The sequence below is a fragment of the Triticum aestivum genome, chromosome 2A (genome assembly GCF_018294505.1).
Source record: "Triticum aestivum cultivar Chinese Spring chromosome 2A, IWGSC CS RefSeq v2.1, whole genome shotgun sequence".
Lineage (NCBI taxonomy): Eukaryota > Viridiplantae > Streptophyta > Magnoliopsida > Poales > Poaceae > Triticum > Triticum aestivum.
In genome coordinates, this window is record NC_057797.1 from 88,575,260 (window position 1) to 88,647,348 (window position 72,089).

At 44.0% G+C, this 72,089-nt stretch overlaps 2 protein-coding genes across 2 annotated transcripts; one reads left to right on the top strand and one right to left on the bottom strand.

Annotated features, from left to right (window-relative positions):
- Window positions 1-2,700: 2,700 nt before the first annotated feature.
- LOC123187714 (tRNA ligase 1) lies at window positions 2,701-16,616 on the bottom strand. The gene is made up of 27 exons (XM_044599639.1): window positions 16,463-16,616; window positions 16,059-16,394; window positions 14,721-14,771; window positions 14,501-14,583; window positions 14,325-14,424; window positions 13,817-13,895; window positions 13,465-13,588; window positions 12,583-12,689; window positions 12,339-12,467; window positions 11,501-11,565; window positions 11,235-11,399; window positions 10,928-11,088; window positions 10,499-10,530; window positions 10,202-10,383; window positions 9,553-9,632; window positions 9,045-9,110; window positions 8,670-8,959; window positions 7,903-8,010; window positions 6,933-7,030; window positions 6,783-6,843; window positions 4,814-4,890; window positions 4,659-4,730; window positions 4,500-4,576; window positions 4,077-4,157; window positions 3,822-3,924; window positions 3,479-3,637; window positions 2,701-3,321 (listed from the first exon to the last, which is right to left on the bottom strand). Exons 1-27 carry the CDS (start codon window positions 16,556-16,558, stop codon window positions 2,929-2,931), a joined length of 3,375 nt encoding a protein of 1,124 aa, XP_044455574.1. The 5' UTR covers window positions 16,559-16,616; the 3' UTR covers window positions 2,701-2,928.
- Window positions 16,617-61,133: 44,517 nt separating this feature from the next.
- LOC123184869 (uncharacterized) lies at window positions 61,134-62,936 on the top strand. Its single transcript, XM_044596916.1, has one exon. It carries the CDS (start codon window positions 61,348-61,350, stop codon window positions 61,732-61,734), a length of 387 nt encoding a protein of 128 aa, XP_044452851.1. The 5' UTR covers window positions 61,134-61,347; the 3' UTR covers window positions 61,735-62,936.
- Window positions 62,937-72,089: the final 9,153 nt, after the last annotated feature.

Below are 72,089 nucleotides of genomic sequence, written 5' to 3' on the forward strand. Positions count from 1 at the left end.
GGTTTAGAAAATGCTGTCAAAAAGGTTTTTCCTCATGTGGAGCAGAGAGAGTGTTTTAGGCACTTGATGGCAAACTTCACAAAAAAATTCAAAGGTGATGTGTTTGGTAGGATGTGGCCTGCTGCTAGGGCATATAGGCCTGAAGTTTTCTCCCATCATATGCAGAAAGTCTTGGCAGCTAGTAGCCGTGTGCATGAATATTTGTCAACCTATCACAGTTTGAAGTGGATGAGATGCAGTTTCAATGCAGACATCAAGTGTGATTATATAAACAACAATCTGGCCGAGTCTTTTAATAACTGGATAAAAGATTATAAAGACTTGCCTGTTGATGAGCTTGCTGACACATATAGAGAATTGTTGATGAAACTAGTATACAAAAGAAGGAGAATTGGGGAGAAATTGAGGGGAAAGATCATTCCTGCTGTTATTCAACAGATTTTCAATAGGACTAGAGGGCTTGGTCATCTAAAAGTTGGAAAATCAGGTAATGGTAGTTGTGAAGTCAGGGACACAAGCAAAAACAGTCTTAGGCATGTTGTGAAGGTTGACAAACATGAATGCACTTGTTTGGAGTGGCAGCACACCGGAAAGCCTTGTGAGCATGCTCTAGTATTTTTGATGGGGAGGAGAAACCCCAAATGGGTAGACTATGTTCATAATTATTTCTCCTTGGACAAGTTTAGGGCAGCTTATGCAGGTGAGATTGAGCCCATGACAGATAGGAGTCAATGGCCTCATGTGGATGTTGGTTTCGACATGGATGCACCAATTGACAAACGAAGACCGCCTGGAAGGCCTAGAAAGCAGAGGTACAAGAGTGCCCTCGAAGGTGGAAAAGGTGGTCCAAAAAAGAAAGAACCTAAACAATTGGGCAGCCAAAACAGATGCAAAAGATGCAATGAACTAGGTCACAGACAAGCTGGTTGCCCTTTAAATGGTCCCAAAAAAAGGTAATTATATAACCAATTATATTTTGCATTACTTTTGTCATGTTATGAATTGTTTCCAGTTATATGCATTTTGTATCATGTTGCAGGAAGAGAAAACAGAGAGCAAGAACATATCTTGCTGAAGATGATGAGCCAGGACCTCAAATTGGTGGTGCTCCTATTGGCACACCCAACAGGCAAATTGGTGGTGCTCCTCTTGGCACACCCAATAGGCAAATGCTTACTATTCCTGCCAGTCTCCATGATAGTCCTAGGCCAGTGACAAGAAGGTAATATACAGTAAAATGATTATTTCATTGCAGTCCAAAGTTGATCTCTCATGTTTACTATTCCACTCTTTATAGGATGCTGGCTATGGCCTTAGATGATGAATCATCAGAGCCAACAGAGATGCCTTTAACCTCGCGTGCGAGAAAGTTGACCCCTAAGAGAAAAAGAACGTAGATCGTGACGTGCTTATGTGGTGAACTAGATGCTATGCCATGTCATTTTTGGGGGCTGAACATGCTATGTCGTGTCCTTTTGTGTCGAACTATGTTTGTTGATTCTTATGTATGGATGTCAAGAGTCAGACTATCTATTATTGTAACCAAATGTTTGCACTTGCCATGATTTGTGAAGAAATGCTGTCCAAGTGGTAGCCTGATGATGTACAAATTTTTTGACCAAAAAATCAAACTACCCAGAAAAGGTTGAAACAATTCCAGAAAATAAAGAGTTTTAAATTGAGCATTCTGGGAAAATTTGAGCTCACTTGGCCGAACAGAAATAGATAAACTTAAAAACAGATCATTTCCAGCCTATTTTTGGGTCAAATTTGGCCTAAAATTGAAATTATGCAGGAAACATTGAAACAGTTACTGAAAACCGTGAATTTCTGGGAGAATTTGAGATCATTTGGCGGAGCAGAAATTAGAATATTAAGAAGTACTCAGAATGACAAATCTGAAGCTCACAACTTCAGAAAGTACACAGAACCACAAGTCTGAAGTTTCTTAGATTTGGGAGAGCACGAACCTGTGCAGCAGCTCGGGGAAGGCAGAGCCCATTGCGGCAACAGCAAGCTCGGCGAGGGTCAGCAGGAGGAAGCAGCAGCTCGGGGAAGGTTCCACACAGCGAGACCTCGCTGCATCTCACGGACGCACAGCAGCATGCAGCGGCAGCTCGTGGAAGGTTGCGCACAGTGAGGGCGTCGCAAGCTCAAGGAGGCACAACACCACACAGCAGCAGCTCAGGGGAGGACGCCCTTGCCGGTATAGCCGCTGCGAGGTCGCACGACGTACGGCGAGGTTGCAGGGAGGCCATCCAGACGAACAGAGTACAGGCAAAAGGAAGAAGAGATAAGATACATGTCCGATTGGGATTAATCATCCTGATTTGGACCAGGGGCATTTTGGTCACATAATTTATACTATAATCTGCCAAATGATCCAAACCGTGTACAGAGGGCAAATTCTCAAGATTACAGCAAATGTGTGGTAAATCCTCAGTTACAGGGTAAACGGGGGCAAATCCTCAAAGTATAATTAAAGACGTGGCAAATCCTCAAATTCCTCCTTTTTATTGCAGTTTTGTACGAGCGAGATCAAAAGGGTGGCAGTTTTAATTTGTCTGTCATGTCACTCCAAAGAAATTACCAGCCCTAACCTCTCCTGCCGAATGTTCGCCAGCTAAGAGGGTCCTTCAGTAATCATTACCAATCTATCAATTTTGATTTATGTTAATTCGCAGGGGCACATGTTTCATCTATCCATGTATAAAGACTAGTATCAGTCTCGATGGGTCCTTTAATAATAGCTTGGAAATTTTGGGACCTCAACATATTTACGAAGCTGTTGCCATAACTCCTAAGAACCTTTAGAAATCCCTTGAAAATTTCGTGGCATGAAACTCAAAACATATTTACAAAGTTGTTACCCGAAGACTCCTGATTCCATGCTCAAGTCTACATCAAATTCTAAAACCAAGACAGGAATCAGTAGAAGTCAAGCACTCCTGAGATGGTGATCGGAGGGTCGATCAGTACACGTTTTGCTTGTCCTGATGAAAACAGCTGCGGCAGCATGTTTGCTTCCTTTGGTGCAACACCAGGGGCTGTCCAAAGAGTAACATGTGGCCAGTCATTTTTGGAATCGATCTTCTCGCCATTTACAGTTCCAAGTTGTGCCTCAAGAGCAGCCATCTTATCAGTGTAGAGGAAGGCGTTAAACGACACTGGGACTTCCTGATTCTGGTAGACTCCATAGCTAGCAACTGCAGCTACACCATGGGCTCTTTTGTGGGCAAGGGTGACATGAGCCTTGCTTAGGTTATCCTCCACTTTTATGCCGTTGAGAAAATTGTTTACATCACCATCATTCTGGCCCAACTGTTACAGTTACGCAATGTGTAAATGGTTAAATTAGAGCATCATCCATGACTGCTGCATGATGACAAAACCTTGCGGCAGCAGTCACATGACTACGAAAACTAGAACTGGGAAAGTTCATACACCTTAAGGACTAAGTTGAGCATGCATATCTTACCTTTCGGAGAAGGCTCAATATATCTGCCTGGGGTACTGTAACTGCAGCAAAAACGATATTCCCAAACCTTCGCTTTGCAGTATCAGGAGTTTTGACATCACCTTTTGCAACAGCCTTCAACTGTTCCAGTACTTCTTTCACCGCAACATCAAATGGAACCTAATAAATGAGAACATTATAACAAAAGAAACACATCCTCTCTTTCTGTACAGTGAAATTTGTAAACGTCACAGTAAACAGCTTCTTATGATTCCAGAGAATACCAGTGCAAGTCCCTAATTAAAGGTCATCATTTATAAACTACAAATTGCAAAACCATTCTATTGCCTAACAACATGGTTACCTGAATGGATGTAAGATAATTAGCATTCCTTGACAAGACCACACGTAGTCTTTTCTCCCACTGAGCCCATTCTTGAGCATATGAACCTTTTGATGGCTCCACTCTGATATGACATTATTGTGAAAATCAGCCAGCATATAAATAATCATGAATTTAATAATGTGTCGCTAGTTATGAAAAAAATGACAGCTGAAACTGCACGAAGTTTGTACTCCGAGAAGGGTGTACAATGAAAACTGCTTAACAGTTCCATACCTCCCATGCCTGCTTTGATGCAGTCTGAATAAGCTCATTCCCTCATCTAAGATAGTTTTGACATCACCAGGCAATGGAGCTCTGCATGAAATTTAAGTAGCAAACTAGCAGTTCAGTGGATACAAGTACGCAAAGCAACATATCAATCAGAATGTACAAAGAGGACATAGCCATTCTCTGGCACATGACATGAAAAACCACACATTTATCTGGATAACAAATGTGTTGAACAAGTTGTCTTCCTGAATGTTTAATCAAGTGAAAATAAAATAAAATGTATAGCTCTACTAACATGGTATTGTAGAGACATGGAATGAAAAATGCATTGCCCAGCCATATAAAAGAATGGGACAAACAGTATCAAGAATATAAGAAACAGGACATTTGATAAACTAGTGGCGGAAATAGTAACATTAATCTTACCTCTCTGGCTTCAGGAGAGGCATCTTAACCAAAGAGCCAAAACGCTCATATAATTCACTTTCAAATTCTCTTCGGCACTGAAATTAGTTTGTTGATGAACATTGATAATTTGGTATATTCCAGCAGGAGTTGAAACAGTTTATCATTAAATGTACATACCTTGCCATCATAGAGGTTGTAAAACATTAGCAAAATATAGCCAGCATTTGGTGATGATTTGTCCAGATTTCCCTTTTATAAATTGTGGAAACAATTTAGAATGTATAACGGTGAGCATCAACAAACTTGTGTAAGAGTAAATATCGTGTACATACCGGATGATTGACCCGTTGGAGTACACGAAACATGAAAACAGCAAGAGCTTCAAGAGAGAATGGATTTGAATCGGTGCCTGTTGATTCAAGGAACAAGAAGAAAACTTATGAAACTTATTCAAGAACAAGGCATGATCAGTCATAAACAGAGATGTATGCAATAAAATTTGTAATGTCGATCCAGAGTTTTAACAATCCCCTTGCAGGATATATGGAAGAGTGAATTTTCAATCCGGACTCATGATTCTGGAATAGGTGTCCATCTGGATTTTCGCACAGTTGATTTGTTGAATACAAGTAGCAAACGCGTACGCAGTGGCATAGGGATGCAACACATGCCCTCCCTCCCTCCCTCTCTTCTAGGCAGCGCTATAACTCCGACAACGAAAAAGAAATCAAGATTCTTCTTTGCGAGGAAAAGGTCTAGATCCATCATGGTCTGCTGGAGGTCATCCCAACACAGATGTGGTGCTGGGCTGCAACACCAGGAGTGAAGGCAGTAACCAAAGAATGGAGCTCGTGACTCACACGTCTTCATGAACTCCGACATCCAGCAATGAGGGTATTGCAACGACGAGATTTAGTATCCTTTCTTGCATTTTCATAACTCGTGAAATGCGAGTAGGCACGAATTCCCCCAATTTGCGACCTACCATAGGATTTGTTATGTAAATAGGTATATGTTCCTTTCCATTATGAATCGCGATTGTATGGCCAACCATTGTGGGTAGAATGCTAGATACCAGGGACCACGTAACTATTGTTTCTTTTAGGTCCGCTAATGGAGGTGGCCAGGAGGGCACGATAGTCGTGGAGATTGTTTAAGGTGGCGAGGCACCAGATCTGGCAGCGTAGACACCAACCCTGCCAAAGATCTCAGCCGGCATTAGCGTGGCTAGATCTGACCTTTGGTTCCATCCGTTCAGAATTGATTGTTCACGGTAGGGTAGATTCAACCAATTGTTTCTGTATATTACTATTCTCTTACCTGGTGTTATAATCTGGACCATATCTTACCTAATTCAGTTTTTCTAGGATTCAGGGGCAATACGGTCATATTTGAGTCAGACCGTAAATCTGGTGGTGAACCAGTGCGTGTGTTCTTATTAAAATTTGGTTGGACTCCAATTCCTGATAGTTATCTATTTGTTCATGTGTTAGGGCCTCTAAATCCAGAGTCTTGCCACTGATTGAATGGATTCAAATGGAATTGACACTAATTGCAAATTGGTTCTCACTTAATTGGGTTACTGCATCTAAATGGTGATGCTTTGTTCGTGTTAATGCGGCAATGGTTCATGTCGTGAGAATTTTTTTGATAAAAAAGTGGTGATTTAGGCGTAAAGTTTTGATACTCAAAATATTGATGTCTTGTGCACACCTGCTGTTAACTACAAATCATGACACTGTTAATTTAGATTAGTCAAGCCAATATTGCAGCGAGCCTTTTCTCCTTAAAAAAACAATCAATTGTGATGTCAATTGCAAATCTTAATCACGAACTATTCAAATTTTGAAGTAAGACCCATGCATGTGTTTAAGTGGGCATGCCCCGGCACAGAAACATGTTTGGCCGCATTGACTGCCGTGGCCCATGAGCCAGGCCACCCTTCCGCGGATGAAATAGGACATCAAGTAATCAATCTTCCCTACCTATACTGCTGGTGAATACATCGACATAGCCGATCCCAATGCACCTGTGCGGACATGATTGCGAGCTATCAGGTGCTCGTCCACCAAAACGACTTATTGGGAACCTAAGCCCCTATTGTGGCAAGTCAATAAGAGGCCTCACTGAGACTATTAATGAAGTCATGGGGTCCACATGATCTCTGGATTGATTTGAGTGCGATGCGTCACATTTCTCTCACAATTCAAACAGATGCAAAAGTTCCCAGAGAAATGCAATTTGATGTTTCTCTTTTGAGTTCCTTGCAAAATGAAAAATAAATAATGAAGCACAAGTTACCTTCAGAATCAGGAATAACAGGAACAGCAGCAGCCTTTGTCATCCCACACATATCCTCAATCTGGAACAAATGATTTATCAGTTCAGTTCTTCCTATATTGTCATAACCAATTTTCAAGGGGAAACAAAGCAAGGAAACAGTAATCTTGCCTGCCGCCAGACTTCCTCGTTTGGTGCATTTTTATCAGCGAGGGTTATTCTAAATGGTTTCTTTTTTCGCTCATCAGCAACCTTTTGCCAGTATCTTCCTGTAAGGGTGAACAGTTAACAAAATGGTCAAATAAATAATGTATTACTTTGGCCGAAATATAGCACCTAAAACAGCAGGAAATTTTTGAAGCAATAAGTAGCGACACAAAATTTGTGGCAATCTGAAAAACACTGACACTGATATACTGATAAATCTCTACTGCTATAATGCGGCAGTTATGAAATTGGATTTGCCACACTTCTTTCGTTTTCGCGTCAACACAACATTGGCAGTCCATTTATCAGCTATCTACCAGGCATGCAGACGCGTAATCGAACAGCTAAGAACTGCCGGATTCGCTCCCTGTTCTGGCGTCCCAGGGGGGATACACGTGCCAAACTCTGCGTACAATAATGAACAGAAAAAAAAATCAAACTACATCGGCATCCCATGCGAGGGGGGTTAACAATATTCCTGTCACCTCATAATATGCATGTGCGGCACCGGCACAGCAACATGACTTTGCGTATTTTGCCCCTCTGTATGTAAATTATACTAGCTCTGAACATGTTCTTGGTCCGAAAGTGCTCCGGAGATGTAAACTGGGGATAATGTTCTATCTCTAATCAATGCTGGCTAAAGTGGTCTACTGTCCATGGAAAATGTATTTCTTGGCAAAAAGCAAACCTTATCAGCTGCTATTTAGAGAATAATGAATAATATCTTTGTCAGAGCAAGGCACACACCAATAATTTATTATCGTGGTGAACAATAGGGTAGTCCTAGAGAAGGCACAGCTGTGATGATCTACTATATGTGACCACTAGAAAGCTGCAACAATTGAACGCATCCACACTCCAGTTTGTAGAAGATCTAAGAACAAGTTGGGCCCGATGAACATCAGTAGAAAATGTTGCAGACGTTCCATACCTTTAGTACGATCTCCCATCAAACTATGAAGAGGACGATTATCACCAAGGCCACCGGGCGTGTTTAATATTTGCTCACATAAAGCAGATTTCGCACAACCAGGTATACCTGAAAGAAGAATAAACATGACAAAAGAAGATAATGAGCCATAGTAATTACTAAGCGAGAAATGTTTGGCAGCAGCGAGAAATGTTTGGCAGCAGATATATTTTATAAAAAACTGTTTCAGGTATGAACCAGGTGTTGCATGACTTCATATGATACGTTGATAATAGAGATAAGAGGTAATATATATATATATATATATATATATATATATATATATATACACAAACACGGCATTACTGAAGAAAACAAGGTTTGTCTGGCATTGAGGCATACTGACACCAACCTTAGGGCCTATACGTATGCCCATTGGATTTATAAGCTTAATCCAGGCAGCCAAAGCCCAAAGAACAAGTATTTTTTATGCTTACGGATATGAACATCTGCTAGTACCCAACTTCTATGGCTAACTAATCTGCTTTATCTGGTTAAGCTATTAAGTTCGATAGCTGACATAAGCTAAAGCCACGCCAAATAGGGTTCCTGCATCTTATGAATGCTCAAGCGTGTTAAAAAATTCAGAACCAAGAATCTGTGTCGTCCTTTTTTTTATCTTTCTTGAGCAGTGGTAAACATTCTCAGTATCCCGATTATTACAATCACTGAGTACAATTCAAAATCAATAAACTTAAGTCTCAGAATCTGGTAGAAATCAAATTTACCAGGAAAGAAGACAATAAGGCCCTCAGTTTTCGAAACAACGTCCAGGGATGTCGACGTAGGACTAGAAGGAGCTGTCCCACGTTCTGGCTGAAGGTCACCCTCTTCATCTCTCTGTGCATCAAGTATGGCCAAGAAATTTTCTGTTTGAACCAAGTCACCAGCAGCCCCTATCAAAGCCTGGTTTGCAGGACTACGCTTAGCATATTGTTCAAGGAAAGGTTCTGCTTCGCTAAGATATGTTGAGGATGGCAGCTGCTTATTTTGATACTTTCTTCTGATGTATACAGCCCTGCAATGGGTAACCAGTTTAGTTAACACAAACGTTTGTAAGAAACTAAGGATAAATGCTATGAAGAGAGAATTTAGCAATATACCATTCGTCCAACATTTTGGTGAGCTCTTTCTGCTTACTTGCTGATGTTCCCCAAATCTTCATTTGCCTATTTAACACATTCAGGAACATTAATATCAGGGAAAGCACTGCTTCTATTCAGTACAAAAGCAGCAAGACCATGTAATTAGTCACAATTGGCAACTCAGCTACAGCAATTGCATGTGGTAGAATCTTCAAGCATGAAATCATCACTTGCCGAAGGAAAATTCTTGAATTTCACAAAATTATAGACATCTGTGTGTCCCTGCCTTATAGGTATTGCCATTCGCTGTTATATATATACCAACTAGGTTGAAGGCTGGAGGATGTGTTACAACTGTTTTCTGAAATTACATAAATTATGTAGAGCACAAAACTAAACCAGCAATTATAAAGTTCACAAAATAGTTAATTGTCTCTATTGGCATTGATTTCCTATCAATTGTTCAAAGAGAAGCAGAGGAAAGTTGAAGCTTGAAAGTTGGATAAGATTGGCCTACATGGCATACCTCAGGTAATAAGTTCTATACGCAGATGGGCCATCTTTGAAGAGGGTGGACAGGCCATTCCGAATTAAAAATGTCCTTATCTGTCAGGTAGAAATACAAGAAAATTCTTAGAAAAACATATTCAGCAAAGTTAAACCTATACAGTTGTAGACCTCTCCCATGTGCAAGAATGAAGAATCTACTTAAGGAAAGGGAGTCCAATAGTCCATAGAGAAATGTCAAGAGGGAGATCCGCAGGAAGTAACAGGAACGCACAACCATAAGCATGCACATTAGTACCATTGCAAAACTTAATTACCAAATTGAACATGATAGTAACCAATCCCAAGTAAACAGGATAGTATTCATCTATACCAATATAAAAAGACCCAAAGGGGCAGATCCAATTAATCTCGACCATCAAATCATGTCAATCCAACAACCTAGACTGCTTCGATGTCGAGCGCTCAACACGTTTAGCGTGCAGTTAATTTCATGCCAAAAATAGTGCTAATCACATAATAACACGCAAATAATATCCACTTAATATCCACATGCACTTAATATACTTCTAAATTAACGTGCATTGCACGTACACATTGACTAGTATCTCAAGAAGTTGACCAAATGAGCCAAGTCCCAAAAGAAGCTGAAAACAATAGCAAAGTACCTTATAAGTCAGAAATTTTAGTTTAACCATCAAATTTGAATCCTCGTCAGCTAGACCATCCTTACTTGACAAACTTGAATCCAAAGCACCATTGATATTTCTCAGTAAAGTGTTACTGTCTTTGGAAAGTTCAGCAGCCTTCTTATTATTCGCCTTGAACAGGTTTACATCAACAAAGAAACCTAACCATGAAACGTAGATCAGTCAAAGGCACATCAGTGCATGCATTAATTGCAAGAGTTAAAAATTGATTGTCATGAGAGGTGAGAGTTTTATATAAAAAAAGGTTCAACTTACCTCTGTACAGTGGCCACAACTCTTGATTTTTCCTATAAAGGGGAATGCAGGATTCATTAGACCTAATAAATCTCAAAAAGAGAAGAATAAAGAAAATACTTCCATAAGTTAATGAGATACTCTCTCCATTTCATATTACAAGGCGTAACTAAGTCAGGCGTGGGAATTCAATAAGCCCATTATTAGTGTAGGAAAATGACCATGGTAGCCAACTAGCCATGAAGTCATTGTCTATGGAAGGAGAAAACAATTAGTATGAGTATTTAACCATAAAAATGAAGGGAGATGAGAGATGAATGGTGGCAAAAGCAAGAAAAAATAGTTACTTCCAAATGCAGGCCTTATATTTTTTAAGAAGGGTGCAAAATTAAACTTTATAGTTTGATGAAATGGAGGGAGTCATACACAAGGATGATTTCACAAGCTTACCTCATCTCTTGCTGATAGCGTCTAAAAACAGAATCACTGTACACATGGATAACCATCTTGTAACACAAGTTATCATTTGAAAGAGAATCAACCTTTTGATAATTCCAGTAAGATTTGAAAGATGCAGAGAAATTTTTCCGCTTCATCAGACCAATCATCTCCTGTAACAGTCCAGAACAGGAAGAATTACCATATAACAAGCTATTGGCTTACTGGTGTTGCAGTTATCATGCATTTAAAATGGAAGTATCTCTATTACGGTCAAGAACAATGTATTGTTGGACAAGAACCAATAAAATCTGCTAACCTGTAATTTCTTAGTTGCATAGTCCGTGGGATGTGCTTGCAAAAAATGAGTGACAACTGATTTATCAGCATTTCGAGACTGGGGCTCAAGACCACTGTATCCAAACCAATCACGGTGGTCTGGACACATTGAAGATCCAACATTTTCAAGAAGTGCTTTAATTTGCTGTGATGTAAAAGTAGAAGTTACAGCAAGGTAGAACTAATACAAAGTTAAGACAAAGCACGAAGGAGAGGAGAATACCACTTCACAACATTAAATATTACCTGCTTCTCATCTGACCTATTAGCAGCACATATGTCTCGTAAACTTGGTCCTAAATCAGAGTCACCTGCATATAATAGTAACTCTGTGAATCAGTAGACATATAAAGTGTTTACAACTTCACAGATAAGAAGTCCCAAACAATCTCGGAACATGATCAAATGCATCAGAGAATCTTTGTTAGGATAGATGCATATTGTACTGACATTAAGGTTCTCAGATCTGTGACACCACTTTCCAAGAGTGAATGTTTCTTCTTTTTTTGTTAGTTTGAACTCGAACCACCTATGATAAATTGATAGGTTGAACTTAAAACCACACGGACATTCATACTCCATATTTTCATGTTTGCTGGATCGTTTCCTTTGTATTCACTTGAGAAGAATTGATCAATTGTGATTAACCTCTGTGATCTACAGATCCAACCATGATATATCAATTGCTAATGATTACAAAATAGTTATGCATGTAATGTGTAGGCATTTTTTTTGGTAAACGGCAAATCTCTGTATCTGTGTATCGGACTATCGGGTCAATATGTATTTGACTATAAGCATTGGTGTTGCAGAGTTAGCTCAGAGTCGGAAGCACACTAAGTGACTGGCAGGATTAGCGCTGCCATATGGTATAAAAACTACAAATATAATAAAACCAAAAAAAGGGTAGCCTGGTTTTCTTTATATGAGAAGAAGTCTTATTAGGTGACTTCAATTTTTTTTTTAAAAGAAACTTAATATTTAGATGAAAGCTTGGTCAAGGTCATCTATATATAAACCGAACCTTCCTAAATAACTCACCTATTCACTCAAACAACAAGATAAATTCATTATAGTGGCTTACCTCCATCTAATGAAGGTATTGGAAAGTTCCTCAAAACCTCTTCCATTTGAACTGAACTTTCACGACTGACAATACGGGCAACCAGACCTTCAAGAATCTCACCCTGCACCATTACATGATCCTTTGACCCTAGAACAAATAGTTACTACTTTGATAGTGGGGAGAGATAAAAATATACCAGACCAGTTTATAGCAGAAGTGTAGAGAAAAGAGTACAGGAAAAAAACTTTCAAGATGGTCATACCTGGCACAGATATATCAGCTATTTCATCAAGGGCTTTGCATACAGGTGTGGCAGTACCCTCTTCACACAAAGCGTCATAGGCAGCAAAGAATGAAGTGGCAGATTTCCTAATGGAGATGTAAACAGAAAGCATAACAATGTTATGAGCGGACCCGGCGCCGAATGAATATGTGCGTTCATCTGAAAGTGATACTTGCATGCAATCAAACAGAGGAATGGAATGAAAATAGCTGTTCGGTGACAGGCACCAAGAAAAATCTGTAGGACAATCTCTAGCAATAATGCAATATAGACAGTTCACTTAAGAGCTCCAAGAGGATGCACATCAACATAACAGTTGATGATACACAGGAGAACAGAACAAGAATTTAGTAACTTCACGAGCATAAGTTGGCTGATTTTCATATTCAAGCAACAATCTACTGTGGCAAACATAATAACATCAACATAACAGTTGATGATACACAGGAGAACAGAACAAGAATTTAGTAACTTCACGAGCATAAGTTGGCTGATTTTCATATTCAAGCAACAATCTACTGTGGCAAACATAATAACACAGCACTTGCTTTTGAAACACTGGACGGTTGCAAAACATGGGATGTCACAATTAAGAAGTGGATGTCTTCTCTCTTCTGTACAGTGCGACTACATGAGGTGCCATCATTAAATAAATAAATTAATTGTACCAAGTCTTCCATCCTCCCTTAGTCCCATTAAATGGGCAATGCACATATCATGTCAAACGCCTTATTTGTACTGTGGGTGTGCATATATGAGCGTCTGCGTTTGTACTGTGTTTCTAAAAGTAATTGTGTCAAACAAGGCAGCCAAACACTATAGGCGGAGAACCTTCCACACATGAAGTTATCAGATGGGCACCTTGTGGAAAATAGCCAGACATGATTTGTTGGTAGCCGCCATTTCCGACAAAATGAAATCACCTCTGGGGTAGAATAGAACTGAGGCTTGCCATGGCCCAATTCTGTCACAGCTGTAACCACAGCTGCACAAAAGCCAAAATATAACTGATATAACATCATACCAAAGGAGATTATCAATAATGAGGAAGTTGATGAACTGGAACAAATGCAGCAGGTGACTTCATACTTCAGAAGGAAAATGTAAGAATAATGCAGCATTTACAGCTTGAATGCAATATCAGAATGAAATGATGGCGAACAAAGTACACATTGAACAGTGAACACTTTAGTCAGGAGAAAAATAGGCATACCATAATCATCCTTTGGCCTTTGCCCATGGTCTCCTAATACAGCTGTCACAAGTTCCATTGAAATACATATTCGGTTTTTCTAGAAGCACAAAACAGGGGCAAAATCAGAAATCTTAAGAGAACTGCTGAGAACAAAAGGCACAGAGGATAAAGTAAGGATGCTTGATTGTGCTTAATTCCAACAAACTAGCTCCAACAGTCAAATAAGCACCAAGGCATGTTTTGATTTAATTGGTAGGCATTAGATTTTATATTTGCTTATGTGAGTTTGTACAAATTAGGAAAGATGTCAAATTAAGGAGCTGTGATGAAAAAAAATCGAAGTGCAAAATATATATATATATATATATAATAATAATAATAATAATAATAATTACCCAAGTTGCACTTATACTGTAAGCTAAAGAATTGATGTGTATCAAGTACTGAAAGGCCCAGACACAGGAACATGGAGAACAAAAGTCAACACATGAAATTCTTGACAAAAGCTGCAATGGGTGTGGAATACCTCGAGAAAATCATTGAATTCCGCTTGCATTTTAGGAGCTTTGCTGCCCCAAGCTTCACGAAATAAGCGACCCAGGACAAAAACGCCCACGGCGGTGAAGCTACAAGCCGAATTTATGCCTTCAGTCAGAACACAAGTAGCTCAAGAAATAATGCAGATAAAAGAACAGAGCGTACATATTTCCAAAGCTGTTCTTGGCATATGCACCACCAAGGTGACCAGCATACATAAACAGAGATCCTGAGTGCTTTTGCGTAACCTGGAAAAACATAATATCTTAGCAGGATAAACACTTCTTATTAGGCAGCAGGGTAATCACATCGAACAAACAGTATAGACTCTAGTTTTAGTTCCCAAAAGGCAATTAATTAGAAGGAAATAACGAATTAGACATACCTCAATGGTGGCTAATCCCTGTGACACAATCTCAATCATCCGAGTTCTTGTCTGCAATCACACAGGTGGGGTCATAGTGAAAATTCTAGTTAATATTCCATTTACTAAATGGGAATAAGAGACACTAAATGAGCCAGATCCCACTGTTACTAAAATATCTCCTGTATAGTTAGTTCATTAATATATTCCATCAAGAACAACTAAATACGTTCATATTTATCAAACCCATCAAGGTCTATACAGCTACATTGCAGATTGCAGACATCATGTTCAAGCATCCAATGGCTGAAAGTACAATGGAGTGCATGGATTACTCAGCAAAAGAAAAGAAAAACTCTTATATCACAAATGCAATGAAACCTAGCAAAGTGAGTAATTCTGATTTAAAAAGTTGGAAACTAGGCTCCTTTTACTCTTTTAGCATTGCGGTAGATTCTGATAATTCCGTTGAACCGCTTTTAGATATTCTTATTATATTTTGTTTGTTGTGTTCCAAATCATACAAGGACAATAACTGGAAAACTAAATTTATCTATTGATCTGATTTACTAAAAGGAGTAATAGACTTTCAAGTTTCAACACGCTCTTTTCAAACACATCAACCGCAAACTAAGCCCAAGTGTAGCAGGACAATTAAGGTGGCCTGTCTTATAACCATTATAAAGTATGGCTACTGGAAACAGGGGAACAAGGTCACAAATCATGATGTTCAAGGTCTATACAGCTAGAATGCAGACTGCAGACATCATTCTCAAGTATCCAATTGGCTGAAAGCACAGTGGAGTGCATGGATTATACTCTGAAAAAACTCTGTTTCTGCACAGTGGAACAGAAACCTAGAAAAAAAACGAGCAATACTCTTTTAGCATTACAGTAGATTATGAAGTTCCATTGAACCGCTTTAGATAGCCGTGTGTTGCATTTATTGTGTTCCAAAACCATATGAGAACAATCAGTGGAAAATAGAATTTATGGATTAATCAGATTCACTAAACAGAGTAATAGACTTCTCACACGTTCTTCTCCAAACTAACTTGTAGACACGCACATCACATCAAACGCAAACTGAGCCCGAGTGTACCAGGAATATTACGGTTGTCCCATCAACTAAAAATCAACTAAAGTTGGGTCAAGGTATGGCTACAGGAAACTGTGGAACTAAGTCACTACTCGTAATGCGAAATGTGTCCACAAGCATCAAACGATCATGAACACCGAGCAGTTCCCCGACGGTTACTCGGGAGACACTTGTGTTGATTGTCACAAGGTGATCGAAGCAACGAGCAATTCAACAAACACCTAGATGATGATGAGGGGGGGACCCAACCAACCACGCACCTCCTGATCAGATTTCTCGTTCTCGAACTTGGGGTAGAAGGTGGCCCTGATCTGCGCCTCGGTGAAGGTGTTGTTGTCCACCGAGAACTCCGCGGCCCCCTTGATCAGCCTGGAGAGCTTGTCGTCGGCGCCGCCCTGCTCGGCGGCGGTGACCGCGGAGGACGAGGACGAGGACGCCGAGGTCGCGTAGCCCCTGGGCACCCACACCTGCGCCGCCCCTGCCGCGCTCGGCGCAAGGGCCATCCTCTCGACGGCCGCGGACGAGGGGGCCGGGGCGGGGGCTGGGGCGGGGGCGGGGGCGGCCTTGGGCTTCCATCTCTGATGCGTCTGCTTGCCCTGCGGGAGACGCGGTTAGGGTTTGGGGAGCTCGAGAGGGGGGGGAGGAGGAGGGAGGAGGGGCGTACGTGGTCGCGGCGAGGAGGCATTGCGAAGGGCGGGGCGGGGAGGAGGAGGGGGAGGAACCGCCTGGGGCTGTGGGAGAGAGAGAGGGAGAGCGACATATAAGTGCTGGCCACGCCGGGGCGGGGGATGGAAGAAGTCGGTGGGGAAGTGGCGCCGCCGAAGGCACGGCAGGTTCAGGAGGGTTTAGCGGCGGTGGCAGGAATGCTAATGCTAAGACTTGGGCCGGGCCATTTGGGACGGCCCGAGGCTCGCCTGCAAATGGCACTATTGTGGGACAGCCCACTACCAAAGTTACAGCAGTTGAAGCAACAGAGCGCTCGCCCAGCGGGCTTTTTTCTCAGTGAGCAAGCGCTGGGTTTTTTAGCATCAGATTTTCTTGTTTCATCCTTTCTATGTTTTTGTTCATTTATTTATTCTTACTTACATTTGGATTCTGAGACACTAAAAGTGTTTGTGGCACATTTTAAAAACACAGTATAAAAAAATTCACGTGGCTAAAATGACGATCGCATTAGATAATATTGGTGACATTTAGAAAAGTGTTCGCACGTTACAAAAATGTGCTCGTGACGTTTAAAAAATATATGCATGAAAATTTTTTGTGTAGTTTAAAAAATGCTTCATACCATTTAAAAAATGTTCAATGTGTATTTCAAAAATGTATTACATTTATTCAAAAAACATTCCGATGTGTATTTCGAACAAATATTTATCACGTTTTTTTAAAAATGTTTATACAATGTAAAAAACGCTGATTAATTTAAAAACATACCATTAAAAAAGTTCAATGTGTATTTAAAAATGTATAATATGTATTTAAAAAAGTTCAAGACATGTATTTAAAGAAATGTTCATCATGTATTTGGCAAATGTTCAACGTGTATCAAAAATAAGTTCCGTGTGAATACAAAAAATATACAATGTGTATTAAAAAGTATACATGTATTGAAAAAAGAAGAAGAAAAAGAAAGAAACTGATAAAAACACATATAATCAAAGAAGAAGAAAAATAAATAAATAATGAAACATGTATTGAAAATATTTTAGCAGCCTTTACCCCCAAATTAAATAGATATCTGACTATTCATATGCAACATGAGTTAGTTTCTTCAATAGTTCGGATATTGAAATGCAACATGGCAGATCTATGGACAACGAGAAGGATGTAACCAACAACGCGGCAAAAACAATGATGAAACCAACAAAGGATAGCAGAACTTGTATGTGAAAAATGTACCAATGTGATGCTTATGATCTACAACTGTTGTATGTGAGGCTAAAAATGTATGTTTATGCCATGAAATGTAATGTAAAAGATTCGTATATTCACATATGAGATGAAATATTGACAATATTTGTATGTGATATTGACAATAGTAGTGCAACCCAAAGTTGTCGATGATGAAACTCTGCTTGGGGCCCTTGTGATTGTCAGCACTCGTCGGCTGACCCACCTGTAATGATGAAGTCTTCGTTGACCTAGAAGCACTGACGAGTCGTTGCATATCGGTGATGATGCGCTTTGGTCGGTCAGTGTTGTTTTGGCCATGTAGTACTGATTATATCAGATCTATAAATACACGCTACAAGAAGAGAACACTTGCAACACCCTTTAAAAAATAAAATTACATTATAGTAGGAACACTTTCATGACAATAAACTTGGGAAAACATGTATCGACTAAGCATTATGAGAAATGTCGGAAAAGCATCTTGCACAGCCCTACCGCACACTTGGATGATATTTTTGGGCCTTCCATGACAAGAATATTCGTGTAGAAGAGAGGGCGGGAACTTTTCGTTGATTGCTCAGGTGAGTTACACCTCGCTCGTTATACGCTCGGTGGTACCAGCCTGGTCATACTCGGATGCCAGCCTCTCATACAAACGCACACATGTGGGGGTGGTTTGCATCTAATATATTTTCAAAATACAGTTCATGCATTTAAAAAAACAATTTTAAAACGAGTGGGAGAGGGCGGTGTATGAACCAAATGCAGGGAGCTCACAGATGATGGCCCTCATATCCAACTCGACGGGGTTGTTTTTAAAAGTTTGAAACATTCCCTGGCGCTGGTGTGGTCCAATGGCAGGTGTGTCATGTGGTGGTTTGGGTCACTACCTTGCTATTGATCATGTTTGAACGCTTTGCAATTAGGTGGACACGACGACACTTTCAATGAGGACAGGAGGGATAATAAGCAATGTGGAATTGTTGAGAGGCCTCGAGTCGTGCTTATTGTGACAGGAGCATACAATTTTGTTCTCCAGCTACATGTTTCCTAGTATAGTTAAACTGTAAGTGCATCTAGTGCCACCCCTAGTTGGTTTTGGAGTATTGACGACAAACCTAGTTGAGGGACTAATGTGTTTGTGAGAATTGCAGGATAACACAAGTAGAAGTCTCTCATTGATTCGGTTTTACTACCAGAGATGACCCCTAAAACTTTATGAAGACATTGAAGTCAAAGGTGGTATATGAAGATATTCACATTGAAGACTATGACAAGAGAAGACACGATATGAAGCCTATGGAGCTCGAAGACTTAGATCTTTCGTAGTTCTTTTTCTTTTTGTGTTGAGTCATAGGAACCACCGTACTGTTAAGTGGGGTCCAAGAGAACCAGTCAGAATGACTGAAGTGATGCCTAAACCAAAAACCTATGTCTTCGAGTGAAGACTATGAGAGCGAATCTTGTCCAGAGTCGGATAAGTCAGCTTTGCTTGTAGCCCAAGTAAAGTTGTCGTGTGAGTTTGAAATCTGACCGTTGGGACACGTGTTAGTTCCTTAGTGACCCAGGGTCATTTCGGACAAATCAAGTCGGGTTGCCAAGTGGCTATAAATAGCCCACCCCCTACAACCATAAACGGTTGGCTGCTCAGATTGAAAGTACGGCTTTTGTCGTTTGAGAGCAACCCACCTCGAAGCCTTTGAGAGAGAATTCCCTGCGAGGATAAAAGCCCTAACCACCAGAGCCAGAGAGAATTGGGCATCACTTAAGTCTTCTTGTCTGTGTGATCTGAAGACTTATTACACTTGAGGACTGTGCATCCTCCAGCCGGTTAGGCGTCGCGTTCTGAGCATCCAAGAGACATTGTGGATTGCCAGTGAACGAAGTCTGTGAAGGTTTGGGAGTCTACCTTGAAGACTTACCAGAGTGATTGGGCGAGGTCTATGTGACCTTAGCTCAAGGAGATTACGGTGAGGACTGGGTGTCCTGAGCTGCGTGTTCAGGACTGGGTGTCCGGGACTGTGTGTCCTAAGGTTTAAATACCTAGCCGCTCCAACCAGACGTACAGTTGTCACAGCAACTGGAACTGGTCCAACAAATCATTGTCTTCAATGAGTCACTGGTTTCATCTTCACTTCACTTTACTTACTGTTCCTCCTTGTGAAGTCATTGTATGTTTGCTCTATCATTTGTCTTCACTGAGTGACTGCATGTTCTGTTTGGCTTCACAATATCTTCCTACCTGATCCTTACTACCTAGCTGATGTTAGTCTTTGTGCTTTCACTTCATTGAATATTTGACTATGGTTTGCCTAGTGTAGTCTACCTTCCGCTGCATGGTAATAGGTTTAATTTTATCGTTTGTCTTCAAAACTCCCATGTTTTGAAGACTTTCATAAAAATCGCCTATTCACCCCCCCTCTAGTCGATATAACGCACTTTCAATTGGTATCAGAGTAAGGTGCTCCCTTGTTCTGTGTGATTCGGTTTAACCACCTGGAGTTTTAGCTATGTCGACTGCAGGGATAATCAAAGTCTCCGCTGCGTGCCCCATCTTCGATGGAACTGAATATCCCTATTGGAAGAATAAGATGCGTATGCATCTTGAAGCCATTGACGTCGACCTATGGTATGTCGTCGAGAACGGCGTTCCCAAGGCTGGAGAAGGTGTCACTGCTGCTGATGTCAAGAAATTCGTTCAACTGGACTCTACTGCCAAGAATATCATCTGTGGTCATCTGACCAAAGGACAGTATGGCCGTGTGAGTGCTTTGAAGACATCCAAGCTGGTCTGGGACTGGCTCTCCAAGGTCAATGAAGGCATCTCAACCTAGAGAGATCAGAGAATCAGTGTCCTTCGCAACCGCTTCAAGCAAAATGACAATGAGAATGTCCAGCACACATTTGACCGACTCACTGACATCACAAATGAGCTTCAAGCCCTCGGCGCCACTGAGATTACCAAACACAAAGTCGTCAAGACGCTGCTGAGATCATTTGATAGTTCGTTTGACATCCTGGCCCTGATGATTCAAGAACGTCCTGATTTCAAGACACTCGATCCGTCTGACAAACTTGAGAGGCTCAACACACATGAGTTTCAGCTTTCGGAGAAAAGAGAGATCTATGGTCCAAACTATGGGCGAACTCGTGCCTTGAAGGCAAAAGCTGTCTCCTCATCTGAAGAAGAATCTGAAAGCAGTTCTGATGACCCTGAAGACATTGGAAGGGAACTTGCTATGCTTGTCAAGAAGTTCCAAAAATTCACCAAGAAGAAAGGCTTCAGAAAGTCTTCCCGATCAAGTTCAAGGAATGATGAAGCTCCTGCTCATGACTACAAGAAGAAAACATGTCACAAGTGCAAGAAACTTGGCCACTTCATCTCTGAGTGTCCACAGTGGGACAATGAGAACAAAAAGAAGAAGAAGAGCAAGGAATATGACTCTGACGACAAGAAGAAGAAGAAGAAATACTCAAAGTATTCTTCCAAGTCTTCCTCAAAGTCTTCATCACACAAGAAGAGCTCATCTGGCAAGGCACGTGCGTTTGTTGGCAAGGAATGGATTCAGAGGAGGAGTCTGCTTCTGAGGAGGCGGAGGTGGAGTCTGAGGAAGAATCCGATTCAGGCGTCGCAAGTCTGGCTACTGCATACGTTGCCAAGTCCATCTTCAACACTGAAGACAATGACTTCATCACCGACACCGATGTAAATGACAAGGACTACTCCGCTTCTACCTACTGCTTCATGGCACGGTGCCAAGGTAAACACACGCACTACTCACTATCAAACATCTAGTGACGATGACTCTGATTGTGGTTCGAAACCTAGCTACAAAACACTTGCTAAAATTGCAACTGAACAACAGAAAGCTATGGAACATATTCAAAAACTGTTAGACAGAAGCGATGATTTGTTAGGTGCTGAAATGACTCGATCTGAATCCTTAATTGAAGACATAAAAAATCTTCACGTTAAGTATCAAGAACTTGAAAGTCGTCATGAAACTCTCTCAACAACTCATGAAAAGCTTTCCTATGATTATCTTCAAAGGAAGCAAGATCTTGAGAAATTGAGAGCAGTTCATGAAGATCTTCAAACGGAAAACAAGTCACTTCGCGCCAAACAGATCAGTCCTGCTCAGGAAGGATTTGAACCACCATGTCTTAAATGCATTGAGCGTGATAATGCTACTTCTGTTGCTGAATGTTCTACTGCTACTGCTATTGCAATATCTTCAACTGTTGATGCGGTAACTAACCCCTCTGCTGAGGATACCACCGCTATTGCTGATGAGAATGCTAGGTTGAAGACATTGCTTGAAACAGGGATGTACAAAAGTCTTAAAGGGCATCAGACGCTATGTGATGTCCTGAAAAAGCAGATTCTGAACCGAAACCCTAGGAAAGAGGGTGTAGGGTTCGTAAGGAAAATGAATGCAGATGGCTCTTACTGGAAACCTGAGCAGTACCCCAAAACCATGTGGGTTGCTGCAAAGGAACCTTCAGCAGATCCATCCAATCTATCTGGCTTCACTTGTGCTAACCCCATTATCATTGATGAATCCTTTGATGCAAACTATATACTGTTTAAGAATCAGAATGGTGAAGTGTTTGCCAGGTACATTGGTACTAACTGCAGGAATGGACCGCCTATGAAGAAGATCTGGGTTCCGAAAAGGTGTCTGGAGAGTCTTCCTGTGAATGTCATCATGACACCTCACGTGAAGAAGACAAACCTCAGACCAAAGGCTTCATACGGTCCAAAGGCTTCATACAGACAGAGGACTCACCTGAGTCACACTAACGCAAATGTTTTGCAGGAAAATCATACTCAGGCATATGAATATGAGAGCGGTTCATCAAACCGCCATGTTCATAAGACCAAGAACTATTCTGCTTATTCTTATGAGTACTATTGTCCGCCTACAAGACTGTTTGCTAAGGCTTCAAAGCCAAAATTCTCAGATGTTGCACTTAGACTTATTGCTTCTAAGCCACCCTTGAAGATGTGGGTGGTTAAGAAGGCTTAACTCTCTTTTGCAGGGAAAGGTCTTCAGCAGAAAACCAAAATCGTCTGACGCTATTGCTGGGGACCTTAAACATCTTGTAGGGTACAAGATCAAATGCCCAAATGGTCTTACTATGTACTTCGTACCTGAATCGCTTGCTACTCTCTATTAGTCCTAACCTGGATCTAAGCTTTCATAACCCACTGGTTCGTCAAATGTTTTTGCTTCACAATGCTCTTGGTGAAGCCTATCCCCCTAACTGCACTATAGGGTACGACACCAGCGTCTTCAGAATGGATTATTGACAGTGGGTGTACAAATCACATGACTGGCAAAAGAAGTCTTCTTATGGACTCAACCTTACGTCCATCCGACAAGAGCCACATCACATTTGCTGACACTGGTAAAAGTAAGGTATTGGGTCTAGGTAGAGTTGCAATCTCAAGGGATCAACACATGGATAAAGTCATGCTTGTTGAATCCCTTGGCTTCAACTTAATGTCTGTCTCAATGCTTTGCGATTTGAACATGATCGTAATGTTTGGAAAATATCGTTGCCTTGTACTAATGGAATCTGACAAGTCTCTAATGTTTGAAGGGTATCGAAAAGATGATTTGTACGTGGTAGATTTCTCAGCAGGGCCACAGCTTGTAGTATGTCTTCTAGCAAAGGCTTCAGAATGCTGGCTCTGGCATCGGAGGCTTGGACATGCTGGCATGAGGAACCTCCACACCCTTGCGAAGAAGAAGCATGTCATAGGCATCGAGGGCGTCAAGTTCAAGAAAGACCACTTATGTGGTGCCTGTGAAGCAGGGAAGATGACGAGGGCCAAACATCCCTCGAAGACAATCATGACTACTACTCAACCCTTCGAACTGCTTCACATGGATCTTTACGGTCCCACTCATTACTCAACTCTAACTACTACTGCTTGCCTCTATGGTTTCGTTATTGTTGCTGATTATTCTAGATATACTTGGGTGCACATAATCCTTTACAAGACTGAAGTGCAGGATGTCTTCAGACGCTTCGCCAATCGAGCTATGAACAATTTTGGCGCCAAGATAAAACACATCAGAAGTGACAATGGCACCGAATTCAAGAACACTGGCCTTGATACATATCTTGATACCTTGGGCATCACACATGAATTCTCAGCCCCGTACACGCCATAGCGGAATGGCATCGTCGAATGCAAAAACAGAACACTAATTGAGATGGCCAGAACGATGCTAGATGAATACAAAACCCCAAGAAAATTCTGGCCCGAAGCCATTGATACTGCATGCCATACAATCAGTCGTGTTTATCTTCACAAGCTACTGAACAAGACATCTTATGAGCTCCTTACTGGCAAGAAGCCAAATGTCAGTTACTTCAGAGTATTTGGCGCAAGGTACTGGATCAAGGACCCACATCACACCTCAAAATTTGCACCAAAAGCACATGAGGGTTTTATGCTTGGATATGGAAAGGATTCACACTCCTACAGAGTCTTCAATCTCTTTCATTACAAAGTGGTTGAAACAGTGGATGTGCGGTTCGATGAGACCAACGGGTCACAAAGAGAGCTGCTGCCAAGTGTGCTAGATGAAGTTCCATCCAGTGAATCAATCAAGCTAATGGGAACTGGAGAAATTATACCTTCTGAAGCTCATCCTGAAGAAGAACTTATCATTTCAGCACCTGATCAACAAGAAGACAATGCTCAGCCTGAAGACATTCTTCCAACAACGACAATGAACAGCAAGAGAAAAGTCTTCGCCCTGTACATCCTCGCGTTGCCAATGAAGTGCAGATTGAAAGAATAATTGATAGCATCAATGCACCTGGTTCACTCACTCGTTCAAGGGCAACTCAGTTAGCAAATTTCTGTGGGCACTTCGCATTCGTCTCAATATCAGAACCCAAAAAAGTTGAAGAAGCCTTCATGGAACCTGAATGGATTCAAGCTATGCAAGAAGAGCTTCAATAGTTTGAGTTGAATAATGTATGGGAACTGGTTAAGCGTCCTGATCCACGGAAGCACAATATAATAGGCACCAAATGGATATACCGCAACAAGCAAGATGAGCATGGTCAAGTTGTCAGAAACAAAGCTTGTCTCGTTGCTCAAGGATATACTCAAGTGGAAGGCATTGACTTCGATGAAACATTTGCTCCTGTGGCTAGACTTGAAGCCATACACATACTGCTGGCCTATGCAAATCATCATAACATACTTCTATATCAAATGGATGTGAAGAGTGCCTTTCTCAATGGCAAGATTGAAGAAGAAGTGTATGTTGCACAACCGCCTGGCTTTGAAAATCCAAAACATCCTGACATGGTATACAAGCTCAACAAGGCACTGTATGGCCTCAAACAAGCCCCTAGGGCCTGGTATGACACACTCAAATACTTTCTGAAGAGTAAAGGCTTCATACCTGGTTCCCTATATCCCACTCTTTTCACGAAGACATATGATGGTGAACTGTTTGTGTGCCAAATATATGTGGATGACATTATCTTCGGCTGCACCAATCAGAAGTACAGTGAAGAGTTTGGATATATGATGCAAGAGCAATATCAGATGTCCATGATGGGGGAGCTGAAGTTCTTCCTTGGTCTTCAAATACGACAACAACGCAATGGCATCTTCATATCTCAAGAGAAGTATCTCAAAGATTGCCTGAAGAAGTTCGGTATGCAAGACTGCAAAGGCTTCACAACACCAATGCCAGCCAAACATCATCTGGGTCCTGACGACAATGGTAAAGAGTTCGATCAAAAGGTATACCGCTCCATGATTGGTTCTTTACTTTATCTATGTGCATCTAGGCCAGATATTATGCTTAGTGTTTGCATGTGTGCTCGATTTCAAGTGGCACCAAAGGAGTCGCATCACTTAGCTGTGAAGCGAATTCTTCGATATTTGGCTCACACCCCAACTCTAGGATTATGGTATCCAAAGGGCTCAGAGTTTGATCTGGTTGGATTCTCGGATGTTGATTATGCTGGTGACAAAGTTGATCGCAAGTCTACATCAGGCACATGTCACTTTCTGGGACGATCACTTGTATGTTGGTCTTCAAAGAAGCAGAACTGTGTATCTCTCTCCATTGCTGAATCTGAATACACTGCTGTTGGATCTTGCTGCGCTCAGCTTCTGTGGATGAAGCAAACACTTAAGGACTATGGCATTCATCTGAAGCAAGTGCCACTTTATTGCGACAACGAAAGCGCCATCAAGATTGCCAACAACCCAGTTCAGCACTCGAAGACAAAGCACATTGAAATTCGTCATCACTTTCTCAGAGATCATGTTGTGAAGGAAGACATTGATATCATACACGTCAACACTGAAGAGCAATTGGCAGATATCTTCACCAAGCCCTTGGATGAGAAGAGGTTTTGCAAGTTACGGTGTGAGCTAAATATCCTAGAATCCTCAAATGTCATGTGATCAGGCACACATCCTAACCCTTATGCATATTTATGACTTAGATGTGCAACACACGAAGTAAAGTATATCTTCAATCAATGAAGACATACATTCTAAGTGTGAATACATTAATGTGGAATTTGACTTCGGAGCGCCACGATAATTGTGCGTCGTGTCTGGGTCTAATACTTCCTATACGGTGAGTAACGCCACCACCAAACGTTCTATTTTGAAGTGTTTCACTCATGGCATTACCTTGCAATGTCTTCACATTTGGTTTGGCTTCGAACTCAACATATTTTCATGATTATCTTCCCTATGTTGATTATATATATATATATATATATATATATATAGGACAAATTTTTCCTACACCCGGGTGTAGTTACTCCCACTTTTGTTTCATACGTTCTAGGTAGTATCTATCATATCGGAGAGTATGTACGCGTAGTATGTAGTATGTAAGAATGTTTAGGTAGTATATATACTATTTTTTATGTAGTATGTAGTATATTTTGAGCATACTCCTTTTTACGTACAAATATGTACGTATTTCACAAATATTATAAAAACATGGGCTCACATGCAATTTTTTCACATAATTCGCTTTGGAGTATCTTAGATATAGTATACGAGCATACTAAAAGTAATAAAGTAGAGTATATACTACCACATGGTAGTATATGAGAAATGGGTGTAACTACACCCGGTAGTAGGATGCATTTTCCCTATATATATATATATATATATATATATATATATATATATATATATATATATATATATATATATGCTAGTGTTCTGTCCTCTACAACATTCACTTATAGCTATGTCTTCGTGTTGAATCTTTTGAACTAAGTGAATGTGATCGGACCCCAACTTCTCTATGATTTCTATCTCAAACTCTATCTCTCCAAGTCATATGCATTCTATTGAAACTGTCGAATGTCTTCTCTGCGTCCTTGTCAGCAGAAGATACAGAGACAACCATTAAGTCCGTTTTCAATGCTCATTCCTCCACATGAAATCCGGAGAAGTAGGAACGACCACCCGACAATCCAGGCGTGCGTGGGACGTGGAACAAACCCCAAAATTCCGCATACTGGCCACGTGTTCTTCAGATGTGAATCGCCAGGGGCACCTGTGTAATAGCACAGTGCCGCCCCTGTGCCTATAAATACACACTCACAGCGGTAATTATCTCTTCTTCCACCCTCGCACGAACCCTAGCGCCACCGCTAGCTCTCGACGATGCCGGCGACGAAGCGCTTCGCTGCCGCAACCTCTCCGACGTCGTCTTCATGCCGACCGCGGACATCGTCCTCTCTGCCGTCGCCGTAGGTGTCCTCCATCGCCAAGTTAGGGCACAGACGAGTGAACTGCCTGGCCTCATCTCCCACTCCGTCTAGCAGTTCTCAGTGTGGTAAATAAAACTCCCTTTTTACAGCACTGTTGATCCTATTGATCTGTCACTTTCTACCACAAGCAGTTTCTGTTCACACAAGCTAGATCTCTCTCATACTGCATCTCATAACATGCCTAGTATATTCACTTGTGCTTCACAAAGTAGTTAGATTCCTCACTTGTACTGATCTGTGGATTCGTACAAATCTGGAACCAACTTCTTATCTATGAGTGAATGTCTTCGCACGATGAGGTCAATGTCTTCTAAACTGATTTATCTTCAAAATCTTCTGAGAATGCATATGTCCTCTTCCCCTTCCCTCGCACCTTAATGCTATCACAGGTACATATCCGTGGGAGAATCCTTTGGTTCTCATAGTCTGCATTCATTTGCAGAATTCTTACAGCATCACATAAATTCTCCTGAAGCCAGTTCCTGTTGGTCCAGCAAGAGAAAGCCTTTGAAGCCGTTGAACGTCTTGAAGCCTTTCAAGTTAAAGTTTATGGCTTCAGAGAAAGCAGCAAGGAAGGGGGGCAGACAACATCGTGGCGGAACATCCAGAGATCTGCCTGATGAACTTGTAGAAATGTATAAGACATATCCTGAAGAGGATTATAGTCAGCGCAAGACCCGAATCCAATGGATTCGACGCTATTGGGCAGAACAATGGTTCAAATACCGCTTCACAACCCAAGAGTATGCTGAGAAAAGTGCCATCAAAAGACCGTGGGGAGACATCTTATACAAGAATCTTCTACCCAGGTCCAGAGATGAAGCTATTGCCCAAAGCTTCTATCCATGCATGGTTCGTGGGCCACAGCCTGATGATGCACATCCATCGTCACTACTCTGGTATCGTGACGACAATCTGTTCAAGCGCAACTTCCAGTTTGCCCAAAACTCAGCGAAGCAGAACAAGAAGAAATTTGGGTTAGACTTCAACCCTGGTCCCTCAGCACCAAGGGCAGATGGCACACGAGAAGCAGAACCCAATGTCATTGGTCCTTATGCCAACCTTGAAGGCCTCATCACCCGCATCTTAGTTCAAGGGACCGCAGTGAATGAGCCTCCAGCTGACTCTGAATCAGAAGAAGCTCCTGCAGTGCTGAAGCCAAAGAAGATGAAGAAGCCTAAATCTTCAAAGCCTGCCTCTTCACCGAAAATCTCAAAGGCGAAGCCACTTGCAACTGCACCTCCTGAAGACAGTGTGCAGTCTGAAGATTTATCACGCGTCTCCAAGCCCCAGAAGGCCAAGATGCCTCTGTCTCACACTAGCAAAGAGCTAACAGTTGCTGCCATCCTACGCAATGACGACATTGATCTGTCAAGTGATGAAGATCTTGCAGATGACGCTCTTGAGCAACTCATCAAGAGCAAAGAAGAAGCAGAAATCTTCAATGATCTACCTCTCTTTGATGTCACCATCATCCACAACTTCATTGATGAGTGGTTTGACACGCCAAACATCAGTTTTGAAGATCTGCAGCTACCTATTGGCCTCAGTGTCGCCTTCCAAGGTGCCATTGCTTCAGAACTTGCTATTGCCCAGCGCATTGTTGAACTGAAGCAGAAGATTGACTATGAAAAGGCTCAGTTCAAGAAGCATATGGCCAAGCTCAGCGTGCAAGAAGTGAAGAACTTCAAGACAATGATGCACGAGCTCAAGGAAGCCTTTGTGAAGAAGCGTGCAGAAGTTCAGGGTTCGCGTGAGCGCATGAAGACTCTGGCTGACAGATGTGTGCAAGCCTATAATGAGGCTGAGAAGCGCAAGGCACTTGGGCGTCCTGGCATCGACCCCAGGATGGCCGCAAAGAAGAAGAAGAAGCCTGCTACGGCTAAAACTGATGCACCAAGGCAAGAAGCAGTTCCGATTGTCTTCCCAACAAGAATGACTGGCTCGAAGCCAAAGAGCCGGTCAACAGCTTCAGAGCTCAAGAAGACAAGAACTGCTGAGGCTGAAGCCAGGAAGAGGAAACACTCTGAAGACTCTCCTACTGCCCCCACCAAGAAAAAGCGAAAAACCAAGAAAGCTCGGGCTGCTCCCACAGAGCCCTTGATAGTTGAACCCATTTCTATGGTTCATCCTGACGCAGAACGTCAACTGACAGTTCATGAGCCTGCTTCCACAGAGGCTCCTGAAGCTGAAGACATTCCAGCAGCTGATCCCATCGCTGCTGAAGACATTGGTCATCATGACAATGTAGAAGATGATGCAGTCCTTCCTCAGTTAGAAAACAGCGAACTCATCAGCATTGGTCGTCCACTGACGCCAATTGCACAGGATGCTTCATGGGCGGATCGCCCACAAGAGGAAGAAGACTATGAGGCCCAGCCCACTCCAACTCCACAGGCGTCGTCTGCGTTCCGCAGGCTTCGCAAAGGTCCAAGGCCTCAAGTCTCTGCTGAAGACATTCCGGCTGCATCAGCCGCAGAAGAAGAAGTACCACAAGATCCCACTCCCCTGCTCCACCAAGAAGCAGTTCTCCAGGAGAACGTGCCTGTGACCGACCCTCCAGCTAGTCAAGTGGAGGATGAAAATCTTGAGGCTGCCACAACCAACAACGAAGCTAATGTGGAGCCCTCCCCAGCAAAAGCTTCAGAAGACAGCGAAGCCACTGATCCCGCCACTTCTGTTCCTGAGTCTGCTGCCGGTCCCCAATTCAACTATCATGTTGAGCACAGGCCTCAGGTCCAGAAGCCAATCCCAAGACTGCCAAGGTTTCCAGGTCCTGCATCAGCACCTGGCTCCTTCAACATCAATGGCTTCAGGGCAGACAACACGTTCTTCAATAGCTCCAGGAACCCCTACTCAAGGGAAAGGATATCATCTGATCGGTTCTGGAGCTATCCTCAGCGAAGCTATTACTCTTGCATTCTTTACAACCAAGGTCGCATCTTCCCACACAAGCGCCTTGATGTTGAAGCTATAGCTGGTCTGCCCTGTCTAGAAGAAGCGTTGGATTGCTTCAAGCAAGTGGGTCTGCCGCAGTTTGTTACTGATGAAGAGCATTGGAATGAAGAGCTGCTGCTACAATTCTATGCCACACTTCACATCAAAGGGTACAGCAGAGATCCGAAGACTTGGGTCCTGGAGTGGATGACTGGCAACGTTCATCACGAAGCCAATGCATTTGACATCATTGAGCTCACTGGCTTGCCCACTCCTGGCGATCTCTTCGAGCAAGGCTATCAGCTGCATGCTGAAGCTATTGAGAGCATCTTTCAGCGGCCAGAACCTAATATGGGTCAAATGCTCAGCATGATGAAGCCATTGCCCCAAGATGCTGCGTATCCCATAGAGTTCTTCGTTGAAGACCTTGAGTACCTGCCCAGAACCATCTATCACATCATCAGGCGAACTCTCTGGCCTATCAAAGGGCACTCTCCAAATGCCAAGCTTCAGGGTGCAATGAAGACTTTGGTCTTCTATATACTTCATGGCAAATGCTTCAATGCACAGGACTTCTTCATATGCCAACTTGCTGCATCAGGCATTGATCTGTTTGGTTTGAAGTTCTACGCCCCTTGGGTCATGCGGCTAATCAAGCTACACTCCGCCATCTCGTATCAGCCCTCAGCCCGCAACCATCGGATCTTCTTGCCTGACGTGGACATGTCTACTGAAGCCATATATTCTGAGCCTGCCAAGCAACCTCTAAGTCTTCAGAATGCAGAACATCAGAGTTTTACTCAGAACGTTGAAGGCGTTGAAGCAGTTTCTCGGGTGTATCCTTTGGCTGGCACTACACGTGCACCACACCCTGCTTCACTGAAGCCACTGACAGTGCCACTGCTCCAAGACCCAAGAAGCGCACTCGTGTTCTCAACGACCGAGAGCTTCTTGTGGCTCTACATCAGAAACAAGATAGGCATCATGACTGGCTGAAGCGTCAGATGAAAAGCCTCTTGGTGGATGTTAATCGCACTCGAAATCTTGCCACCAAGAATGCTTTCGTTGCCCATGAAACCTGTCGCCGCACATGGAAAGGGCTAACGATGATGCTTTCTGAAGCTGATCTTCAAGAGGATGGCTTCACTGAGAGATTCAAGTTTGACTCCACACCTCCTCGAAGGGCTGTGCTGCTAGGAACTCCATCCCTTGAAGACTCTGAGTTCTCTTCCTCTGCTGCCACAGTCACTGCCAGAATTATTGAGGAAGAAGACGATGCTACTTCACCGCCATATCCTTCAGCACCTCCAAGCTCTTCTGCACCGCCAAACAACACCAACAACCCTGCTACTTCACCTACTCCTCATGGGAACGAGTAGAGGCTCTATGTCTTCAAACCTTTTTGGTCATTACTGACAAAAGGGGGAGAAGCATATGAGATTGATAGTCTTCAAGCGGGTTCATATGGGCGGGTGCTTATATTTTGCTTCGTGCTTACAACTCTCGTTTTTTGCTACATTTGGTTCTTATGAGTTGTAACACTTAAACTAGATGGTCGTCTGCTACTTATTTGCCACCTTGTTTTGCGAAGATAAATTCCGCATGTGCGACGATAAATTCCGCACTTAGCTCATTCTGCAGACGTCCATTTTCCATTATGCATGTCATTATCTTCATATACTTTCACATGCATAGTGGATTGTCATCATAAGTTGAAGTGGATCTCCACAAGTACACCTGCCATGTGCATTTGCATTCCAAAAGCAAATTAACTTATATGCACATCTTCAGGGGGAGCCCTTGCAACTTATGAAGACAATTCCTTATCCTTTACAATTTCACAGATTATATTCCCCGTTGAAAACTTCAACTAGTTTGTCATCAATCACCAAAAAGGGGGAGATTGTAAGTGCATCTAGTGCCACCCCTAGTTGGTTTTGGAGTATTGACGACAAACCTAGTTGAGGGACTAATGTGTTTGTGAGAATTGCAGGATAACACAGGTAGAAGTCCCTCATTGATTCGGTTTTACTACCAGAGATGACCCCTAAAAATGTATGAAGACATTGAAGTCAAAGGTGGTATATGAAGATATTCACATTGAAGACTATGACAAGAGAAGACACGATATGAAGCCTATGGAGCTCGAAGACTTAGATCTTTCGTAGTTCTTTTTCTTTTGTGTTGAGTCATAGGAACCACCGTACTGTTAAGTGGGGTCCAAGAGAACCAGTCAGAATGACTGAAGTGATGCCTAAACCAAAAACCTATGTCTTCGAGTGAAGACTATGAGAGCGAATCTTGTCCAGAGTCGGACAAGTCAGCTTTGCTTGTAGCCCAAGTAAAGTTGCCGTGTGAGTTTGAAATCTGACCGTTGGAACACGTGTCAGTTCCTTAGTGACCCAGGGTCATTTCGGACAAATCAGGTCGGGTTGCCAAGTGGCTATAAATAGCCCACCCCCTACAACCATAAACGGTTGGCTGCTCAGATTGAAAGTACGGCTTTTGTCGTTTGAGAGCAACCCACCTCGAAGCCTTTGAGAGAGAATTCCTTGCGAGGATAAAGCCCTAACCACCAGAGCCAGAGAGAATTGGGCATCACTTAAGTCTTCTTGTCTGTGTGATCTGAAGACTTATTACACTTGAGGACTGTGCATCCTCCAGCCGGTTAGGCGTCGCGTTCTGAGCATCCAAGAGACATTGTGGATTGCCAGTGAACGAAGTCTGTGAAGGTTTGGGAGTCTACCTTGAAGACTTACCAGAGTGATTGGGCGAGGTCTATGTGACCTTAGCTCAAGGAGAATACGGTGAGGACTGGGTGTCCTGAGCTGCGTGTTCAGGACTGGGTGTCCGGGACTGTGTGTCCTAAGGTTTAAATACCTAGCCGCTCCAACCAGACGTACAGTTGTCACAGCAACTGGAACTGGTCCAACAAATCATTGTCTTCAACGAGTCACTGGTTTCATCTTCACTTCACTTTACTTACTGTTACTCCTTGTGAAGTCATTGTATGTTTGCTCTATCATTTGTCTTCACTGAGTGACTGCGTGTTCTGTTTGGCTTCACAATATCTTCCTACCTGATCCTTACTACCTAGCTGCTATTAGTCTTTGTGCTTTCACTTCATTGAATACTTGACTATGGTTTGCCTAGTGTAGTCTACCTTCCGCTGCATGGTAATAGGTTTAATTTTATCGTTTGTCTTCAAAACTCCCATGTTCTGAAGACTTTCATAAAAATCGCCTATTCACCCCCCTCTAGTCGATATAACGCACTTTCATAACTATATGGAAAGAATGTTAGCTGAAAGCTGTTTGTTTTGGCTTTGTTTATGCTGGTTGAACTTGTGTCTACTCTCAATAAGCAACAAAAGCTCTAGCTAGTGGATTTTTTCTTTGGCTCATGAATCATCTTGTTAGTGATGATAACAAAAGCCGAACAAAACAACATTTTTAGGAGCTTATTTGCACTTTCATTTTTTTTTTCTTGTTTTTACGAAAGTGAATTCAAAAACTAAGACCCTTACAAATAGGCTAAGTCATACTAATTAAACATTTGTTATTTCCATGCCTTTCTTGTTACAAAAAATGTGATACCTATTTCTATCTTTCTTGTAGCATGATTTCAAATGGATGAAGGGTGCTTACTCATACCTGAACACAATTGAATTGGATAACTTAATTAAATACAAGTTTGACAAAATTAAAAGGTAAATATCTATATCGGCCAACCGACCTTGTTCTTCGTCGGTCCGCCCGCTTGCTCGCTTTTAGTAGACTCCTTATGTAAGCCACATACGTTGGTAGGGCCCACCAACCGCTTATCCTTATTTATTTATCCTATCATATAGAAAGCACTCAGCATTCATCTTCTCCTGCACCTCTCTCCTGCTCGGGTCACACCTCCCACCTAGCATCTCACCAGCGATGGCCGCCACCACCCCATGCGCACAGCATGCCCGTACACGCGTACACCCCTGTCATGATGTGGCATGCAAGGTCATCAGCATGGGGACGGCAGGGACCGCATGTTGCGCCCCTAGCCAATCACCGGGACGACGAGTTGCAATGACAAGCCCCTCACCCCTCGCACATGAAGACGCCATGACCCTGTGCCACCCACTCGAGTAGTCCTCCTCTGTCATGGTCGTTGCGCGCTCCGACGGGTCGTGCTATAACTGGCGGCCAGCCGTGTTACGACCAATGACCGGACATGCTGCGGCCATGATAGATGAAGATGCGCTCGTCGGCGGGCTTGCTACTGTTGGGGAACATAGCAGAAATTCAAAATTTTCTATACAACACCAAGATCAATCTATGGAGTAATCTAGCAACGAGGGAAGGAGAGTGCATCTAGATACCCTTGTAGATCGCTAAGCGGAAGCGTTCAAGTGAACGGGGTTGATGGAGTCGTACTCGTCGTGATCCAAATCACCGATGATCCTAGTGCCGAACGGACGACACCTCCGTGTTCAACACACGTACAGCCCGGTGACGTCCTACTCCTTGATCCAGCAAGGGGAGAAGGAGAGATTGGGGAAGACTCCATCAGCAGCAGCAACGACGGCGTGGTGGTGGTGGAGGAGCGTGGTACTCCAGCAGGGCTTCGCCAAGCACCGCAAGAGACGAGGAGGGAGAGGGGTAGGGCTGCGCCAAGAAGGAGATTGAATCGTGTCACTGGCAGCCCAAAACCTCAAGTATATATAGGGGGAGGGGAGGGCTGCGCCCACCTAGGTTTCCACCCCTAGGGGTGGCGGCCAGCCCTAGATCCCATCTAGGGGGGCAGCCAAGGGGGGAGAGAGGGGGGCACCACCAGGTGGGCCTTAGGCCCATCTGAGCCTAGGGTTTTGCCCCCTTCCACTCTCCCTTGCACCTTGGGCCTTGGTGGGGGGGGGGGGGGCGCACCAGCCCACCTGGGGCTGGTCCCCTCCCACACTTGGCCCATGCAGCCCTCCGGGGCTGGTGGCCCCTTGTGGACCACCGGGACCCTCCCGGTGGTCCCGGTACATTACGATAAAACCCGAAACTTTTCCGGCGACCAAAACAGGACTTCCCATATATAAATCTTTACCTCCGGACCATTCCGGAACTCCTCGTGACGTCCGGGATCTCATCCGGGACTCCGAACAACATTAGGTAACCATGTATATCTATTCCCTATAACCCTAGCGTCATCGAACCTTAAGTGTGTAGACCCTACGGGTTCGGGAACCATGCAGACATGGCCGAGATAACTCTCCGGTCAATAACCAACAGCGGGATCTGGATACCCATGTTGGCTCCCACATGTTCCACGATGATCTCATTGGATGAACCATGATGTCAAGGACTTAATCAATCCCGTATACAATTCCCTTTGTCTAGCGGTACGATACTTGCCCGAGATTCGATCATCGGTATCCCGATACCTTGTTCAATATCGTTACTGGCAAGTCTCTTTACTCGTTCCGTAACACATCATCCCGTGATCAACTCCTTGATCACATTGTGCACATTATGATGATGTCCTACCGAGTGGGCCCAGAGATACCTCTCCGTTTACACGGAGTGACAAATCCCAGTCTCGCTTCGTGCCAACCCAACAGACACTTTCGGAGATACCTGTAATGTACCTTTATAGCCACCCAGTTACGTTGTGACGTTTGGCACACCCAAAGCACTCCTACGGTATCCGGGAGTTGCACAATCTCATGGTCTATGGAAATGATACTTGACATTAGAAAAGCTTTAGCATACGAACTACATGATCTTGTGCTAGGCTTAGAATTGGGTCTTGTCCATCACATCATTCTCCTAATGATGTGATCCCATTATCAACGATATCCAATGTCCATGGTCAGGAAACTGTAACCATCTATTGATCAACGAGCTAGTCAACTAGAGGCTTACTAGGGACATGGTGTTGTCTATGTATCCATACATGTATCTGAGTTTCCTATCAATACAATTCTAGCATGGATAATAACGATTATCATGAACAAGGAAATATAATAATAACCAATTTATTATTGCCTCTAGGGCATATTTCCAACAGTCTCCCACTTGCACTAGAGTCAATAATCCAGTTCACATCAATATGTGATTAACACTCAAGGTCACATCCCCCATGTGACTAACACCCAAGAGTTCTGGGTTTGATCATGTTATGCTTGTGAGAGAGGTTTCAGTCAACGGTCTGCAGCATTCACGACGAATACTCACAGGGATTCTACATCTTAGTAGTGCACTCAATAGCTAGCATATTGATCTTTCAAATATCAAACTGTTGCCAGGAGCATCAATTGCACATTAATACTATCGGAATTCAGCTACAGGCCCTTCCGCGATAATTGTTAATGAAGACTCTAGCGATCGACTAACTGCTTTACGCGAAGTGTTCTTCACGTCCTAACAAAGAAACATAATGACTTAGAGGATAATTTAGACCCTAATCATGATGCTACTCCTAGATTACCTTTGTACCTCTTGCCAGAAAGTGGCAAGTCAAAGCCGTGCAACTCACATGCATACTTTTCCTATGATATTTCTAGATGAAATTCTCAGCTTTGTCGTGGGAGAATATTAACTGTTCAGTCCTTGCACTCCAAGAGAGCTGTTGGAAATATGCCCTAGAGGCAATAATAAAAGATTATTATTATATTTCCTTGTTCATGATAATTGTCTTTATTCATGCTATAATTGTGTTATCTGGAAATCGTAATACATGTGTGAATAACAGACATCAACATGTCCCTAGTAAGCCTCTAGTTGACTAGCTCGTTGATCAACAGATAGTCATGATTTCCTGACTATGGACACTGGATGTCATTGATAACGAGATCACATCATTAGGAGAATGATGTGATGGACAAGACCCAATCCTAAACATAGCACAAGATCGTATAGTTCGTTTGCTAAAGTTTTCTAATGTCAAGTATCTTTTCCTTAGACCATGAGATCGTGTAACTCCCGGATACTGTAGGAGTGCTTTGGGTATGCCAAACGTCACAACGTAACTGGGTGACTATAAAGGTAGACTACGGGTATCTCCGAAAGTGTCTGTTGGGTGACATGGATCAAGACTGGGATTTGTCACTCCGTATGACGGAGAGGTATCACTGGGCCCACTCGGTAATGCATCATCATAATGAGCTCAGAGTGACCAAGTGTCTGGTCACGGGATCATGCATTACGTACGAGTAAAGTGACTTGCCGGTAACGAGATTGAACGAGGTATTGGGATACGGACGATCGAATCTCGGGCAAGTAACATATCGATAGACAAAGGGAATAGCGTACGGGGTTGATTGAATCCTTGACATCGTGGTTCATCCGATGAGATCATCGTGGAGCATGTGGGAGCCAACATGGGTATCCAGATCCCGCTGTTGGTTATTGACCGGAGAGTCGTCTCGGTCATGTCTGCTTGTCTCCCGAACCCGTAGGGTCTACACACTTAAGGTTCGGTTACGCTAGGGTTGTAGGGATATGTATATGCAGTAACCCGAATGTTGTTCGGAGTCCCGGATGAGATCCCGGACGTCACGAGGAGTTCCGGAATGGTCCGGAGGTAAAGATTTATATATGGGAAGTCCTGTTTCGGGCATCGGGACAAGTTTCGGGGTTATCGGTATTGTACCGGGACCACCGGAAGGGTCCCGGAGGACCACCGGGTGGGTCCACCTGCCCCGGGGGGCCACATGGGCTGTAAGGGGGTGCGCCTTGGCCTAATGGGCCAAGGGCACCAGCCCCACATAGGCCCATGTGCCTAGGGTTTAAGGGGCAAGAGTCCTAGGAGGGTAAGGCACCTCCTAGGTGCCTTGGGGGGAGGGAAAACCCCCCTGTGGCCGCCGCACCCCCTAGGAGATTGGATCTCCTAGGGCCGGCCACCCCCCTTGGCACCCCTATATATAGTGGGGGAGAGGAGGGACTTCACACCTGAACGCCCTGGCCTTTGGTTGCCTTCTTCTCCCTCCTCAACACCTCCTCCACCTCCATAGTGCTTAGCGAAGCTCTGCCGGAGTACTGCAGCTCCATCAACACCACGCCGTCGTGCTGCTGCTGGTGCCATCTCCCTCAACCTCTCCTCCCTCCCTTGCTGGATCAAGAAGAGGAGACGTGGCTGTTTCCGTACGTGTGTTTGAACGCGGAGGTGCCGTCCGTTCGGCGCTGGTCATCGGTGATTTGGATCACGTCGAGTACGACTACATCATCATCGTTCTTTTGAACGCTTCCGCTCGCGATCTACAAAGGTATGTAGATGCATCTAATCACTCGTTGCTAGATGAACTCCTAGATGATCTTGGTGAAACGAGTAGGAAATTTTTTGTTTTCTGCAACGTTCCCCAACAGTGGCATCATGAGCCAGGTCTATGCGTAGTTCTTCTTGCGCGAGTAGAACACAATATGTTGTGGGCGTAGATTTGTCAACTTTCTTGCCGTTACTAGTCCTTTCTTGCTTCAGCGGTATTGTGGAATGAAGCGGCCCGGACCAACCTTACACGTACGCTTACGTGAGACCGGTTCCACCGACTAACATGCACTAGTTGCATAAGGTGGCTGGCGGGTGTCTGTCTCTCCTACTTTAGTTGGAGCGGAATCGATGAACAGGGTCCTTATGAAGGGTAAATAGAAGTTGACAAATCACGTTGTGGCTTTAACTTAGGTAAGAAAACGTTCTTGCTAGAACCCTAATTCAGCCACGTAAAAAACTTGCAACAACAATTAGAGGACGTCTAACTTGTTTTTGCAGCAAGTGGTTTGTGATATGATATGGCCAAAGTTGTGATGAATGATGAATGATCTATATGTGATGTATGAGATGTTCATGCTATTGTAATAGGATTCACGACTTGCATGTCGATGAGTATGACAACCGGCAGGAGCCATAGGAGTTGTCTTTATTCTTTTAGTGACCTGCGTGTCATCGAGAAACGCCATGTAAATTACTTTACTTTATTGCTAAACGCGTTAGCCATAGTAGTAGAAGTAATAGTTGGCGAGCAACTTCATGGAGACACGATGATGGAGATCATGATGATGGAGATCATGGTGTCAAGCCGGTGACAAGATGATCATGGAGCCCCAAGATGGAGATCAAAGGAGCTATGTGATATTGGCCATATCATGTCACGTTCATTATTTGATTGCATGTGATGTTTATCATGTTTTGCATCTTGTTTACTTAGAACGACGGTAGTAAATAAGATGATCCCTCACAATAAATTCAAGAAGTGTTCCCCCTAACTGTGCACCGTTGCGACAATTCGCTATTTCAAAACACCACGTGATGATCGGGTGTTTTATTCAGACGTTCACATACAACAGGTGTAAGACAGATTTACACATGCAAACACTTAGGTTGACTTGACGAGCCTAGCATGTACAGACATGGCCTCGGAACACAGAAGACCGAAAGGTCGAGCATGAGTCGTATAGAAGATACGATCAACATGAAGATGTTCACCGATGTTGACTAGTCCGTCTCACGTGATGATCGGACACAGTCTAGTTTAACTCGGATCATGTAATACTTAGATGACTAGAGGGATGTCTAATCTAAGTGGGAGTTCACTAATAATTTGATTAGTTGAACTTAATTGTCATGAACTTAGTCTAAAAATCTTTGCAATATGTCTTGTAGATCAAATGGCCAACGTAGTCCTCAACTTCAACGCGTTCCTAGAGAAAACTAAGCTGAAAGACGATGGCAGCAACTATACGGACTGGGTCCGGAACCTGAGGATCATCCTCATAGCTGCCAAGAAAGATTATGTCCTACAAGCACCGCTTGGTGACGCACCCGTTCTCCCTGCAGAACAAGATGTTATGAACGCTTGGCAGGCACGATTCGATGACTACTCCCTCGTTCAGTGCGGCATGCTTTACAGCCTAGAGCCGGGGCTCCAAAAGCGTTTTGAGAGACATGGAGCATATGAGATGTTCGAAGAGCTGAAAATGGTTTTCCAAGCTCATGCCCGGGTCGAGAGATATGAAGTCTCCGACAAATTCTTCAGCTGTAAGATGGAGGAAAACAGTTCTGTCAGTGAGCACATACTCACTATGTCTGGGTTGCATAACCGCTTGACTCAGCTAGGAGTTAATCTCCCGGATGATGCGGTCATTGACAGAATCCTCCAGTCGCTTCCACCAAGCTACAAGAGCTTTGTGATGAACTTCAATATGCAGGGGATGTAAAAGACCATTCCTGAAGTATTTGCTATGCTGAAATCAGCGGAGGTAGAAGTCAGGAAGGAACATCAAGTGTTGATGATCAATAAAACCACTAAGTTCAAGAAAGGCAAGGGTAAAAAGAGCTTCAAGAAGGACGGCAAGGAGGTTGCCGCGCCCGGCAAGCAAGCTGCCGGGAAGAAGCCAAAGAATGGACCCAAGCCCGAGACTGAGTGCTTTTATTGCAAGGAAAGCGGTCACTGGAAGCGGAACTGCCCTAAGTACTTAGCGGATAAGAAGGCCGGCAAAACCAAAGGTATATGTGATATACATGTAATTTATGTGTACCTTACTAGTGCCCGTAGTGGCTCCTGGGTATTTGATACCGGTGCAGTTGCTCACATTTGTAACTCAAAGCAGGGGCTGCGGAATAAGCGGAAACTGGCAAGGACGAGGTGACGATGCGCGTCGGGAATGGTTCCAAGGTCAATGTGATCGCCGTCGGCACGCTACCTCTGCATCTCCCTTCGGGATTAGTTTTAAACCTTAATAATTGTTATTTAGTGCCAGCTTTGAGCATGAACATTGTATCGGGATCTCGTTTAATTCGAGATGGCTACTCTTTTAAATCTGAGAATAATGGTTGTTCCATTTTTATGAGAGATATGTTTTATGGTCATGCTCCTATGGTGAATGGTTTATTCTTTATGAATCTCGAACGTGATGCTACACATGTTCATAATGTGAGTACCAAAAGAAGTAAGGTTGATAATGATAGTCCCACATACTTGTGGCACTGCCGCCTTGGTCACATAGGTGTCAAACGCATGAAGAAGCTCCATGCCGATGGACTTTTAGAGTCTCTTGATTATGAATCATTTGACACGTGCGAACCATGCCTTATGGGTAAAATGACCAAGACTCCGTTCTCAGGAACAATGGAGCGAGCAACCGACTTATTGGAAATCATACATACCGATGTGTGCGGTCCAATGAGTGTTGAGGCTCGCGGTGGCTATCGTTATGTTCTCACCCTCACTGATGATTTAAGTAGGTATGGGTATATCTACTTAATGAAACACAAGTCTGAAACCTTTGAAAAGTTCAAGGAATTTCAGAGTGAGGTTGAAAATCAACGTGACAGGAAAATCAAGTTTCTGCGATCAGATCGTGGAGGAGAATACTTGAGTCACGAGTTTGGCACACACTTAAGAAAATGTGGAATAGTTTCACAACTCACGCCGCCTGGAACACCTCAGCGTAATGGTGTGTCCGAACGTCGTAATCGCACTCTGTTAGATATGGTGCGATCTATGATGTCTCTTACCGATTTACCGCTTTCTTTTTGGGGCTATGCTTTAGAGACTGCCGCATTCACTTTAAATAGGGCTCCGTCGAAATCCGTTGAGACGACACCGTATGAATTATGGTTTGGGAAGAAACCTAAGCTGTCGTTTCTAAAAGTTTGGGGATGCGATGCTTATGTCAAGAAACTTCAACCTGAAAAGCTCGAACCCAAATCGGAAAAATGCGTCTTCATAGGGTACCCAAAAGAAACTATTGGGTACACCTTCTACCTCAGATCCGAAGGCAAGATCTTTGTTGCCAAGAATGGGTCCTTTCTGGAGAAAGAGTTTCTCTCGAAAGAAGTAAGTGGGAGGAAAGTAGAGCTTGATGAAGTATTGCCTCTTGAACCGGAAAATGGCGCAACTCAAGAAAATGTTCCTGAGGTGCCAGCACCGACTAGAGAGGAAGTTAATGATAATGATCAAGATACTTCTGATCAAGCTCCTACTGAAATTCGAAGGTCCACAAGGACACGTTCCGCACCAGAGTGGTACGGCAACCCTGTCTTGGAAATCATGTTGTTAGACAACGGTGAACCTTCGAACTATGAAGAAGCGATGGCGGGACCGGATTCCGACAAATGGCTAGAAGCCATGAAATCCGAGATAGGATCCATGTATGAAAACGAAGTATGGACTTTGACTGACTTGCCCGTTGAACGGCGAGCCATAGAAAATAAATGGATCTTTAAGAAGAAGACAGACGCGGATGGTAATGTGACCATCTATAAAGCTCGGCTTGTCGCTAAGGGTTATCGACAAGTTCAAGGGGTTGACTACGATGAGACTTTCTCACCGGTAGCGAAGCTGAAGTCCGTCCGAATCATGTTAGCAATTGCCGCATTCTATGATTACGAAATATGGCAAATGGACGTCAAAACGGCATTCCTTAATGGTTTCCTTAAGGAAGAATTGTATATGATGCAGCCGGAAGGTTTTGTCGATCCTAAGAATGCTGACAAAGTGTGCAAGCTCCAACGCTCGATTTATGGGCTGGTGCAAGCATCTCGGAGTTGGAACATTCGCTTTGATGAGATGATCAAAGCGTTTGGGTTTACACAGACTTATGGAGAAGCCTGCGTTTACAAGAAAGTGAGTGGGAGCTCTGTAGCATTTCTCATATTATATGTAGATGACATACTTTTGATGGGAAATGATATAGAACTCTTGGACAGCATCAAGGCCTACTTGAATAAAAGTTTTTCAATGAAGGACCTTGGAGAAGCTGCTTATATATTAGGCATCAAAATCTATAGAGATAGATCAAGACGCCTCATAGGTCTTTCACAAAGCACATACCTTGATAAGATATTGAAGAAGTTCAATATGGATCAATCCAAGAAAGGGTTCTTGCCTGTGTTACAAGGTGTGAAATTGAGCTCAGCTCAATGTCCGACCACGGCAGAAGATATAGAAGAGATGAGCGTCATCCCCTATGCCTCAGCCATAGGTTCTATTATGTATGCCATGCTGTGTACCAGACCTGATGTTAACCTTGCCGTCAGTTTGGTAGGAAGGTACCAAAGTAATCCCGGCAAGGAACACTGGACAGCGGTCAAGAATATCCTGAAGTACCTGAAAAGGACTAAGGAAATGTTTCTCGTTTATGGAGGTGACGAAGAGCTCGTCGTAAAGGGTTACGTCGACGCTAGCTTCGACACAGATCTGGATGACTCTAAGTCACAAACCGGATACGTGTATATTTTGAATGGTGGGGCAGTAAGCTGGTGCAGTTGCAAGCAAAGCGTCGTGGCGGGATCTACATGTGAAGCGGAGTACATGGCAGCCTCGGAGGCAGCACATGAAGCAATATGGGTGAAGGAGTTCATCACCGACCTAGGAGTCATACCCAATGCGTCGGGGCCGATCAAGCTCTTCTGTGACAACACTGGAGCTATTGCACTTGCCAAGGAGCCCAGGTTTCACAAGAAGACAAGGCACATCAAGCGTCGCTTCAACTCCATTCGTGAAAATGTTCAAGATGGAGACATAGAGATTTGTAAAGTACATACGGACCTGAATGTAGCAGATCCGTTGACTAAACCTCTCCCTAGAGCAAAACATGATCAACACCAGAATTCCATGGGTGTTCGATTCATCACAATGTAACTAGATTATTGACTCTAGTGCAAGTGGGAGACTGTTGGAAATATGCCCTAGAGGCAATAATAAAAGCATTATTATTATATTTCCTTGTTCATGATAATTGTCTTTATTCATGCTATAATTGTGTTATCTGGAAATCGTAATACATGTGTGAATAACAGACATCAACATGTCCCTAGTAAGCCTCTAGTTGACTAGCTCGTTGATCAACAGATAGTCATGATTTCCTGACTATGGACACTGGATGTCATTGATAACGAGATCACATCATTAGGAGAATGATGTGATGGACAAGACCCAATCCTAAACATAGCACAAGATCGTATAGTTCGTTTGCTAGAGTTTTCTAATGTCAAGTATCTTTTCCTTAGACCATGAGATCGTGTAACTCCCGGATACCGTAGGAGTGCTTTGGGTATGCCAAACGTCACAACGTAACTGGGTGACTATAAAGGTAGACTACGGGTATCTCCGAAAGTGTCTGTTGGGTGACATGGATCAAGACTGGGATTTGTCACTCCGTATGACGGAGAGGTATCACTGGGCCCACTCGGTAATGCATCATCATAATGAGCTCAGAGTGACCAAGTGTCTGGTCACGGGATCATGCATTACGGTACGAGTAAAGTGACTTGCCGGTAACGAGATTGAACGAGGTATTGGGATACCGACGATCGAATCTCGGGCAAGTAACATATCGATAGACAAAGGGAATAGCGTACGGGGTTGATTGAATCCTCGACATCGTGGTTCATCCGATGAGATCATCGTGGAGCATGTGGGAGCCAACATGGGTATCCAGATCCCGCTGTTGGTTATTGACCGGAGAGTCGTCTCGGTCATGTCTGCTTGTCTCCCGAACCCGTAGGGTCTACACACTTAAGGTTCGGTTACGCTAGGGTTGTAGGGATATGTATATGCAGTAACCCGAATGTTGTTCGGAGTCCCGGATGAGATCCCGGACGTCACGAGGAGTTCCGGAATGGTCCGGAGGTAAAGATTTATATATGGGAAGTCCTGTTTCGGGCATCGGGACAAGTTTCGGGGTTATCGGTATTGTACCGGGACCACCGGAAGGGTCCCGGGGGTCCACCGGGTGGGTCCACCTGCCCCGGGGGGCCACATGGGCTGTAAGGGGGTGCGCCTTGGCCTAATGGGCCAAGGGCACCAGCCCCACATAGGCCCATGCGCCTAGGGTTTAAGGGGGCAAGAGTCCTAGGAGGGTAAGGCACCTCCTAGGTGCCTTGGGGGGAGGGAAAACCCCCCTTGGCCGCCGCACCCCCTAGGAGATTGGATCTCCTAGGGCCGGCCACCCCCCCTTGGCACCCCTATATATAGTGGGGGAGAGGAGGGACTTCACACCTGAACGCCCTGGCCTTTGGTTGCCTTCTTCTCCCTCCTCAACACCTCCTCCACCTCCATAGTGCTTAGCGAAGCTCTGCCGGAGTACTGCAGCTCCATCAACACCACGCCGTCGTGCTGCTGCTGGTGCCATCTCCCTCAACCTCTCCTCCCTCCCTTGCTGGATCAAGAAGAGGAGACGTGGCTGTTCCTTACGTGTGTTGAACGCGGAGGTGCCGTCCGTTCGGCGCTGGTCATCGGTGATTTGGATCACGTCGAGTACGACTACATCATCACCGTTCTTTTGAACGCTTCCGCTCGCGATCTACAAAGGTATGTAGATGCATCTAATCACTCGTTGCTAGATGAACTCCTAGATGATCTTGGTGAAACGAGTAGGAAATTTTTTGTTTTCTGCAACGTTCCCCAACAAGAACTCCTTCTTTGACTGATCCACCTTCAAGATCATGTCAAGGTATGTGCTCATTTGAAAGTACCATTAAGCGTTTTGATCTATCCTTATAGATCTTGATGCTCAATGTTCAAGTAGCTTAATCCAGGCTTTCCATTGAAAAACACTTTCCAAATAACCCTATATGCTTTCCAGAAATTCTACATCATTTCTGATCAACAATATGTCAACAACATATACTCATCAGAAATTCTATAGTGCTCCCACTCACTTCTTTGGAAATACAAGTTTCTCATAAACTTTGTATACACCCAAAATCTTTGATCATCTCATCAAAGCATACATTCCAACTCCGAGATGCTTACTCCAGTCCTTAGAAGGATTGCTGGAGCTTTGCATACTTGTTAGCATCTTTTAGGATTGACAAAACCTTCCGGTTGTATCACATACAACCTTTCCTCAAGAAAATCGTCGAGGAAACAATGTTTTGACATCCTATCTGCAAGATTTCATAAATAATGCAGTAATCGCTAATATAATTCCAACAGACTCTTAGCATCGCTACGAGTGAGAAAGTCTCATCGTAGTCAACTCCTTGAACTTGTCGGAAAACATCTTAGCGACAAGTCGAGCTTTCTTAATGGTGATACGTACCATCATTGTCCGTCTTCCTTTTAAAATCCATATGTACCTAATAGCCTTACGACCATCAAGTAGTTCTTCCAAAGTTTACACTTTGTTTTCATATATGGATCCTCTCTCGGATTATATGGCCTCGAGCCATTTTGGAATCCAGGCCCACCATCGCTTCTCCATAGCTCGTAGGTTCATTGTTGTCTAGCAACATGACTTCCAAGACATGATTACGTACCACTCTGAAGTAGTACACATCCTTGTCATCCCACGAGGTTTGGTAGTGACTTGATTTGAAGTTTCATGATCACTATCATAAGCTTCCACTTCGATTGGTGTAGGTGCCACAGGAACAACTCCCTGTGCCCTGCCATACACTAGTTGAAGAGATGGTTCAATAACCTCATCAAGTCTCCACCATCCTCCCACTCAATTCTTTCGAGAGAAACTTTTTCCTCGAGGAAGGACCCGATTCTAGAAACAATCCCTTATTGCTTTCGGATTTGAGACAGGAGGTATACCCAAATGTTCTGGGTGTCCTATGAAGATGCATTTATCCGCTTTGGGTTCGAGCTTATCAGCCTGAAACTTTTTCACATAAGCGTCGCTGCCCCAAACTTTTAAGAAATGACAGCTTAGGTTTCTCTAAACCATAGTTCATACGGAGTCATCTCATCGGAATTACGTGGTGCCCTATTTAAAGTGAATGTGGTTGTCTCTAATGCCTAACCCATAAACTATTGTGGTAATTCGTTAAGAGACATCATGGTATGCATCATATCCAATAGGGTGCAGTTATGATGTTCGGACACACCATCACACTATGGTGTTCCAGGCTGTATTAGTTGTGAAAAAATTTCCACAATGTCTTAATTCTGTGCCAAACTCGTAATTCAGATATTCATCTCTATGATCATATCATAGATCTTTTATCCTCTTGTCATGACGATCTTTCAACTTCACCCTGAAATTACTTGAACCTTTCAATAATTCAGACTCGTGATTCATCAAGTAAATATACTCAACATCTACTCAAATCATCTGTGAAGTAAGAACATAACGATATCCACTACACGCCTCAGCACTCATTGGACTGCACACATCAAAATGTATTACTTCCAACAAGTTGCTTTCTAGTTCCATTTTACTGAAAAACGAGGCTTTCAGTCATCTTGCCCATGTGGTATGATTTGCATGTCTCAAGTGATTCAAAATCAAGTGAGTCCAAACGGTCCATTTGCATGGAGTTTCTTCATGCATATACACCAATAGACATGGTTCGCATGTCTCAAACTTTTCAAAACGAGTGAGCCCAAAGATCCATCAACATGGAGCTTCTTCATGCGTTTTATACCGATATGACTTACGTGGCAGTGCCACAAGTAGGTGGTACTATCATTACTATCTTATATCTTTTAGCATGAACATGTGTATCACTACGATCGAGATTCAATAAACCATTCATTTTAGGTGCAAGACCATTGAAGGTATTATTCAAATAAATAGAGTAACCATTATTCTCCTTAAATGAATAACCGTATTGCGATAGACATAATCCAATCATGTCTATGCTCAACGCAAACACCAATCTCGATGGTAGAGGGAGCGTGCGATGCTTGATCACATCAAGCTTGGAAAAACTTCCAACACATATTGCCAGCTCACCTTTAGCTAGTCTCCGTTTACTCCGCAGCCTTTTATTTCGAGTTTACTAACATTTAGCAACTGAACCGGTATCTAATACCATGGTGCTACTAGGAGTACTAGTAAAGTACACAATGTATATCCAATATACTTCTATCGACCTTGTCAGCCTTCTCATCTACCAAGTATCTAGGGTAATTCTGCTCCAGTGGTTGTTCCCCTTATTACAGAAGCAGTTAGTCTTGGGTTTGGGTTCAACCTTGGGTTTCTTCACTAGAGCAGCAGCTGATTTGCCGTTTCATGAAGTATCCCTTCTTGCCCTTGCCCTTCTTGAAACTAGTGGTTTCACCAACCATCAACAATTGATGCTCCTTCTTGATTTCTACTTTTGTGGTGTCAAACATCGTGAATATCTCAAGGATCATCATATATGTCCCTGATATATTATAGTTCATCACGAAGCTCTAGCAGCTTGGTGGTAATGACCTCGGAGAAACATCACTATCTCATCTGGAAGATCAACTCCCACTCGATTCAAATGATTGTTGTACTCAGACAATCTGAGCACAAGCTCAACAATTGAGCTTTTCTCCCTTAGTTTGCAGGCTAAGAAAATCGTCGGAGGTCTTATACCTCTTGACGTGGGCACGAGCCTGAAATCCCAATTTCAGCCCTCAAAACATCTCATATGTTTCACGACGTTTCAAAACGTCTTCGGTGCCTCAACTCTAAACCGTTTAACTGAACTATCACGTAGTTATCAAAACATGTATGTCAGATATTCGAAACATCCACAGACGACGTTCGAGGTTCAGCACACTGAGCGGTGCATTAAGGACATAAGCCTTCTATGAAGCAATAAGGACAATCCTCAGTTTACGGACCTAGTCCGCATAATTGCTACTATCAACTTTCAACTAAATTTTCTCTAGGAACATATCTAAACAGTAGAACAGAAACGCGAGCCACGACATAATTTGCGAAGACCTTTTGACTATGTTCAGGATAATTAAGTTCATCTTATGAACTCCCACTCAGATAGACATCCCTCTAGTCATCTAAGTGATTACATGATCCGAGTCAACTAGGCCGTGTCCGATCATCACGTGAGACGGACTAGTCATCATCGGTGAACATCTTCATGTTGATCGTATCTACCATACGACTCATGCTCGACCTTTCGGTCTCTTGTGTTCCGAGGCCATGTCTGTACATGCTAGGCTCGTCAACACCCGTTGTATTCGAACGTAAGAATCTATCACACCCGATCATCACGTGGTGCTTCGAAACGACGAACTTTCGCAATGGTGCACAGTTAGGGGGAACACTTTCTTGAAATTTTAATGAGGGATCATCTTATTTACTACCGTCGTTCTAAGCAAATAAGATGTATAAACATGATAAACATCACATGCAATCAAATAGTGACATGATATGGCCAATATCATATTGCTCCTTTTGATCTCCATCTTCGGGGCTCCATGATCATCATCGTCACCGGCATGACACCATGATCTCCATCATCATGATCTCCATCATCGTGTCTTCATGAAGTTGTCTCGCCAACTATTACTTCCACTACTACAGCTAACGATTAGCAATAAAGTAAAGTAATTACATGACGTTTATGTTGACACGCAGGTCATAAATAAATTAAGACAACTCCTATGGCTCCTGCCGGTTGTCATACTCATCGACATGCAAGTCGTGATTCCTATTACAAGAACATGATCATCTCATACATCACATATATCATTCATCACATCCTTTGGCCATATCACATCACATAGCATACCCTGCAAAAACAAGTTAGACGTCCTCTAATTGTTGTTTGCATGTTTTACGTGGCTGCTATGGGTTTCTAGCAAGAACGTTTCTTACCTACGCAAAAACCACAACGTGATATGCCAATTGCTATTTACCCTTCATAAGGACCCTTTTCATCGAATCCGATCCGACTGAGGTGGGAGAGACAGACACCCGCTAGCCACCTTATGCAATTAGTGCATGTCAGTCGGTGGAACCAGTCTCACGTAAGAGTACGTGTAAGGTCGGTCCGGGCCACTTCATCCCACGATGCCGCCGAATCAAGATAAGACTAGTAATGGCAAGTAAATTGACAAAATCAACGCCCACAACTGCTTTGTGTTCTACTCGTGCACAGAAACTATGCATAGACCTAGCTCATGATGCCATTGTTGGGGAACATAGCAGAAATTCAAAATTTTCTACGCAACACCAAGATCAATCTATGGAGTAATCTAGCAACGAGGGAAGGAGAGTGCATCTACATACCCTTGTAGATCGCTAAGCGGAAGCGTTCAAGTGAACGGGGTTAATGGAGTCGTACTCGTCGTGATCCAAATCACTGATGATCCTAGTGCCGAACGGACGGCACCTCCGTGTTCAACACACGTACAGCCCGGTGACATCTCCTACGCCTTGATCCAGCAAGGGGAGAAGGAGAGGTTGGGGAAGACTCCATACAGCAGCAGCACAATGGCATGGTGGTGGTGGAGGAGCGTGGTACTCCAGCAGGGCTTCGCCAAACACCGCAAGAGACGAGGAGGGAGAGGGGTAGGGCTGCGCCAAGAAGGAGATTGAACCGTGTCCCTGGTAGCCCAAAACCTCAAGTATATATAGGGGGAGGGGAGGGGCTGCACCCCCACCTAGGTTTCCACCCCTAGGGGTGGCGGCCAGCCCTAGATCCCATCTAGGGGGGCAGCCAAGGGGGGAGAGAGGGGGGCGCACCACTAGGTGGGCCTTAGGCCCATCTGAGCCTAGGGTTTGCCCCCTTCCACTCTCCCTTGCGCCTTGGGCCTTGGTGGGGGGGCACCAGCACACCTGGGGCTGGTCCCCTCCCACACTTGGCCCATGCAGCCCTCCGGGGCTGGTGGCCTCACTTGGTGGACCACCGGGACCCTCCCGGTGGTCCCGGTACATTACCGATAAAATCCGAAACTTTTCCGGCGACCAAAACAGGACTTCCCATATATAAATCTTTACCTCTGGACCATTCCGGAACTCCTCATGACGTCCGGGATCTCATCCGGGACTCCGAACAACATTCGGTAACCACGTATATCTATTCCCTATAACCCTAGCATCATCGAACCTTAAGTGTGTAGACCCTACGGGTTCGGGAACCATGCAGACATGACCAAGATAACTCTCCGGTCAATAACCAACAGCGGGATATGGATACCCATGTTGGCTCCCACATGTTCCACGATGATCTCATCGGATGAACCACGATGTCAAGGACTTAATCAATCCCGTATACAATTCCCTTTGTCTAGCGGTACAATACTTGCCCGAGATTCGATCGTCGGTATCCCGATACCTTGTTCAATCTCGTTACTGGCAAGTCTCTTTACTCGTTCCGTAAGACATCATCCCGTGATCAACTCCTTGATCACATTGTGCACATTATGATGTGTTGGGGAACGTAGCAATAATTCAAAATTTTCCTACGTGTCACCAAGATCAATCTATGGAGTCATCTAGCAACGAGGGAGGAGTGGATCTACATACCCTTGTAGATCGCGCACGGAAGCGTTCAAGAGAACGGGGTTGATGGAGTCGTACTCGTCGTGATCCAAATCACTGATGATCCTAGCGCCGAACGGACGGCACCTCCGCATTCAACACACGTACGAAGCAGCAACGTCTCCTCCTTCTTGATCCAGCAAAGGGGGAGGAGAGGTTGATGGAGATCCAACAGCACGACGGCGTGGTGGTGGAAGTAGCGGGATTCCAACAGGGCTTCGCCAAGCGCTGCGGGAGGAGGGAGATGTGTCATGGGAGGGAGAGGGAGGCGCCAGGGCTTAGGTTTGGTTGCCCTCCCTTCCCCCCACTATATATAGGGCCAAGGGAGAAGGGGAGGGTGCAGCCTTGCCCCTTCCTCCAAGGAAGGGTGCGGCCAAGGGGGGAGGAGTCCATCCTCCCCAAGGCACCTCGAAGGTGCCTTCCCCTTTTAGGACTCTCCCCTCCTCTTGTCCCTTTGGCGCATGGGCCTCTAGGGCTGGTGCCCTTGGCCCATGTAGGCCAAGGCGCACCCCCTACAGCCCATGTGGCCCCCGGGGCAGGTGGCCCCCGGGGCAGGTGGCCCCACCCGGTGGACCCCCGGGACCCTTCCGGTGGTCCCGGTACAATACCGATGACCCCGAAACTTGTCCCGATAGCCGAAATAGCACTTCCTATATATATAATTCTTTACCTCCGGACCATTTCGGAACTCCTCGTGACGTCTGGGATCTCATCCGGGACTCTGAACAACTTTCGTGTTACCGCATACTTATATCTCTATAACCCTAGCGTCACCGAACCTTAAGTGTGTAGACCCTACGGGTTCGGGAGACATGCAGACATGACCGAGATGACTCTCCGGTCAATAACCAACAGCAGGATCTGGATACCCATGTTGGCTCCCACATGTTCCACGATGATCTCATCGGATGAACCACGATGTCAAGGACTTAATCAATCCCGTATACAATTCCCTTTGTCTAGCGGTACGATACTTGCCCGAGATTCGATCGTTGGTATCCCGATACCTTGTTCAATCTCGTTACCGGCAAGTCTCTTTACTCGTTCCATAACACATCATCCCATGATAAACTCCTTGATCACATTGTGCACATTATGATGATGTCCTACCGAGTGGGCCCAGAGATACCTCTCTGTTTACACGGAGTGACAAATCCCAGTCTCGATTCATGCCAACCCAACAGACACTTTCGGAGATACCTGTAGTGTACCTTTATAGCCACCCAACTACGTTGTGACGTTTGGCACACCCAAAGCATTCCTACGGTATCCGGGAGTTGCACAATCTCATGGTCTATGGAAATGATACTTGACATTAGAAAAGCTTTAGCATACGAACTACACGATCTAGTGCTATGCTTAGGATTGGGTCTTGTCCATCACATCATTCTCCTAATGATGTGATCCCGTTATCAATGACATCCAATGTCCATGGTCAGGAAACCGTAACCATCTATTGATCAACAAGCTAGTCAACTAGAGGCTTACTAGGGACATGGTGTTGTCTATGTATCCACACATGTATCTGAGTTTCCTATCAATACAATTCTAGCATGGATAATAAACGATTATCATGAACAAGGAAATATAATAATAATCAATTTATTATTGCCTCTAGGGCATATTTCCAACAGTCTCCCACTTGCACTAGAGTCAATAATCTAGTTCACATCCCATGTGATTAACACTCACAGGTCACATCGCCATGTGACCAACATCCAAAGAGTTTACTAGTGTCACTAAACTAGTTCACATCATCATGTGATTAAGACTCAATGAGTTCTGGGTTTGATCATGTTTTGCTTGTGAGAGAGGTTTTAGTCAACGGGTCTGAATCTTTCAGATCCGTATGTACTTTGCAAATTTCTATGTCATCTTGTAGATGCAACTACTACGCTACATTTGGAGCCATTTCAAATAACTGTTCTACTTGGAGTTATTCTAAATTGTTGCTCCATTATACGTATCCGGTATCTCTACTCAGAGCTATCCAGATAGGTGTTAAGCTTGGATCGTCGTAACTCTTTACGTCGAACTCTTTATCACCTCCATAACCGAGAAAATTCCTTAGTCCACTAGTTACTAAGGATAACTTTGACCGTTGTACTGTGATCCATTCTTGGATCACTCTTGTACCCCTTGACTGACTCATGGCAAGGCACACTTCAGGTGCGGTACACAGCATAGCATACTGTAGAGCCTATGTCTTAAGCATAGGGGACGACCTTCGTCCTTTCTCTCTATTCTGCCGTGGTCGAGCTTTAAGTCTTAACTTCATACCTTATAACTCAGGCAAGAACTCCTTCTTTGACTGATCCATCTTGAACACCTTCAGGATCATGTCAAGGAATGTGCTCATTTGAAAGTACCATTAAGCATTTTGATCTATCCTTATAGATCTCGATGCTCAATGTTCAAGTAGCTTGATCCAGGCTTTCCACTGAAAAACACTTTCCAAATAACCCTATATGCTTTCCAGAAATTCTACGTCATTTCTGATCCATAATATATCAACAACATATACTCATCAGAAATTCTATAGTGCTCCCACTCACTTCTTTGGAAATACAAGTTTCTCATAAACTTTGTATAAACCCAAAATCTTTGATCATCATCAAAGCATACATTCCAACTCCGAGATGCTTAGTCCAGTCCCTAGAAGGATTGCTGGAGCTTTGCATACTTATTAGCATCTTTCAGGATTGACAAAATCTTTCCTCAAAAACGTCGAGGAAATAATGTTTTGACATCCTATCTGCAAGATTTCATAAATAATGCAGTAATCGCTAATATAATTCCAACAGACTCTTAGCATCGCTACGAGTGAGAAAGTCTCATCGTAGTCAACTCCTTGAACTTGTCGGAAAACATCTTAACGACAAGTCGAGCTTTCTTAATGGTGACATTTACCATCATTGTCCGTCTTCCTTTTAAAATCCATATGTACCTAACAGCCTTACGACCATCAAGTTGTTCTGCCAAAGTCTACACTTTGTTTTCATACATGGATCCTCTCTCGGATTTTATGGCCTCGAGCCATTTATCGGAATCCGGGTCCACCATCGCTTCTCCATAGCTCGTAGGTTCATTGTTGTCTAGCAACATGACTTCCAAGACAGGATTACGTACCACTCTGAAGTAGTACGCATCCTTGTCATCCCACGAGGTTTGGTAGTGACTTGATCTGAAGTTTCATGATCACTATCATAAGCTTCCACTTCAATTGGTGTAGGTGCCACAGGAACAACTTCCTGTGCCCTGCCACACACTAGTTGAAGAGACGGTTCAACAACTTTATCAAGTCTCCACCATCCTCCCACTCAATTCTTTCGAGAGAAACTTTTCCTCGAGAAAGGACCCGATTCTAGAAACAATCCCTTATTGCTTTCGGTTCTGAGACAGGAGGTATACCCAACTGTTTTGGGTGTCCTATGAAGATGCATTTATCCGCTTTGGGTTTGAGCTTATCATCCTGAAACCTTTTCACATAAGCGTCGCAGCCCCAAACTTTTAAGAAATGACAGCTTAGGTTTCTCTAAACCATAGTTCATACGGTGTCATCTCATCGGAATTACGTGGTGCCCTATTTAAAGTGAATGTGGTTGTCTCTAATGCCTAACCCATAAACTATCGTGGTAATTCGATAAGAGACATCATGGTATGCATCATATCCAATAGGGTGCAGTTATGATGTTCGGACACACCATCACACTATGGTGTTCCAGGCTGTATTGGTTGTGAAACAATTTCCACAATGTCTTAATTCTGTGCCAAACTCGTAATTCAGATATTCATCTCTATGATCATATCATAGATCTTTTATCCTCTTGTCACGATGATCTTTCAACTTCACTCTGAAATTACTTGAACCTTTCAATAATTCAGACTCGTGATTCATCAAGTAAATATACTCAACATCTACTCAAATCATCTGTGAAGTAAGAACATAACGATATCCACTACATGCCTCAGCACTCATCGGACTGCACACATCAAAATGTATTACTTCCAACAAGTTGCTTTCTAGTTCCATTTTACTGAAAAACGAGGCTTTCAGTCATCTTGCCCATGTGGTATGATTTGCATGTCTCAAGTGATTCAAAATCAAGTGAGTCAAAACGGTCCATTTGCATGGAGTTTCTTCATGCATATACACCAATAGACACGGTTCGCATGTCTCAAACTTTTCAAAAACGAGTGAGCCCAAAGATCCATCAACATGGAGCTTCTTCATGCGTTTTTACCGATATGACTTACGTGGCAGTGCCACAAGTAGGTGGTACTATCATTACTATCTTTTGGCATGAACATGTGTATCACTACGATCGAGATTCAATGAACCATTCATTTTAGGTGCAAGACCATTGAAGGTATTATTCAAATAAACAGAGTAACCATTATTCTCCTTAAATGAATAACCATATTGTGATAGACATAATCCAATTATATCTATGCTCAACGCAAACACCAATCTCGATGGTAGAGGGAGCGTGTGATGCTTGATCATATTAACATTGGAAACACTTCCAACACATATCGTCAGCTCACCTTTAGCTAGTCTCCGTTTATTCCGTAGCTTTTATTTCGAGTTACTAACACTTAGCAACCGAACCAGTATCTAATACCCTGGTGCTACTAGGAGTACTAGTAAAGTACACATCAACACAATGTATATCCAATATACTTCTATCGACCTTGCCAGCCTTCTCATCTACCAAGTATCTAGGGTAATTCTGCTCCAGTGGCTGTTCCCCTTATTATAGAAGCACTTAGTCTCGAGTTTGGGTTCAACCTTGGGTTTCTTCACTAGAGCAGCAGCTGATTTGCCGTTTCATGGAGTATCCCTTCGTGCCCTTGCCCTTCTTGAAACTAGTGGTTTCACCAACCATCAACAATTGATGCTCCTTCTTGATTTCTACTTTTGTGGTGTCAAACATCGCGAATATCTCAAGGATCATCATATATGTCCCTGATATATTATAGTTCATCACGAAGCTCTAGCAGCTTGGTGGTAATGACTTCGGAGAACCATCACTATTTCATCTGGAAGATCAACTCCCACTCGATTCAAGCGATTGTTGTACTCAGACAATCTGAGCACAAGTTCAACAATTGAGCTTTTCCCCCTTAGTTTGCAGGCTAAGAAAATCGTCGGAGGTCTTATACCTCTTGACGTGGGCATGAGCCTGAAATCCCAATTTCAGTCCTCGAAACATCTCATATGTTTCACGACGTTTCAAAACATCTTCGGTGCCTCAATTCTAAACCGTTTAACTGAACTATCACGTAGTTATCAAAATGTGTATGTTAGATGTTCGCAACATCCACAGACAACGTTCGAGGTTCAGCACACTGAGCGGTGCATTAAGGACATAAGCCTTCTATGAAGCAATGAGGACAATCCTCAGTTTACGGACCTAGTCCGCATAATTGCTACTATCAACTTTCAACTAAATTTTCTCTAGGAACATATCTAAACAGTAGAACTGAAGCGTGTGCTACGACATAATTTGCGAAGACCTTTTGACTATGTTCAGGATAATTAAGTTCATCTTATGAACTCCCACTCAGATAGACATCCCTCCAGTCATCTAAGTGATTACATGATCCGAGTCAACTAGGCCGTGTCCGATCATCACGTGAGACGGACTAGTCATCATCGGTGAACATCTTCATGTTGATCGTATCTACCATACGACTCATGCTCGACCTTTCGGTCTCTTGTGTTCCGAGGCCATGTCTGTACATGCTAGGCTCGTCAAGTTAACCCTAAGTGTTTTGCATGTGTAAAACTGTCTTACACCCGTTGTATGTGAACGTAAGGATCTATCACACCCGATCATCATGTGGTGCTTCGAAACGACGAACTTTAGCAACGGTGCACAGTTAGGGGAGAACACATTCTTGAAATTGTAATGAGGGATCATCTTATTTACTACCGTCGTTCTAAGCAAATAAGATGTATAAACATGATAAACATCACATGCAATCAAATAATAGTGACATGATATGGCCAATATCATATAGCTCCTTTGATCTCCATCTTGGGGCTCCATGATCATCTTGTCACCGGCATGACACCATGATCTCCATCATCATGATCTCCATCATTGTGTCTTCTTGAAGTTGTCTCGTTATCTATTACTTCTACTACTATGGCTAACGCTTTAGCAATAAAGTAAAGTAATTACATGAAATTTAAGTTGACACGCAGGTCATAAATAAATAAAGACAACTCATATGGCTCCTGCCGGTTGTCATACTCATCGACATGCAAGTCGTGATTCCTATTACAAGAACATGATCATCTCATACATCACATATATCATTCATCACATCCTTTGGCCATATCACATCACATAGCATACCCTGCAAAAACAAGTTAGACGTCCTCTAATTGTTGTTTGCATGTTTTACGTGGCTGCTATGGGTTTCTAGCAAGAACGTTGCTTACCTACGCAAAAACCACAACGTGATATGCCAATTGCTATTTACCCTTCATAAGGACCCTTTTCATCAAATCCGATCCGACTAAAGTGGGAGAGACAGACACCCGCTAGCCACCTTATGCAACTAGTGCATGTCAGTCGGTAGAACCAGTCTCACGTACGAGTACGTGTAAGGTCGGTCCGGGCCGCTTCATCCCACAATACCGTCGAATCAAGATAAGACTATTAACGGCAAGCATATTGAACAAAATCAACGCCCACAACTTTTTTGTGTTCTACTCGTGCATAGAATCTACGCATAGACCTAACTCTGATACCACTGTTGGGAAACGTAGCAATAATTCAAAATTTTCCTACGTGTCACCAAGATCAATCTATGGAGTCATCTAGAGACGAGGGAGGAGTGGATCTACATACCCTTGTATATCGCGCGCGGAAGCGTTCAAGAGAACGGGGTTGATGGAGTCGTACTCGTCGTGATCCAAATCATCGATGATCCTAGCGCCGAACGGACGGCACCTCCGCGTTCAACACACGTACGGAGCAGCGACGTCTCCTCCTTCTTGATCCAGCAAGGGGGGAGGAGAGGTTGATGGAGATCCAACAGCACGACGGCGTGGTGGTGGAAGTAGCGGGATTCCAACAGGGCTTCGCCAAGCGCTGCGGGAGGAGGGAGATGTGTCATGGGAGGGAGAGGGAGGCGCCAGGGCTTAGGTTTGGTTGCCCTCCCTTCCCCCCACTATATATAGGGCCAAGGGAGAGGGGGAGGGCGCAGCCTTGCCCCTTCCTCCAAGGAAGGGTGCGGCCAAGGGGGGGAGGAGTCCATCCTCCCCAAGGCACCTCGAAGGTGCCTTCCCCTTTTAGGACTCTCCCCTCCTCTTGTCCCTTTGGTGCATGGGCCTCTAGGGGCTGGTGCCCTTGGCCCATGTAGGCCAAGGCGCACCCCCTACAGCCCATGTGGCCCCCGGGGCAGGTGGCCCCATCCGGTGGACCCCCGGGACCCTTCCGGTGGTCCCGGTACAATACCGATGACCCCAAAACTTGTCCCGATAGCCGAAATAGCACTTCCTATATATAATTCTTTACCTCTGGACCATTCCGGAACTCCTCGTGACGTCCGGGATCTCATCCGGGACTCCGAACAACTTTCGGGTTACCGCATACTTATATCTCTATAACCCTAGCGTCACCGAACCTTAAGTGTGTAGACCCTACGGGTTCGGGAGACATGCAGACATGACCGAGATGACTCTCCGGTCAATAACCAACAGCGGGATCTGGATACCCATGTTGGCTCCCACATGTTCCACGATGATCTCATCGGATGAACCACGATGTCAAGGACTTAATCAATCCCGTATACAATTCCCTTTGTCTAGCGGTACGATACTTTTCCGAGATTCGATCGTCGGTATCCCGATACCTTGTTCAATCTCGTTACCGGCAAGTCTCTTTACTCGTTCCGTAACACATCATCCCGTGATAAACTCCTTGATCACATTGTGCACATTATGATGATGTCCTACCGAGTGGGCCCAGAGATACCTCTCCGTTTACACGGAGTGACAAATCCCAATCTCGATTCATGCCAACCCAGCAGACACTTTCAGAGATACCTGTAGTGTACCTTTATAGCCATCCAGTTACGTTGTGATGTTTGGCACACCCAAAGCATTCCTACGGTATCCGGGAGTTGCACAATCTCATGGTCTAAGGAAATGATACTTGACATTAGAAAAGCTTTAGCATACGAACTACACGATCTAGTGCTATGCTTAGGATTGGGTCTTGTCCATCACATCATTCTCCTAATGATGTGATCCCGTTATCAATGACATCCAATGTCCATGGTCAGGAAACTGTAACCATCTATTGATCAACGAGATAGTCAACTAGAGGCTTACTAGGGACATGGTGTTGTCTATGTATCCACACATGTATCTGAGTTTTCTATCAATACAATTCTAGCATGGATAATAAACGATTATCATGAACAAGGAAATATAATAATAATCAATTTATTATTGCCTCTAGGGCATATTTCCAACATGATGATGTCCTACCGAGTGGGCCCAGAGATACCTCTCCGTTTACACAGAGTGACAAATCCCAGTCTCGATTCGTGCCAACCCAACAGACACTTTCGGAGATACCTGTAATGTACCTTTATAGCCACCCAGTTATGTTGTGACGTTTGGCACACCCAAAGCACTCCTACGGTATCCGGGAGTTGCACAATCTCATGGTCTAAGGAAATGATACTTGACATTAGAAAAGCTTTAGCATACGAACTACATGATCTTGTGCTAGGCTTAGGATTGGGTCTTGTCCATCACATCATTCTCCTAATGATGTGATCCCGTTATCAACGATATCCAATGTCCATGGTCAGGAAACCGTAACCATCTATTGATCAACGAGCTAGTCAACTAGAGGCTTACTAGGGACATGGTGTTGTCTATGTATCCATACATGTATCTGAGTTTCCTATCAATACAATTCTAGCATGGATAATAAACGATTGTCATGAACAAGGAAATATAATAATAACCAATTTATTATTGCCTCTAGGGCATATTTCCAACAGCTACAACCGCCCACGGGGAAGTTGCACCCATCAATGCGGCAATGTTGCAACGAGCGACGAGAAGAGTTATGACGGGTCTGTGACGTGCGAGGACGTCGGAATCCACTACCATTTTTATTGGGCTCCTCTTTAAGAAGCACATTTTCATTAACGAAAAGCACATTTAGTAGAAGGGAAATTTTGTGTCTGAAGTAGAACCATATTTTGAGAAGAAGAAAACAACAACATCAGTACATGTCAAATTTAGTAGCTTCAGGAATTATGTGATTTCCTAAAAAACAATTATGCGGTTGATACACCTCATTTTGGGATGTGCTTAAAACCAATACAAACTAAGATTGATTTTTGAACCACCGAATTTCCCTAAAATGAATTTTCTATCTGCCTTTTCCATCCTCTTCCTATTTATGATAGAAATTCGTCAATAGGATGCAGAGGCGTCCAGGTCTTTTAACTGAAGAAATCATATTTATTGACTGAGAAACTGAAGACGTTCTACTTCTTATTTCTTCAGTTAAAAACAGCGCGTGAGATTGCCGCGGTCGAGCTTGAGTTCGATCCCAGTTCCAATCCAGCCGGCGACAGTTCCAATCCGAGTTGGGCAAGAATCAGGAGCTCACCCCTGAATAAATGGGCAGCGGCGGCGGGAGCAGCAGCTCCAGTTCGATCTGCTCGCCCACCTTCCCGATCTCCAGACCTAGGCACGCCATCGATGGCGGCCAAGGTGCTCCAGCTCCGCAGCGCCGACGGCAAGGTGCTCGTCGCTCCGGCGTGGGACTATCGCCCGGCCGCCGCCCAAGCCCGCCCGCTGGAGATGCGGGTGCCCTCGCGCGCCCTCGAGAGGGTGCTCCAGTACTGGACCAAGCACAGCCTGGCCAAGGCCTCCGGTGAGTCCCGGGAGTCCCTCGCCCGCTGGGACGCCGACTTCCAGCGCCGTCTCCAGGAAGACGGCCTCGCCAAGGAGGCCGCCGCAGCCGTCCAAGAACTCCGCCACCACGGCGTCCACCACGGAGGGCGTCCCCGTCGCCACGCCGCCACGGGCGCATCTGGTGTCGCTGCTCCAGCCACCGCCGCCCGTGCTGATCCCGTCCGTGCCTAGTGCCAACTCGTTCACCACCTCAAGGGTGTCGACCACGGAGAACCTAGCCCAGCGCCGACGGCGCCCATCGCTTTCCATGCCTCCGATGTTGCCGTCGCCGCGCGCCCTGGGCCTGCCACCACCTTGCTGGCCGCTGCTGGCACTGAGCCCGTTAGTGTCCGGTGCGCCATCCGTGCCCGTGGACGCCAGATGGCTCAAGACGAGGAGTCCGCTTGCCACCACCGCAAGCGCCCGGCTTCCAAGGCTCCACTCTGCCTGCCTGCCACTACTGTTGCGCCCGTGAAGAAGGTCTCTCGTCCCGTCGCTTCCAAGGCTCGCTCTTTCGTCGGCTCAACACCATTGCCTGTCACTGCTGCTGTGCCCGGTGTGAAGAAGACGGCTCCAGCTTCAACTCTGCGCGCAAGAAGGGGGATGGGGGAGCTCAGCTGCAAGGTTCCGAAGCAAAACCAATCGCCATTGCCTGTCATTGCTGTTGCAGCACCAAGGAAGCAACCAATTCCTTGGCTGCGTCCAGTGGTATTACGCCTTCCCTAGTCTTTTAGTTGCTTCCTAAACCATGCACACATAAGTTTCATTTAATCTTTGTCCCTCTAGGTTCTGCACTTGCTTACCAAGATTTCTAGTGTTCTTTGAATCCCGTTCAGTCATTAGTAATTTTACTAGAGTGTCAGCAGAGTCTCCATCTAGTCTAGGCAGCAAAAACCTTGTTAAGATGTGTACGACATAGTTACCACTGCATCCACACCTGGTCCTAAGTTAAGGGTTTAAGTGAATAAAGGGCATTTTCAATAAATCAAAGTAAAGCAGATGAGCCTAAAAAGGAAACTCATGTACTGCAATTCCCGCACGAGACAGAGCATAAAACGCACTCGCCGCAAAATGCAAAATGCCCGTTTGCTACCCGGCTTGTAGCAGGAAAAAGGAGTAGAATTGAACTTGTCGATACACACAGTAATCATGTGAGCTGCCTAGCGTTTGGAGACTATGCTGACTCTCCTGTAAAATTAATCTTGGCTGAATTGGATTCTTAGGCACTGGCGTCGTGGTGAGTTAAAGTTGCAGTTTCTGATGAGTAGCATTGGTTGGTGAACTCTTGTGTGTATGTGTGAGTGAAGCTTTAAGCTAAGCAAGTCCTTGATGTACCGACTATCGAGTCATATTGTAATCAATATCAGATATGAATGAAATATTGTTGGCCTGAATTTGAGCAGAGCATTTGAGTAACTCTATTTATTTTTATGTTTCTATGCGTCTTAAAACACGCCGTTGCTCTTGTCAGAAAAGTATGTACACGAGGTACGATCCGATGGATGCACCTATGATTTCACAATACTTTGTTGAGTTGTGAAGTGCATGGACATGTTTGGGGGAGTTTGAAGACAGACTTTATGGTTACAGATACTGCAATCTGATTGTCAAATAGGTTGCAGCTGTTTGGCAAATAGGTTGGGCTTTTCTAATGTGAAAAAGGATTCGGCGCAACAGCAGTCTTACCTTCTCTAGCTCCTTGAGAAATTTTCCTGTTCATTTGAACATTACAAATTCCACTGTCTATCCTAACATCTTCCCCAAGCAACCAAATATTGCGCTTGTACCATTGGGCATTGCTTGGAATCGATTTAATTTGTTACTTTTAAAGGAGCGACAACATGCTCAGAAGAACCTGATGATATTTAAAACTTTGCTATCACCTATCAGGTGATTCATATTCTTGCAGTGCATGAAAACTGAATTTTATAGGCATATTAAGACAATATGGTTACTACGCCCATGGGAGACAGCAAATTATAATTTTGTTGGAACTTTTGCGTGCTTGAATGCCAAATCATTCTAGAAGACATAATTTCCTTTTTAAATATATTTTTCTCTTCAAGCAAGAATGCTGCCAAAATCTGTGCATCGTGAACAATTTCTCTGAATCCATATGCAAATGTGGCACAGAGCATGCTGCTTTCAGTTTGCTCTGTTAGCACATTTACCCATGTTAAGTTGGTTTTTACAAAACAATTATAATGATGTATGCTTTTTCCCACGAGAAACTGAACGAGTACTGCATATTCATCATTAAACTGAAACTAAATGATAAGTATGTCAGTACAGAGGTAATGTTGCATTGTTGGTCAATTCTTTGCTACTGTTCTTCATCATGCATGCATGGGGAACGTATATGTGGAAGCTTCTCCTGTGGATCATGTTTTTTTTTCTCGGGCGGAAAGTACTAGTTTCTTGCTGCATTTTTTCCGTTGGGTGTTCAGTGACGAAAAAATGCCTTTTTCTGCAGTTCTGCTGCATTTTTCTGATTTGAATGATGAAACAATTTCCAAGATCTTACTGAACTTCTTTAAGTATACAAACATATTTTGAACTTATTTACGTATACAAACATATTCTGAACTTATTTACTTCTACATTTTCCAAGATCTTTGTGAACTTCTTTCTGGACCATTCTGAAGTCAGTTGTTTTTCTTATGTGTTTTTCCTTCAGAACGTTTTTATTTTGGTGTTCATTCCTAACCTCATCGAACTAGCTAAGTTGCTTGATTAGACTGATGAATAATGAATATACAAAATCAATCAACCATTCTGAGTTGGAACATGCCAACAACCATGTCCATTAAATGAGCAAAATAAATGAATAAAATCACTTTCGCCCAGAAAGATTTTGAGTGAAAGCACATGGAGCTGGACGTAATATAATCGTATATCCAAGATGTCATTTTAACAAAAAAATGGTGGATTTCCTAATCCTAAAATATGTTATTTAACACCATATTTTCGTATCATTATCATGAATACAAGATACTATCACCTAGCAAATACATTTCCTCCCGAGCATGACGTGTCAAAAAAATGTTGCACCTTTTTGTCACTGTTCATTGCTGAATTTTTTATTGTTCATACCTCCCAAATGATTTTGAGCTTGAATTTGTACATGTTTCCACTGTAACAGGGTTTCCATCTAATATTTTCTACTGTTGCGAGTGTTTTTTTGGAGAAGATGTGAGCTTTTGTTTTCGAAAAAATATTGCGAGCTTTTTATTAGGAGAGTTCTTTCTCAGAGGGGATGAGAGCCCAACAGCAAATAGAAATGCAGAGCCTAAAGGCTGTGCCCAGGAGACCTCCTGTTGGGCGATATCTGCGCCCGCAACGCACGCCCCTCGTGGGCCGGCCCATATACACGAGCTTTCTTTCGATTCCCTGGATCGCTCGTCCCCACGATCGTTAGTTTTTTTTTTCACATGACAGGATCGCTGGTTAACTTGTATAAAAACTATGCTGGTTGACCTTTGACCACCAACATGGATCACTGCTCAGGTTGTTGACTCATAAATTCACGAGAAAAGTTCATAAAAAATAATTCATCGATTTCAAAAATGTTCATCATATTTTGAAGAAAAGTTAACGAATTTTGGAAACATTTATTGATTTTGATAAGGAGTGTTACAAAATTTCATTTATTTGGAAAATAGTTCATCGATTTTGAAATAATTTCACCAATGTTGAAAAAAGTTTATCGGATTTGAAAAAAGTTCATTGAATTTTTTAAAAAATCATCGAGTTCAATAAAAGTTCATCCATTTTTAAGGAAAAAGTCACGAATTTGAAAAAAGTCCATCGAACCCGGGAAGAAGAAAAAGACAAAAGAAAAACGAAGACAAAAGAAAAAAAAAGACGTGCAAAGATAAAAGTTAGCACGTCTAGTTGGGGATGGTGGGGTGATTACTGCAGCTAACAATTAAGCAAGACGTCCCCGGTTCGAGTCGCAGCGCAATCACTCATTTTTTGCATTTGGAAAAAACAAAGAGAAAAAGCTAGATGGGCCGGCCTAGTGGAGAGGGGGCTATGCACCCCTTTGCGAATTGTACTGTAGCGGGTGCAGAGGGCGCCGGATAGGATTTTGCAACCCAGGTACAACCGCGGAACCTCCCGGCAAGCGGCCCATCACGAGAAAATGGAGGGAAAAACTCCAGAAGCGAGGGAAAACCCTCTTCCCGTTCCCCAAATGCGCGCACAGAAAAGATGAGAATGTGTGCTGATCTCACAGGGTACAACCCCCACCGCGAGGAAGCGGAAGACCCCGACGACGGAGAAGGCGAAGGCTGCCAGGAAGCCTCGCAAGCCGCAGGTATGTAGTTCACTCTACCCATCATGCCATTTGATAATTTAGTTAGTCTGAATTTGTCCCAAGTACTTGCTCAATTGTTTGATTTGTCTGAACCTGTTGCATCTATGTTGTCGCATTGTTTGGTGGTGTTAGGTTGAAGTTGAAAAACCGATCAAGATGCCTGTTTACTAAATTAAAGACACTAATTTTAAAATTATACCAAATCAAAAACACTTATTTTGGGAACGGGCGCAATTTAAGATTACTTCTTGTAATACCACCGAATTCCCCTAAAGCAAAATTGGCAATGCATTTTCTTTCTGTCTTGCACATCCTATCTTATACAGTAGAAATTCATCAACAGGTTCAGAGGCGTCCAGGTTTTTAACTGAAGAAATCCTATTTGTGGACTGAGAAACTGAAGACGCTCCATTTGTTCTTCAGTTAAAAACGAATGAGCGCGTGAGATTGCCGCAGCCGAGCTCGAGTTCGATCCCAGTTCCAATCCAGCCGGCGACAGTTCCAATCCGAGTTCGACAAGAATCAGGAGCTCTCCCCTGGATAAATGGGCACCAGCTCCAGTTCGATCTGCTCGCCCACCTTCCCGATCTCCAGACCTAGACACGCCATCGATGGCGGCGAAGATGCTCCAGCTCCGCAGCGCCGACGGCAAGGTGCTCGTCGCTCCGGCGTGGGACTATCGCCCGGCCGCCGCCCAAGCCCTCCCGCTGGAGACGCGGGTGCCCTCGCGCGTCCTTGAGAGGGTGCTCCAGTACTGGACCAAGCACAGCCTTGCCAAGGCCACCGGTGAGTCCCGGGAGTCCCTCGCCCGATGGGACGCCAACTTCCAGCACCGTCTCGAGGAAGACGGCCTCGCCAAGGAGGCCGCCGCAGCCGCCCAAGAACTCCGCCGCTACGGCGTCGACCACGGAGGGCGTCCCCGTCGCCACGCCGCGACGGCCGGACCTGCTGGTGCCGCTCCTGCCACCGCCACCCGTGCTGATCCCGTCCGTGCCTGGTGTGTCAACCACGGAGAACGCAGCCTTGCGCCGGCGATGCCCGGCTCTTTCGATGCCTCTGATGTTGCCTCCGCCCCGCGCCCTGGGCCTGCCACCACCTTGCCGGCTGCTGCTGGTGCTGACCCCGTGGGTGTCCGGTGCGCGATCCGTGCCCGTGGACGCCAGATGGCTGAAGACGAGGAGTCCGCTTGCCACCACCGCAAGCGCCCGGCTTCCAAGGCTCCACTCCGCCTGCCTGCCACTGCTGTTGCGCCCGTGAAGAAGGTCTCTCATCCCGTCGCTTCCAAGGCTCGCTCTTTCGTCGGCTCTACACCACTGCCTGTCACTGCTGTTGCGCCCGGTGTGAAGAAGGTGACTCCAGCTTCAACTCTGCGCGCTAGAAGGGGGATGAGGGAGCTCAGCTGCAAGGTTCCGAAGCAAAACCAATCGCCATTGCCTGTCATTGCTGTTGCAGCACCAAGGAAGCAACCAATTCCTTGGCTGCCTCCAGTGGTATTACGCCTTGCCTAGTCTTTTAGTTGCTTCCTAAACCATGCACACATAAGTTTCATTTAATCTTTGTCCCTCTAGGTTCTGCACTTGCTTACCAAGATTTCTAGTGTTCTTTGAATCCCGTTCAGTCATTAATAATTTTACAAGAGTGTCAGCAGAGTCTCCATCTAGCTAGGCAGCAAAAACCTTGTTAAGATGTGTACGACATAGTTACCACTGCATCCATACCTGGTCCTAAGTTAAGGGTTTAAGTAAATAAAGGGCATTTTCAATAAATCAAAGTGAAGCAGATGAGCCAAAAAAATTGGAAACTCATGTACTGCAATTCCGGCATGAGACAGAGCGTAAAACGCACTCGCCGCAAAATGCAAAACGCCCGTTTGCTACCCGGCTTGTAGCAGGAAAAAGGAGTAGAATTGAACTTGTCGATACACACAGTAATCATGTGAGCTGCCTAGCGTCTGGAGACTATGCTGACTCTCCTGTAAAATTAATCTTGGCTGACTTGGATTCTTAGACATTGGCGTCTTGGTGAGTTAAAGTTGCAGTTTCCGACAAGTAGCATTGGTTGGTGAACTCTTGTGTGTATGTGTGGGTGAAGCTTTGAGCTAAGCAAGTCCTTGATGTACCGACTATCAAGTCATACTGTAATCAATTTTGGATATGAATGAGAAAATTGTTGGCCTGAATTTGTGCAGAGCATTTGAGTAATCTTTTTGTATCGATTTATTCTTGTATGCTTCTATGGCTTCTTAAAATATTCCGGCATTCTGGTTGGAAAAGTGTGTACCCGAGATACGATCCAATGGATTGACCTCTGGTGTCACAATACTTCCTTTGAGTGGTGATGCACATAACCATGTTTGGGACAGTTATCAGTTAGAAGATTTTTTGGTTTGAGATACAGCAATCTACTTGTCAAGAATGTGAACTCTTGTGTGTGTGTGTTGGTGAAGCTTTGAGCTAAGCAAGTCCTCAATGTACCAAATATCTAGTTGTACTGTGATCAATTTCAGATATGAATGAAAAAATGTTGGCCTGAATTTGTGCAGAGCATTTGAGTAACTTTCTGTATATATGTTTGTTGTAGAAGATTTGTTGGTTTGAGAATGTGGAAAAGTTTGCTGCTATCTGACAAATAGGTTTGGCTTTTCTCAGATCATGTTATCTTTTCACTTGGATTACAAATGTCAAGAATGTGAAAAAGGTTTCAGTGCAACAGCAGTCTTACGTTCTATGGCTGCTTGAGAATTTTTCCTGTTCATTTGAATATTACAAATTCCACTGTCCATCCTAATATCTTCACCAAGCAACCAAATATTGCGCTTGTACCATTGGGCATTGCTTGGAATCACTGGATCTAAATACAACAACTGGGGTCCCAGACAAAAGATTGGAAACTGTGTTGATGAGTCAGAGCAATAATGCAGCACTAGAAATGGACCAACTGAAGACAATCAAGGAGCAACAACACGCTCAGAAGAACCTAGTGATATTTAAAACTTTGTTATCACCTATCAGGTCATTCATATTCTGGATACTGAATATGCAGTGCTTGCATTTCAGTGCATGAAAACTGAAATTTAGGCATATTAAGACAATATGGTTACTACGCCCATGGGAGACAGCAAATCAACCCCTCTATTATTATTTTTCCAGTCGGTTACAGTTTGATCATTTTGTTGGAACTTTTGCAGCTCGAATGCCAAATCATTCTAGAAGACATCATTTCTTGTTTAAATATATTTTTCTCTGCAAGCAAGAATGCTGCCAAGATCTGTGAACAATTTCTCTGAATCCATATGCAAATGCGGTACAGAGTTCCAGTCCACAGTTTTTTTTAATAAATAGCCAGTCTACAGATTTGACATCAGATGTTGACATGCTGCTTTCAGTTTGCTCTGTTAGCACATTTACCCGTGTTAAGTTGTTCTTTACAAAAACAAATAGAATGATGTTATGTTTTTTCCCATGAGAAACTGAATGACAATTAAATTGAAAATAAATGATAAGTAAACATATTTTGAACTTCTTTATGTCTACAAACATATTCTGAACTTATTTACGTCTACAATTTCCAAGATTTTTCTGAACTTCTTTCTGGACCATTCTGAACTCAGTTGTTTTTCTTATGTGTTTTTCCTTCAGAAGGTTTTTCTTGTTGCTTGATTAGACTGATGAATAATGAATATACAAAATCAATCAACCATTCTTGTGTTGGAACAGGCCAACAACCATGTCCATTAAATGAACAAAATCACTTTCGCCCAGAAAGATTTTGGATGAAAGCACATGGAGCTGGACGGCTGGACCATGTTTAATTCTTTTTGCTGCGCACTCCTTTTTTTTCACGATGTGCTATGAGCACCCTGCGACCGTTGCTACTGGTGGTGATAATCTCAGTGATTACTTCGTTCGAGAACTAAGGATAACTAGTAGGTTTTGGCGTGGGGGCACATCGTCATCATGCTCGGGAGGAAATGTGTTTGCTAGGTGATGGTATTTTGTATTCATGATAATGATAGGAAAATATGGTGTTAAATAACATATTTTAGGATTAGGAAATCCACCATTTTTTTGTTAAAATGACATCTTGGACATATGATTATATCAATGGCGGTAAGAGCATCTACAGCCGGGCGCACCAAACCCGCCTCAAACGCCTGGGCGGACGGCTCGGTCACTGACCGGTCACAAAAATTTGACCCAAACGGCGCCTCAAACGGGCCTCAAACGCCCGGGCTGACCGACATCTCTCATATCCAGCCCAAATATGGGGCGGGTATGAGGGCGCCCCTGCGTGTCCGCCACGTCAGACCGGCTCACGCTTACCCACCCGACCCCACATATATTCCTCCCCATCCACTCGCCGGACCAAACCCTAGTCACTCCACTCCACCCCACTCCACTCCGCCACCCAAGCTCCTGTCCGGCGATCTCCGGCCTTCTCCGGCATGGCGGGCAGCGGATCTGACTTCGACCAGTCATGATCCGTCGACTGGGGTGTCATCCATGCGGGTTGGAGGAGGCAATGGCCGTCCGCATTGCACTCCGCCGCTCCAGGGAGGACAGTGCCCGACCAACGGCGGGATCTATCCGACGCGACTCCATAGCGTCGGCGCATCGGGCGCTCGGATACTTCGGGGCTGGATCATCGTGGTCCCGAGAGACTTTAGATCTCCCCTTTCCTAACACCGCTCCCGCGGAGTATGAGTCCCACCGGGGCCGGTGTGCCCGCCCTGGGAAGGAGAGGATAAGGGCGGCAGTGGCTCGCCTCGCTGCTGACATGGCGGCGGCGCGGGCGGCCGCAGAGGAGGAAACCATCCGCGTTCGCACCGTAAAGAAGCGGCAGCAGAGGAACACGCGCGCCCTCGCCTGAGAGCAGAATCGAGCGGTCCGTGCAATGTTAGTGATGTAGTAGCCGGACGATGTGTGTAATGCATTGTTACGTATTTGCATGAGTTTGTATGGATTTGAGGTATGGTAATTGAGGTCTCCAGTTGTGAGAAGGAAAATTTGAGGCTTGACCAGTTAGTGTCCGCGAACGCGCCCGGGCACTTCCGCGGATGTTTGAGGGGTTGGATTTGCCAAGTCCGGCTATAGAATGCTCTAAGGATCCTCCATTCAATTCCTTCCATTTCAAATTAATTGAAGTTTTAGTTTTGTCATAAGTCAAACTTATTTAATTTTTACCGAATACATTGAAAATTTTGGTAGTCAAACCTATATTCATTTGGGACGTAAGAAAGAAAAAACAAGTTTTCCATGAATATTGAGGTAAAAAAATGTTGCACTTTTTGTCACTGTTCATTGCTGAATTTTTATTGTTCATACCTCCCAAATGATTTTGAGCTTGAATTTGTACATGTTGTTGGAAATATGCCCTAGAGGCAATAATAAAATGGTTAGTATTATATTTCCTTGTCCATGATAATTGTCTATTGTTCATGCTATAATTGTGTTATCCGGAAATCGTAATACATGTGTGAATATATATACCACAACATGTCTCTAGTAAGCCTCTAGTTGACTAGCTCGTTGATCAATAGATGGTTACGGTTTCCTGACCATGGACATTGGATGTCATTGATAACGGGATCACATCATTAGGAGAATGATGTGATGGACAAGACCCAATCCTAAGCATAGCACAAGATCGTGTAGTTCGTTTGCTAGAGCTTTTCTAAGCGTCAAGTATCATTTCCTTAGACCATGAGATTGTGCAACTCCCGGATACCGTAGGAGTGCTTTGGGTGTGCCAAACATCACAACGTAACTGGGTGGCTATAAAGGTACACTACAGGTATCTCCGAAAGTGTCTGTTGGGTTGGCATGAATCGAGACTGAGATTTGTCACTTCGTATGACGGAGAGGTATCTCTGGGCCCACTCGGTAATGCAGCATCATAATGAGCTCAGTGTGACTAAATAGTTGGTCACGGGATGATGTGTTACAGAACGAGTAAAGTGACTTGCCGGTAACGAGATTGAACAAGGTATTGGGATACCGACGATCGAATCTCGGGCAAGTAACATACCGATTGACAAAGGGAATTGAATACGAGATTGATTGAATCCTTGACATCGTGGTTCATCCGATGAGATCATCATGGAACATGTGGGAGCCAACATGGGTATCCAGATCCCGCTGTTGGTTATTGACCGGAGAGTCATCTCGGTCATGTCTGCATGTCTCCTGAACCCGTAGGGTCTACACACTTAAGGTTCGGTGATGCTAGG

Coding starts and splice junctions, on each gene's coding strand:
- LOC123187714 (XM_044599639.1), bottom strand. CDS start 16,558: ATGTCGCTCTCCCTCTCTCTCTCCCACAGCCCCAGGCGGTTCCTCCCC. Junction 12,468..12,582: donor AGCTGATATATCTGTGCCAG/GTATGACCATCT, acceptor TATTTGTTCTAG/GGTCAAAGGATCATGTAATG. Junction 10,531..10,927: donor CGCTATCAGCAAGAGATGAG/GTAAGCTTGTGA, acceptor TCCCCTTTATAG/GAAAAATCAAGAGTTGTGGC.
- LOC123184869 (XM_044596916.1), top strand. CDS start 61,348: ATGGCGGCCAAGGTGCTCCAGCTCCGCAGCGCCGACGGCAAGGTGCTC.